This window comes from Astatotilapia calliptera, chromosome 15, assembly GCF_964374335.1.
Source record: "Astatotilapia calliptera chromosome 15, fAstCal68.1, whole genome shotgun sequence".
Taxonomy (NCBI): Eukaryota; Metazoa; Chordata; class Actinopteri; order Cichliformes; family Cichlidae; genus Astatotilapia; species Astatotilapia calliptera.
In genome coordinates this window covers 32,753,275-32,825,113 of record NC_137436.1, presented here as the reverse complement: position 1 = coordinate 32,825,113, position 71,839 = coordinate 32,753,275, and the positions used below count along the sequence as shown (strand labels likewise).

The 71,839-nt window shown below is 43.3% G+C and overlaps 3 protein-coding genes, 2 long non-coding RNA genes and 1 pseudogene across 8 annotated transcripts; 3 read left to right on the top strand and 3 right to left on the bottom strand.

The window, feature by feature from the left end:
- The first annotated feature begins 5,000 nt into the window (after positions 1-5,000).
- LOC145420633 (uncharacterized) lies at positions 5,001-6,155 on the top strand. 2 transcript variants are annotated; one of them, XR_013901955.1, is made up of 3 exons: positions 5,001-5,383; positions 5,469-5,580; positions 5,661-6,155. It is a non-coding gene; the product is annotated as an uncharacterized LOC145420633 (long non-coding RNA). The 2 variants fall into 2 exon arrangements; XR_013901954.1 differs by having other exon boundaries at positions 5,001-5,580.
- An 8,229-nt stretch (positions 6,156-14,384) lies between these two features.
- Positions 14,385-16,824, top strand: LOC113011258 (uncharacterized). The gene is made up of 8 exons (XM_080289725.1): positions 14,385-14,457; positions 14,530-14,565; positions 14,643-14,813; positions 14,943-15,059; positions 15,237-15,299; positions 15,383-15,445; positions 15,533-15,634; positions 15,731-16,824. The coding sequence occupies exons 1-8, from the start codon at positions 14,385-14,387 to the stop codon at positions 15,832-15,834; spliced, it is 729 nt and encodes a 242-aa protein (XP_080145851.1). The 3' UTR covers positions 15,835-16,824.
- Positions 16,825-22,282: 5,458 nt separating this feature from the next.
- LOC145420307 (uncharacterized protein F54H12.2-like) lies at positions 22,283-23,524 on the bottom strand. Its single transcript, XM_080289392.1, has one exon. It carries the CDS (start codon positions 23,522-23,524, stop codon positions 22,283-22,285), a length of 1,242 nt encoding a protein of 413 aa, XP_080145518.1.
- Positions 23,525-27,590: 4,066 nt separating this feature from the next.
- On the bottom strand, positions 27,591-36,018 carry LOC145420306 (uncharacterized; annotated as a pseudogene).
- A 20,154-nt stretch (positions 36,019-56,172) lies between these two features.
- LOC113032859 (uncharacterized) lies at positions 56,173-59,968 on the bottom strand. Of its 3 annotated transcripts, XM_080289831.1 has the most exons (5): positions 57,931-59,968; positions 57,692-57,816; positions 57,317-57,416; positions 57,102-57,211; positions 56,173-56,868 (listed from the first exon to the last, which is right to left on the bottom strand). In XM_080289831.1, exons 1-5 carry the CDS (start codon positions 57,941-57,943, stop codon positions 56,680-56,682), a joined length of 537 nt encoding a protein of 178 aa, XP_080145957.1. In that variant the 5' UTR covers positions 57,944-59,968; the 3' UTR covers positions 56,173-56,679. The 3 variants fall into 3 exon arrangements, 1 of the variants encoding a protein (XP_080145957.1); XR_013901844.1 differs by lacking the exon at positions 57,317-57,416 and having other exon boundaries at positions 57,931-59,962; XR_013901843.1 differs by lacking the exon at positions 57,317-57,416 and having other exon boundaries at positions 57,692-59,956.
- Positions 59,969-64,983: 5,015 nt separating this feature from the next.
- LOC145420664 (uncharacterized) lies at positions 64,984-68,665 on the top strand. Its single transcript, XR_013901980.1, has 3 exons — positions 64,984-66,935; positions 67,511-67,682; positions 67,852-68,665. It is a non-coding gene; the product is annotated as an uncharacterized LOC145420664 (long non-coding RNA).
- The last annotated feature ends 3,174 nt before the right edge of the window (positions 68,666-71,839 follow it).

Here is a 71,839-nt window from a genome sequence, read left to right as displayed (position 1 = left end):
GGCACACTCGATCACCATTCTGCATTTACATAATGACAACCCAAAAATACTGTTCCTGATGAGAAGCCCCTCCACTAACATACTCTTTCATAACATATGGCAGTGGGGGGTATGCCGGGTCACTGAGGAGGAGAAAAACAGGAACAGGATCCTCTCCCTCCACAATTACGTTTGGACAAGAAGGAATCTTGCCATCTCTCAAGTAGGCGCTGGTGTTAGAATTAGCAAATATGTGGGCATCATGAATGCTCCCAAATAAACCAATGACATTTTGACTGATCATTATTTGTATCCTTCTGTAACTGTACAGAACTGTACTGAGATAAAACCTCCAAAATTTCAGAAGCAATACGTCTTTGGACGGGGGAACAAATTGTGGTAGAATCAGCCTGGTATTATTTGTATCCCACTGTAACTTTACTGTATAAAGAGCTAACATCTCCAAAATTTCTGGAATAGTTAGTCATTATAAGAAGTGTTTATGAACTAAAAATCATGAATGTGGGATACTGTTAGTCCATAATTTCGACAGGCCAGTGTATGCTCCCGACGCAGGGGAAACTGAATGAACTGGATCTGAGGTGATTCCGAAGATCATCACGAGTTTGAAAGGAGATTGTAAGCACATTATGGAGCCTCCAAAAAAGCAAAGTTATATGATCTGCATTTTGGCTGCAAAGAGCAAGGGACCAAGCAAGACAGAGACAATAAAAACATGGGAGGGTGTTTAGGAAAGTGGAGACAGCTGAGAACACAGCAGGCACAGATCAGGAGTAACAAGACTACGACATGAATGCTTTAAAAGCATCAACATCAGCTCTTCTCTGACAGCATGGTGGGAGTTTCTAAAATTGACGGCGTCTTCATTAATCCCATGCAAACGTACACCTATCTGGAACAACCCTGACATATTACAAAACAATAATATGATAAACTTTTCAGATTGGAGTGGTAAAGGAATCAAATATTTAGAACATATACTAGAAGGAACAGAATTTATTTCATTTGACAGACTAGTTACACAATATGGAATCAACAAGAAAAGATTTTTAGAATATCAACAAATTAAATCCATAGTAAAAAAGAAATTTAAACCAGGTCAAGTTGAACTACAAACACCACCAAGTGTGGTTCAATTTCTTACTCTTAAAACCCCCAAATTACTATCCAAAATATACAGAATGCTTTCTAAAACAGATGAATCAATATCACTTCCTATTGCAAAATGGGAAGCGGATTTATCAGTTAACTTAGACCTAAACTTCTGGTCTCAGATTTGCTTAAAAACCTTTCATCTAATTAGAAATCCCAGTCTTCAATTAATTCAATACAAAATATTACATAGAGTGCACTATACAGGTCATCGGATGTTCAAGATGGGCTTTACGTCTACCAACAACTGCTCACACTGCCAAACCAATTCACCGGACAATTATATCCACGCTCTTTGGTTCTGTCCACCAGTTCAGAAGTTTTGGCGCGAGATATGTGAAGACTTATCGAAGTGTCTGAAATGTAACATTCCAACTTCCCCCTTAGTGTGTTTGTTGGGCAGCTTAGATAATGTCACTTCAGAAAAGAATATCGCCCATATGGTTTTCACTGCCCTATGCATAGCCAAGAAAACAGTCCTCATGAACTGGAAAAATAAAAATAATCTTAATTCTAACCAATATAGAAATTATCTATTAGATTACATTAGTCTTGATACAGCCTCTGCCACCACATCAGATCAATTGCTCTGGGCTCCTTTGATCAGCTCCATCACCTAGTGGGGGTGGGGGGTCATAGTTTGGTCCCGCCTTCACTGTTGTGATTGGTGTGGGGGTAGGGACAGGCTTAGGGCGTCGGGGGGTTCCCCGGAGGCATCTTCCTTGGGGCGCTCAACCCGGGGTAGCGGTCATGTCCGGTTAGGGGCTCTGTTGGCTCTCAGGTGACTGTTTCCTCGCGGCTGCGTGCAGCGGGGCTAGGGGAGGGTCTGTGCTGACGGACGTGGGTTACTGACCTGGTAGCCTGGCTGCCCCTGGGTGGGTCCGGGATGGGCGTGAGGTTCTGGGGGCGCTCCGTCTCTGGGCTGGGGCCCGGGCCGGGCCTCGGGGGCTTGGGTCCTGGTTGGTGTGTTGCCGGGGTTGTGGGCGGGTGGGTGCATCGAGCCACCTGGGGGGCTCTTCAACTGGTGGGGGAGATTGTCACATCTTGCAGGAGCTTTCCTCTCCTCGGGAGCTCTCTCTGCAGGAGGGGGAGATACAGGAGAGGTGGAGGAAGACCTCAGCCTGGGTGTTTATTGTCTTATGTAGTCTGGAAGATGAGTGGATGGTGGGGTGGGTGCAGTTTTCTCTGTGGTGGGGTTGGGTGGACTGTCCCGGGCTCTGTGGGGCCGGGGGGCGCTGCTGCACTGGGCCCCGGTCTGGATGGGCCTGGGCCCCCTTTCCCTGGCGGGTCGCGGAGTATGGGGGTGCCTACTGGGGTCAGCGGGGGAGCTGGCCCCAGGGAGGGGTCACCTGCCCCTCCCTTCCTTCCCTCCCTCCCCATCTCTAGCTGCCTCCCTCTTCCCGCTCCACCACAACCACCCACACATGCAGGACCTTGGAGTAGGGGTATGTCACCAGGGTGCAGAGGAGGCTACCCCCCCCCCCCCCCCTCTGTCCCCTTCTGGCTGCCTCTGCCTCAATTTTATCCCACAACTTAGACATTCACATTACTCACACTCTCATTACACATACATATAGGATCTTGGGGGTGGGCACGATACACGGAATCCAAAGTACCATCAGGGTGTACACCCCACCCCTGGCGTCGTTGCCCACCTCTCAAGGTTAAATACACGTAGACATTGAGGGCTAGCAGGAGGGACCATGCGCTTACCTGCTGCTCTCTGGCAGGTAGCTCCATGCCCTCCTGGGTTTTAAATGCACCTTAGAACACACATGCATCAACACTACAATGAGCGGGTGGAGGGAGGTTTGGAGTCTTCTCTCACCCCCGTTCTCTGCGACCTGCTGGAGCGGGGGGGCTAGGAGGAGGAGTTGGCCGTCCGACTGTGGTCTGGAGTGTGGGGCCTCCCTGCTGCTGCGGAGTCGGGGCCGTCTGCCTCCCCCCACCGCAGGGAAAAGGGTAACACCACCTGGGTCTGGGTGCAGTTCCCCCTCCAGGGGTAAGGGTACCTAGACCCGGTTTGTAGAGTACGCTTGGGGAGTGTGATCGTGTGTATGTCTTTATGTCTGTCTCCACGTTGGTTGAGTGTGGAGTAAGTGCATATGAAAGCATGAGGGTGGGAATGGATGTTTGTATCCGTGTGTGCCTGTATTTCTGTGTCTATATGTCAGGTTGGGTGTCAGGCGCCACCTCTCTGGGGACATCTCAGGCCCTCCAAGGTTTGGAGGCCTATCTCCCCCTACCACCACTTCCCCTGCCAGTGGCGGACTCCCTCGGGTGTCGGTGCGTTGGTGGTTCTTTGTGTCCGGGGGTGGGCGTCCAGGTACACACCGGCTCACTCCTTGGTGGCCGCTTATCGGGGCCTGGAGCCTGGGGCTCGCTCGGGCCACTTCGGAGGTGGGGTGCCCCCGGCCTCTCGGCCTGGGGCTCGGTCACTCAGGCACGGCTGGCTGCCGGCGGAGCTCACGGGCGCGTCACTGCAACTCCCCCTGGCTTCTGCTCCGCGGCTGCTGAGTGAGCCCTCATCTGGGACTCTCCTCAGCTCTTTCTGGGACAGTGGCGCGGCTGCCCCTCTGTTGGTCTTCCTTGGTCTCTTGTGTTCTGGGGGCCTCTGGATGTCTGGAGTTTTGATCTCCTCCATACCTGCTTCATGCCCTGGAGGATGGGGCTGTGGCCCCCCCACACCCTGTAGCAGATCATTACATGAAGGAACCTTTTAAAAAACAAACGCGTCCATGCTCACAGGTGTACACACGGGTGATCACACCCACAAACTACACCCTTTGTGGCTCCTACCTCAAAGCACACTGTTCTGTTGATCTTATGTGCTGCACAATAATCTTTAATATTTAGTATTTACTGTCCCATATATCATTGTGATGCTGTTTATTCTATTACTCTTGTTCTCTTCTGCTTGTTTTCTTTTTTCTTTCTCAGCAGGTGATCCAGGTGATTGATATATGCATTTTTTATTTCTTTTTTTTCTTTTTCTGCTCATTCTGTTGGTTTTTGTTTTTTGCCCTTCTCCCCCGTCCCTCTTCTCAGCTGTTTCTCTATCCCCCTTTCTTTCTCCCCTTCTTTCCCCCAGTCAAGTCTGTCCCGTATTCAGTAAGTGAAAATAAAATAAACAATAAAAGGTGAATCAAATGGACCATTACGGCAAGGCTGGGATGGTCAATTTGGTAAAGTAAATCCGTTGGGCATCTTTCTTTGCCTTTAGACAACAATTCTGATGGCAAAAGAGCCAAACGGGACAGGCAAAAAAAAAAAAAAAAAAAAAAAAAAAGGAGTAACAAGACTAGGGAAGCAAAATAGAACATAGTACACACAGGAGAAGAGGCTCTGAAAATAAAACAGGAAGTAACAAACACTAAGACCAGGGCCCTGTTTCAGGAAGCCGGTTTAGTGGAAAAACTGAGTAAGTATACCCTGAGTTAACGAAAACTCTGGGTTTTCGGTTTCACAAAGCGAGTTCAGCTGCAGCCTGAGTGAGTCACTATGACGACACACGCCGTGAAGCTAACCTGCCCCCTAGCAGGTTTACTACAACTAACCCTGACTGTCTCCGCCCCTTTGTCGGAAACCTGACAGTAGGAAGTGTCAGACATGGCGTGCCACTTCCTTGAAGAGCCAGTAGATGTTGAAGCCCAAATTCTCCGCAGAGCTCTCCGCCGGGAGAGAGTGATTAGAGCGCGTTTGGACATTTTATCATTTCCTGATGATTTTCTGTGTGAACGTTACCGTTTCTCAGCACAATCTATAATTTATTTGAATAACATCCTCAGGCCATATATTACGCATGTGACACATCGCAGACATGCTCTCAGTTCATTGCATATTATTTGTATCGCACTTCGGTTTCTTGCAAACGGGAGCTTTCTGTATAATATTGGTGACGCTGAGCACGTTTCCAAGGCTACCGTCTGTCGGGCAGTCAGGAATGTTACAGTTGCACTGAAACGTCTCCTGTACTCGTTTGTGGTGTTCCCCGGTCATAGACCCACAAGATTTATCAAAGAGGGATGCCACAAAATTGCAGGTATCAGGATGACCAAAACTTAATTTATGATGTGGTGATACTTGAACTACTACTTAAATTTCACATTTATTCTCACGGTTCCCAGGCGTGATTGGCTGTACAGATGGCACCCACATTCCAATCATTGCTCCTTCAGTAAATGAAGGAGACTATGTGAACAGGAAGTCTTTCCACAGCATTAAAGTACAGGTACATAGTTCCCTGTAGCATGTCAAACTAACAAATTATTTCATTATAGTAATGGATGCTAATTTGTGTTCTCTGCACTGTGAAGATCATATGTGATGCTGCCAACATTATCACAAATGTGGAAGCCAAGTGGCCAGGCTCTGTCCATGACTCACAAATATTCCGTGAATGTACACTGAGCACAAAATTTGGACATGGTGAGTTGAGAATACTTTAAAATATATAAAGACCAATTGCTTCAGGGACATTTGAACTGAAGTGTATCCTTCTGTCTTAGGAGAGTTCACTGGCTACTTGCTTGGTGATAGGGGGTATCCATGTTTACCCTATTTGCTTACCCCTTACCCTGACCCTGAACCGGGCCCACAGCAGCGATATAATCTGGCTAATTGCAGGACAAGAGCCAGAATTGAAATGACTATCGGAATGCTTAAGGCCCGGTTCCAGTGCCTGCAAAGACTCAGGGTCACCCCAGAAAGGGCATGTGACATTATTGTGGCATGTGTGATTCTTCACAACATTGCCACAATTAGAGGAGAACACTGTCCTTCTGAACCAAACATCAGCAGTGATCCAAACCATGAACATCCTGACCCTCCCACGGACATACAAGATGGAAGCGCAGTCAGAGACACCATATGTCACAATCATTTCTTTTGACCCATCACCTCAACATGTTGAAAGAAGAATAAACAGATTTTTTGTTCAACTGGCTTTATTGGTCGCCTGTATTTCCTGTACACAAAGTATTAAAAGATGTAAACCTCATAAAGTGTCTCTGTTGCTTCCTCCTCTGTAACAGCTGTCAATGTTTCTTCATTATTTTCCTGTAGTAAAGAAGTTAACAACATTGCTGTTCTACTGTAAACTCATATAATCTGTGGAGTATTACTCACAACTGCATGTTGGTCTGGCTCAACAGGAGGCTGCACCAGATGCAGTACACCACCACCATCAACTGATAGAATATGAGGTTCATACAGGTCACTTATAACTTACAAGGGACCAAATGGCAATTAACAAACATACCAATCACCTTACACTTCATTGTCATTATGCTCTCAAAGACAACCAAGGCTGAGGGAAGGCAAAATCAGTAGGAAAATAACTTCACTACAAAATAATTCATTATGGTAAAGAGTTTATCAAATGAATGAGTAGCACTGCAAAGGTGACTGTGGAGAAAGGATGTATGCACATCATGTATTATTTTGGATTTACCCCCTATGTAGGCACTTGTGTCTTGCGGGGTTATTGACTCAGAGGATGTCCCCGCAGAGATGCCTTCGGCCACAGGGCGCCCACTGTTTTGGCTGAGGGCCAACTGCTCAGCCTCTGTGAGTGGTGGTGGTGGAGGACCCCCACCTGTTTGTCGGGCCTCCGCTTTTTTTCTGTTGGCTATAACGGGCCACATTTGAGCATACAGAGTAAGCAAATATGTACTTGTAATGTGCTCAGATAATTTCAATAAGTGCTTACAGAAAGAAAATTAATGTAGCCTCTAACTGCAATTGATTTACATCGGACAAACAGACCAAGCACTATGGCTCATAATACAATTACGCCTTACCTGTTTGGACTATATTTTTATATTTCATTTTTACTTGCTGCCAGGAACGTTTGGGGCCTGTTGGGTTGCACCTGCGCTCACGTCACATCAAAAAATAAAATGTATAAAATAACAAATAAAATAACATATGATAAAATAACGTGTTAAATGGGTGGAAATCCCTCGATCAATGTTTATATTAACACTCACGCATTGACTCTGTCGGCTATGTTTTGCCATGCATGCTCCCTTTCTTTTGCAGCTGTGGCTGTGTTACTTTTTTCCGCGGAATTTGCATGTTATCGGCATATGCTGCCATCAGAATTTCGGCCTCAAGCGCTGTAAAATACATTGACCGCGCCTTCTTTCCCTCCGTCTCCATGGTGACTCGCTTAATCTGTGCTCCGCTTATCAGGGCTTTATGTATCCTCGTCCGCGCGCTTCACTTGGGGTTAAAGCAACTCCGCGTTGACTGAACTAATTGTTATCAGCCTTTCTGAAACCGAATATTCCGAGTTGGACAGTTCGGGGTTACTCAACCGTGAGTGTCGTTTTTCACTCTGAGTTTTCCAAACCGGCTTCCTGAAACAGGGCCCAGGACTAAGACACACAAACCATGGACACATAACAGACATGATTGAAATACAGAGGTGAACAGAATGGGAATGCAAAATAAACCTAACAAAAGCAAGCAGGGAACAAAACATGATAACTAAATATTACACAAGCAAGATAACGAGAAGCTAAAATAACAAACTCAGGAGTACTATGAAAAACAAAAGGAGTCAAACCCAGACAAGTCTAATACACAATGCAAACTAAAAAATAGGTGAGAGGGAGGATCATAACTTAATATAGATGGACGGAACAGACACAGCATGGTAAAATTTTGCTGTGAAAGATTCCTAACTGATGAAGTGATCTAGTGACAGGTGAAATTCCAAAAGACGACAGACTAAACCATCCTTTATGAAAGCCAAGTAAACAATTTCACTTCAATGCACCACCCAGCTGTTCAAAAAACAAACCACTATGATGCTTGATAGCAGGTTCCATGTTGTTCTGAGGCTGGTTACTGGCAGATAGTTAACTGGATTCGTCCGTTCTGGGGATTCTTGAGAATTAGGATTGTCCGGCCTTCAGTTAGCTATTCTGGATGCCAGTCATCAGTTAGCAGCTGGTTTATTGTATATATATCTTGTCTGCCTTCACACGTTTAGGGTTTGATATAAAGTTGGCCCACTCTTTGCAGCTATAGCAGCCTCAACTCTTCTGGGAAGGCTTTCCACAAGGTTTAGAAGACTATTTATGGGGATTTATGACCATTTATTCATATATGCATTTGTGAGGTCAGACACTGAAGTAGGACAAGAAGGACTGGCTCACAGTTTCCACTCTAATTCATCCTAAAGTTTTCAATCTGCTTGAGGTCATGACTCTTCAAGCCAGTCAAGTTCTTCCACAACAAACATACTGTTTCATGTGTTTATGGACCTGACTTTGTGCATGGTGCATAGTCATGTTGGAAGAGGAAGGGACCGTGCTCTTTCCACAAAGTTGGGAGCATGAAATTATCCAAAATGTCTTGGTATAAGGAAGCAGTAAGAGTTCCAGAATTTCCTTAGGGATTAATAAAGTTTTCTGATTCTGATGATTCCCTTCACTAGAACTGAAGAAATGAGCATAGTCCCTGAAAAACAACCCCACACCATATTCCCCCTCCAAAAAAAAAAGCGTCACACTTGGCACACTGAGGTACGACAAGTATTGACAAGTACTGACAAGTACTCTTCTCTGGCTTGAATGTGTAAGATCATCAAACAGATTTAAATATTAGACAAGGATGCCACAACAGTTAACATAAATTAACTGGTGTATCACATCTTTGGGAAGCTGAGTTCAATTTTCATTAATTCAGATGTTGACACACTGAGCTAATAGTTGTTTTGATTTTTGTGTAGATGTTGGGTCTTGATGAATCCATAGGTCCCACATCTTTTTCATCTAACTACTTTTAATGGAGACCAAGGGTTCCAAGGGTTAGGGATTCTGCAGGTGACCTAGTATTTAAGTGACTGCTTGTGGAAGGTGAAGAGACAGAGTGGGACTGGCCATCCTACCTGTGTCAGGAAAAAAAGAGCCTGAGTTAGAGCTAGGGCTTCAAATTTTATCATTTGTTTTTAACCTAAATTCCTTTGTATATGTATTAAGAGAGGTGGGTTATCAATGTTCACATTTTCCTGGTTGCTTAAAGTGCCTAAACCAGGAGTTAATCCTGGTGATAGACTGGTTGAATTGAAAGATATGGTCAAATCATTCATACAGTCTCAGGCAACAAGAGACAAGAGAATGGACAAAGAATCAGCCCGACAGGAACAAAGATAGACGAGCATGCAACACCAGTTTCAGCAAATTCAAGCTCAAGTGAAAGAAATGAGAGAAGAGCAGCGGGGATAAGAGGACTTCAGGAGGGATAATGGCAGCCAAAATGAGGAGAGAGGTGAACCCAATGAGGGGGCTGGTCTGACCAGATGTGGTCCCTGCCAAGAAAGGAAACAATCCATCAGAGAGATCCCAAGTTATTACCACTCACTCCAGATGACAATATGGAGGATTTCCTCACTACTTTTGAGAAAGATGGCTCAAGTCTGCCGTTGTCCTAGAGAAGAGCACGTAAAGCACATAGTGTTTATGTGCATATGGACACTGCTGATTCTGAAGTCTATGATAAAATAACAGATACCATTCTTGCAAAGTATGAGATAACCGCTGACACCTACAGGTTTCTGTTAGATTTGTATTGTTGATTGTCATATATGCTTAGAGTTGTATAATCAATGTCATGTTGGTAGAGGTTTGATCATTAATAGGCTGCAAAGACTTTGTGTGCATTCCAGAGTGCTCTGGCACCCACATCCTGGGAGCATGGGAGAGGTCGTACCTTCTCTTATTGTTTTGTGGTAGGATAAACGTATCTATGTCTGTTTTAGGCTAAGTGCCTTTTGTTTAGATGAACTGCTGGACTTCCAGACCAGCAGGTTTAGGGAAGTCGTTTATGGGGTCACACTCTGACCCCCCCCCACACACACACGGTACTCTTTGTTTGTATGTAGACGTCATATGTTAATGAACCTATGCATATTCATGTAACATCAATAAAAGAGCAGTGTTACGGGGGAGCGGATGAGAGAAACTGGGGTTAAGCGAAGGAACGGCGTTTGTCCAGTTCTCTCCCGTGCACGAGAAACATGAAGAACTTTCCCTACTCGGGTCCTGCTTTGCTGTATAATTAAATTGTCCTGAACGTTCCAGCAGATAGGTTTATTCTACAAACCTATCAGTTTCGAGCCGTGGATATTCACCCAGGTGAAACGTCAAGGGAACTCTATATGCGATTAAATATGCTTTACATATGGGCAAAACCTAAAAAAAAAAAATCTACAGTGAAAGATATTTCTGAACTGATGATCTTGGAGCAGTTTCTGAGGATGGTTCACCCAGATCTGGAAGTGTAGATTAGGGAATGTTCCCCCAAATCTGCAGAGGAGGCTGCACAGCTAGCAGAGATCTTCATTTCTGCAAGAACAGGGTCCATAAGAACCACCTTTGGCCGAGATAGTTTTATTGCTGGACAAAGTAAGTCTGATGGGGGTGTAAGGGGTGGTGGTACAGGCCAGAGTAGAAGCTATCCTAGTGGCAGACATTTGTTTCTGGTAAAATTAATATGAATGTGACTTGTGCTAACCATGTAACACAAGTCACATTCATGTTCAAATATCAGATGCTATCACTGTAATTGTCACACATTGGAAATTTGTGTTTGTTTTATTTTGATTTTGTTTGCATGATTTTACTTTGATATTTGTATTGCATGTTTATTGTGATTTGCACGATATTGTTTTAATCCACTGTGGGCTGGTTTGAAAATAAACACATATATAAAAGAGTATAAAATGTGTAGTGAGGGGTTGGCGACTTATCGTGGTTATTTTTTAGAAGGTAAATACTGCAATAAACGAGGGACCACTGTACTGAGATTTTTCTGGTTGCTTCCTTTGCAGGATGTGGAGCAAGGGAGTAAAAGCAACTCAATCACATGCTTATGAGCTTCTGAAGTAAACCAATGTGCCAGGTTAGGGGAGTCTTGGTTAAGGTGTTTTTAGTTTATAGGTAAGTGAAGTCTCTATGTCATTGGATCACTTATAGGACTTGGTATGAATATACACTCAACAAAAATATAAACGCAACACCTTTGTTACTGCTCCCATTCCCCATGGGATGGACGTAGAGACCTAAAATTCATTCCAGATACACAATATAACCATCCCTCCCAAACAGTGGTCACAAATCAGTCCAAATGTGATGCAGTGGGCACATCTGCTATATTGAGATAATCCATCCCACCTCACAGGTGTGCCACATCAGGATGCTGATCTGACATCATGAGTAGTGCACAGGTGTACCTCAGACTGCCCACAACAAAAGGCCACCCTGGAATGTGCAGTTTTTTGCGCTATTGGGGGTCTGGGGACCCAGAACCGGTCAGTATCTGGTGTGACCACCATTTGCCTAATGCAGTGCAACACATCGTCGCATGGAGTCTATCAGATTGTCAATTGTGGCCTGTGGAATGTTGGTCCACTCCATTTCAATGGCTGTGCGAGGTTGTTGGATATTCGTGGGAACTGGTACACGCTGTCGTATGCGCCGGTCAAGCACATCCCGAACATGCTCAATGGGTGACATGTCCGGTGAGTATGCTGGCCATGCAAGAACTGGGACATTCTCAGCTGCCATCTGCCCTGAACAATGTGAACCATGATTCATCCGTGAAGCGCACACCTCTCCAACGTGCCAGACGCCATCGAATGTGAGCATTTGCCCACACAAGTCTGTTACGGCGACGAGCTGGAGTCAGGTCAAGACCCCGATGAGGACGACGGGCATGCAGTTGAGCGTCCCTGAGACGGTTTCTGACAGTTTGTGCAGAAATTGTTTGGTTGTGCAAACCAATTGTTCCAGCAGCTGTCTGGGTGGCTGGTCTCAGACGATCTTGGAGGTGAACCTGCTGGATGTGGAGGTCCTGGGCTGGTGTGGTTACACGAGGTCTGCGGTTGTGAGGCCGGTTGGATGTGCTGCCATATTCTCTGAAACGCCTGTGGAGACGGCTTATGGTTGAGAAATGAACATTCAATGCACGGGCGACAGATCTGGTTGACATTCCTGCTGTCAGCATGCCAATTGCACGCTCCCTCATTGCTTGTGGCATCTGTGGCATTTTGCTGTGAGACAAAACTGCACATTCCAGGGTGGCCTTTTGTTGTGGGCAGTCTGAGGTACACCTGTGAGAGAGTTAATCCCATACAGCTTATGACAAAATTTGATCCGAAGTGATTGATGGCCCTAATCACGACCTTTTGACCCCCCGCCCCTCCCCTCCGTGGGAAACCCCCGCGTGACGAATCGTATCCGGAGAAAGGGGGGCGAACCCCCCGCGTGACGAATCGTATCCGGAGAAAGGGGGGCGAACCCCGGAAGCGCGCCATCTGTTGCTAACCGTATCGAATTGCACCCCGAGAAAGGAGGGGTGAACCCCCGGAAGCGCGTCATCTGTTGTTGGGGAAAAAAAAAGTTTTTAGAGGGAGGGGGAAAACCTCCGGAAGCGCGTCATCTGTTGTTGGGAAAAAAAGTTTTTAGAGGGAGGGGGAAACCTCCGGAAGCGCGCCATCTGTTGGAGGGGAATAAAAAAGCAGAGAGAGGAGTCCGTCACAATTTCTAAGGCACAGACACAAGATGGATTTCCTTCTGCAGCCCCGCAGCGGTCCTGTGTCCGATGAGATCTGCTCTCCCAAAGAAGAAGGTTTTGAATATGACATATTCAAATACAGCATATTTACTATGGAAGGCATCGATCCGGACCTTATGACCCTACCGGAAATACTCCGGAAGTGTCTAGTCATTTTCAGACCTGTTGCATCATGTTCCCTAACCACAGCGGTGATGCAGCAGATGATTCTGTGATGAAAAGAAGAACTTTCTATCCGCTTGTAACCTTTAAGATACACCATAGCTTGTGATGAAAAGAAGAACTTTCTATCCGCTTGTAACCTACAGGCTGCCTATGTGTAAAAAATTGAATAAATATCGCTTAGTGAATACTACTTTTCCTTGTGAGAGTCCTTTTTTACAAGAGACTGAAAAAACAAACCAGCGACAGGCGATCTTGTTTCACACACACACCCACCTCTGTGGGAAAGAGTCAACCATGAGAGTTTTGTCAACAGCAATTGTCCATTTGGCAAAACAAATATCCGTCTCAAAGCCGTATTTTACCGTTGCAGAAAACAGACGGCGTTCGCAAGAAGGCACACACACACACACACACACACACACACACACACACCCACCCCGCGGGCCAAGGAGGAGTGAGACAGCAGATATCAGTTTTTTGTTTTTTTTTTTTTTTCTCAATGCTTATATCCTATAACACGCCCTCCAAAAAAATATTATTATTATTAAAACATCTATATGAGGTAGGTTTTGCGCAACCTGCTCCTTGTCAGACCAAAGTAGAGAGTTTTTTCTTCAATACTTTAACAATAAGTTTTCTCAATAGATAGAAAATGTTGACGCTGAGGAGTCAACATCCGATATTATCATTGCTTGTAACCCGGTTTTTCACATCTCCCCATAAAACTAGTCTTAGCGGGGAAAAAAGCTCATATTCGAATAAGTTTATTAAAGCACCCCCCTCTGTGGGAAAGAGTCAGCCATGAGCCGAGTTTTGTCAACAGCAATTGTCCATTTGGCAAAACAAATATCCGTCTCAAAGTCGTATTTTACCGTTGCAGAAAACAGACGGCGTTCGCAAGAAGGCCTACACACACACACACACACACACACACACACACACACACACACACACACACACACACACACACACACACCCCGCGAGGCAAGGAGGAGTTTTCTTCTTCATTACTTTTTACAATAAGTTTTCTCAATAGATAGAAAATGATGACGCTGAGGAGTCAACATCCGATATTATCATTGCTTGTAACCCTGTTTTTTTACATCTCCCCATAAAACTAGTCTTAGCGAGGAAAAAAAAAAGCTCATATTCGAATAAGTTTATTCCCCCTCTGTGGGAAAGAGTCAACCATGAGCCGAGTTTTGTCAACAGCAAGAACAAGGTCAGACAGCAATCGTCCATTTGGTAAAACAAATACCCGTCTCAAAGCCATATTTTACCGTTGCGGAATGGGGGAAAACAGACGGCGTTCGCAAGAAGGCAATCAAAAAAAACAAACCCCCTCTAACTACCGGTATTGTCAAGAGAAAGATGCGAAAAACAGATGCTTCGCTAGACTAGGATAAAATGAGAGAAGAAGCGGAAGGGGAGTCGCTATCTGTGACAGTTCTACCAATCGCGAGGAAGAATCCGAGAATATTATGTCAGCATTCCGTTCAAACAACGCCGTCGATCAGAGGGCCATCTCGCCGGATCTGTTCATACCTCACCCCGGTAAGTTTTTTTCTTTACGACTTTAAATTATATATCAACAGAGATGTCATTAATTTGATTACTTTCTTTTAGATTTCTACATCAATGATTTCACGCAAGTGGACTACGGTACGTTTAAATAAGTATATACCATTTTTTAAACAAGTTTAGATAGACTTGATTTAACCATGCTCTGATACTTACAGAAACAATCGATAATGCAGTGAGTAACAGCAGAAATCCGGCCGTTTTCCACGGCGAATTAGAAGCCATATCCCCCGCAGAACCTCCGCTGCCGCCGCATCGAAGAGAAGACGGCACTATTTTCGTCTCCGCATACCGGGAGAACCGCGGAGAAAAAAGTTTTAAAATCGAAGGTAAACAATATGATGCATTATCAGCCATTTTGTTGAATAACAGGATGTGACGGAGTAATCCGTGTGTGCTATACCGCCCCTCCCGACCCGGAGCAGATTTTTAAAAAGTTTTGCTTTATTTCTCGACAGAGGTAACCGAGAATATACAGACCCCGCCGCAGCGAAAAGAAGAAGAAGAAGACGACGACGTTATTTTCATCAACGCATACCGGGAGAACTGCAGGAAAATACCTTTTAAACCAAAAGGTAAACAATATGATGCAATATCCGTCATTTCGATAAATATCAGGATGTGACGGAGTAATCCGAGTGTGCTATACCGCCCCTCCCGACTTGGAGTGGTATAAAGTGTGCTAGAAAGTTTTTTTTTTTTTTTTTTTTTTTTTTTTTATTAAATCTTTCTCTTGTTTTATTTCTCGGCAGCTGAGATTGCGGATATACCTATTCAAGCCCCCTCCGCTACAGACAATCGCGCGGAGGAGCGAGGTAAATAAAAAGTTTTTTCATTCTCGAAAAATAGGAAAGAGGAGGTTGTTTTCTTAAATCTCTTCTGTTTTATTTCTCGGCAGCCGAGATTGCGGATTTACCTAACCAATCCCCCGCCGCTACAGACAATCGGGCGGAGGAGCGAGGTAAATAAAACGTTTTTTTCATTCTCAAAAAAATAGGAAGGGTGAGATTGTTTTCTTAAATCTCTTCTGTTTTATTTTCCCCGACAGAGACCGATACAGAAAATCAGACGGAAGAAAATCAGGCTGAGGAGGAACCGTCCAGATCGCCTCCTCTCAGGAGAGTGAGAGCTCCTCTCGGAAGACTGAGAGGTAATTGACGGGGGGATGAATCGATCCTATTAAACTTCTCTGGTCTATAAAAAATGTAAGGTTTAAAAAATACATTCTGTCCGTCTTTTCTTACAGCTCGACGGATGCTTCATAAGAAGAGAATCCTTGAAAAACTCGCTTTCATGTACGTCGCAACAGTTCGCACATACGCATCGATGTACAGACACAAGGACCTGTAAAGTAAAAGCATGTAAAAGTCTGTGAATTAAGAAATAAAGAAAATCATGTCGGAAGAACGCAGCATTCCTGAGGCTTTGTTGGAAGCCGTGGCAGAATTAAACAGAAACCATGAACATTTAGCCCCACCGTTAGAAAACAATATAGCCCCACCACCACCAAACGACCCACTACAACCTTTAGAAAACGCATTGCAGGTCCTCCTTCAAAACATTGAAAACGAACGGCTTGCCGGTCTACTGAACTTTGACCCTCTGCAGCCGATAGAAAATGCTCTTCAGCTCTACGACCGGCAGCAGGGGGAGGTGCAGCAGCAGGTGGAGCAGCATCATCAGCAGCAGCCCAGGGAGGAGGAGGAGGAGGACCGGCCTGCGGAGCATCAACAAGGAGGAGGATCTCGGGTACAGAACGATGCGGTGACTCGCCGCGAACATTTTAATAATTTCGAAATAAGGCGAGTATTTAACATTCCCTCTCCGGATGAAGCGAGCGACCTCGCTCAATTTTACCTCAACGTCAGGGATAATTTTGTAGATCTAGCGGATAGGGTCAGACCGGAAGTTAGTCGTAACGACCGGGTTCAACTGGAGATCATCAGCGAGCACGCGCGAAATCACTCTGTTTTTAACGTCGACGACGAAAGCGCTGAAAACATTGTACCGGTTTTTGAGGACCTGCTAGCCAGGCTGATACAATCAAACGGAGCGATCGTCGCAGGCTCTCCCCTAGAAATTGTTGTGCAAGTAATTAGAAATCCTAGAGGCGGTGGCAGTAATGACCCGCGTAAAAAGATTCACAAAATGTTAGACGATGAAATTCTAGTCAAAAAGCGACGCTGTCTGTACGTGGTAAAAAACAAAAACGATAATCTGTGTTTTGCCATCAACCTGATTCACCTCACTCAACCTCATTTCACAGATAAACAGGCCCTGGAACGCGGCAGAGAGCTGCAGCGTTTAGCGGGGTTGAGCGATCGCACTCAGGTAACTCTCACCGACATAGGTAAATTCGAACAAATACTAAAACGTAAAATCGTCGTGTTTTACCGCCCGCGCGAGGACAGAACTCTTTCATTAATTGAAACAGACTACCCGAACACACCTCACCCGCTGTACTTATTCTTATTCCACCATCACTATTACGGGATAAAAAATCTAAAAACATTTTTAGGAATTCAGTACATTTGCGACGAATGTCACCGCGGGTATTATAAAAGAGAAGAACACTTTTGCCAAAACCGCTGCAACCTCTGTTTTGACCCCGCATGCCCCTCTCACTTTCTGGACTCTGTAATCTGTACGGATTGTAACAGATCATGTCGCACACGTGCGTGTTATTTAAAGCACAAACAACCTAGAATTCACTCCGGTTCAGACCTCAGCGTTTGTCAACAATTGTATAAATGTCCGGACTGCAAGCACCTCTCCCGTCGCGGAATGCACAGGTGCACAGCCGCCAGATGTAAAATCTGTCGCGCGGAGCTTCCTCCCGACAACGATCAACACCTGTGTTACATCCAACCTTTGAAACATGAAAACTCTGATAACGCTTCCATAATCTTTTATGACTTTGAAACCTTCCCAGACAGGGAGGGGGCGCACGTCCCTTACCTAGTGTGCACAAAATCTCTAGAAGGAGAAGAGTGGCACGCTTACGGTGTAGACTGTGTTGAAAAGTTTCTCCAAAGATACAGAAGGAAAAAATATAGAGAGACCACGTTCGTTGCGCACAACGCGAAAGGGTTTGACAGCTATTTAATTCTAAGCCACCTGGTGGGGGGTGGGATGACGCCCTCTCTCATCATGCAAGGCAGTAAAATTATATGTTTCACAGAATCCGATTTCCTTCTCAAATTCATAGACTCGCTTTCTTTTCTCACCATGCGTCTCAGCGCTATGCCCAAAGCTTTAGGCTTCGAGGACAAATCCAAGGGATTTTTTCCTCACAAATTCAGCTCGCGGGACCGCTTAAAATACTCGGGTCCGTACCCTCCTCCTTCAGATTACGGGGTGGAGCGCATGTCACCTCCCGAAAGGGCTGAGTTTTTGCGATGGCACTGCGAGGCCTCCCGGGGAGTGTTTAACTTTGAAAAAGAATCCCTGTATTACTGCCGAAACGACGTTAATATTCTGAGAGAGGCGTGCGTAAAGTTCAGAGACGGGTTTATAGGCGAAACTAAAGTAGACCCTTTCAGCTGCGTCACTATAGCTTCAGCCTGCATGAAAGTGTTTCTCACCAATTTCCTACCCGAAAACAGTCTGGCCATCCCCTCGCCCGACAACTACGGGCGCAGGTTCAAAGCCTATTCGCACGCGTCCATTCAGTGGCTGGAGTGGGTAGCTCACTCTCAGAAAATTCCCGTTCAACACGCTCTCACAACCGGCGGAGAGAAAAAAATAGGCCCGTACTTTGTCGACGGATACGCGCTGATTAACGGGGAAAAGTGGGTGTGGGAATTTCTGGGATGCTTTTATCACGGCTGTCCAAAATGCTACAGGCCTGAGGAAATCTGCCCTCTGACCCGCGCTCCTTACGGGGACCTGCACGCCTCTGCCGAGGCGAGGCTCCGGGAGCTGAGAAACGTTTACAGAGTCCGCACGGTCACTCTGTGGGAGCACGAATGGAACGAGATGAAAAAATCGAACGAGGAGGTTATAAATTTTATGCGGAACTACGAAGTCCCGGAACCTCTGTCTCCTCGCTCGGGGCTTTACGGAGGCCGCACTTCGGCCTTGAGACTGCGTTACACCGCCTCGCCAGGAGAAAATGTGTATTACGTAGACGTCACATCCCTGTACCCTTACGTCAACGCCAAGCGCGCTTACCCTCTGCATCACCCCCAAATCATCAGAGAGAATTTTGCAGACCCTCGCAGTTATTTCGGGCTGATCAGAGCCACCGTTTACCCGCCGCGCGGGCTCTATTTCCCCGTTCTACCGTACAAAACCCCCGGAGGTAAATTAATATTCTCCCTCTGTCGCACCTGCGCCGAGACCAATCAACAAAGCGGTCCGTGCCTTCACGACGACGAGGCCAGAGCTCTCACCGGGGTCTGGGTCACCGTCGAGTTTAACAAAGCCTTAGAATTAGGTTACAGAGTGGTTAAAATCACAGAGGTCTGGCACTTTGATAGTAGCAGCAGCGATATTTTCGCCGGCTATATTAACACTTTTCTCAAAGGCAAACAGGAAGCCTCCGGTTATCCTCCGGAAGCTCGCGACGAGGATGAGAGGAACAAATACGTGGAAGAGTACCACAGGCATCAGGGCATACGTTTAGACCCGTCAAAAATAGAGGTGAATCAGGCCAAAAGACAAGTTTCGAAATTGTGTCTCAACAGTTTCTGGGGAAAGTTTGCTCAGAGAGCCAACATGACTCAGACCGCTCTGGTCAGAAAGCCGAGTCAGTTTTTTAACTACGTCTTTTCAGGACAGTACGTCTTTAAACACGTCTCTTTTTTAAAGACCAAAAAACAGGAAGTGGCTTTAATTCAGTGGAGCTATAACGAGCGGTGCGTGATACCTCCCGGCGCTACCAATAACGTTTTTATCGCCGCTTTTACTACAGCCTACGCCCGCCTAAAACTCTACGAGTATTTAGAAAAATTGCAGCGCAGCGTTCTGTACACCGACACCGACTCTCTGATCTACGTAGTGAAAGAGGGGGAGGAACCTTTAGAGCTGGGTAACTATCTAGGGGATCTCACGGACGAATTAGACGGGGACACCATCCAGGAATTTGTCTCCGCGGGTCCAAAGAGTTACGCCTACCGGACCAGAAACAAAAAGAAAATGGTGGTAAAAATGAAAGGAATAACGCAGACGAGAGAATGTTGCGAACGCGTCAATTTCGACAGTATGAGCGGGTTGGTGGAAAGTTACCTTTCTGGTATGAAAGAGGCGGAGCTCCAGACCCCTCAGAACGGAATTCAGAGGGATAAGAGAGGCTTTGTGCTCAAAAACAGAACATTTCAGAAAAAGTTTCGCGTGGTTTACGACAAGAGACGTCTCTTTCCAGACGGTACAACTCTGCCTTTCGGGTACTAGTGTTTTTGTTTTCTTCTAAAAAAAAAAAAAAAAAAAAGAATGGAGGAAACTGATTTTGATCACAGACTGAAAGTGCCTTTTTCCTGTCTAGTTGTGGGTCCTAGCGGGTGTGGGAAAACTCATTTTGTAAAGTGTGTTTTGGAAAACTGTGAACGCGTCATGGATACTGTGCCCGCGAATATTGTGTGGATTTATACTTCTTTTCAACCCATGTATGAGGAGCTTTCAAAGACCAATAAAAACATTAAATTTATCGAAGGGCTGCCTGATTCTTTTGAAGATTTCCGAGACGTTCTGGTGGTGCTGGATGACGTCATCTTTCAGGCCTCGGATCACCAGGAAGTGGTTAAAATTTTCACTCAATACCGCCACCATAAAAACGTCTCGGTTATGATGCTAACCCAGAACGTTTTTCATCAGGGTAAATACAGCCGCACCATCAGCTTAAACTCCAATTATATGGTGTTGTTTAAAAACCCCAGAGACAAGCTGCAGATTGAGATTTTGGCCCGTCAGATTTTCCCTTCGCAAAAAACATTTTTCTCAGACAGTTTCAAAGACGCCACCGAGGAGCCCCACGGGTATTTAATCCTCGATCTCACTCCCTCGTGCCCAGAACGCTACAGAGTGCGCGCCGGTCTGCTTCCGGGGCAGTACCCCGTCATTTACCTGCCTAAACCCAAGTAGCCATGTCTCAGCGTATAAAAAGAAACGCAGTCTTACTGCAAGCTCTGTACCACGCGTCGCCGCAGAAACGCAAAGACATTCTCGCTCACAGCTCCCCGGATTTCCTCCAGGCGCTGTGCGAGATAGCTTTAAATCTTTTAAAGGGAAACATACCTCTTTCCGCTCCTCAATACCAAAAACTGAAACGCCAGAAAAAGATCATCAGGCTGCTGGCCGACAAGAAAACGAGTTTAAACCGTAAGCGTCAAGTTTTAAAGAAACAAACGGGCGGGTTTCTTTTCCCTCTGCTGTCCGCAGCCGTACCCATTCTGGGGAACCTGCTGGGAGGAATATTTCAAAAACGCTGAGATGTTTAAAAAAATGATTGTCGTTCCCTCTCACGAGTTGAAAAAACTGACCCGACCCACCGAGCCTACCGTCAGAGAAACTGCCAAAGACGATTTGGACGAAAAGATGAAAGCCATACTGGAGGATCCGCGGTTAAAATCGTATGAAAAAATCAAAAGATACGAGTCTCTGCTGCGGAGATATCTCACACTCTCTAAACAGGACCGGGACGAGGAGAGTAGGCTGACTTTCCAGCTCCCGCCAGAGGAGGCGCAGCAGCAGGTGCAGCAGCAGCAGGTGCAGCAGCAGCAGGTGCAACAGCAGCAGGTGCAGCAACAAGTGCAGCGGCCCAGAGAGGAGGATGATGAAATGATGGAAGAAGTATTAAAATCCTTACCCCCTCGAGATCGCAAAAACGCCCGCTACATTATGCAGAAATTACCTGAGGGTGGAGGAGGATGGACAAAGAGGGGTGAATTTGTTTACAAGGGGGATGCGGTGCGGGGTTCGCACATGATCGATCTATTTAAAAACCTCTCCCTCTCTTTTAAAAGTAAAAACCAAACGCGACCGAAAGGATGGAACGCGTTTTTAACTACTTTGGTCGAAACAAACATACCCTCATCCTCAATACATAACCGTATAGCTCGCGATCAGTATGCGCGTCTTAAATCTGTGGAGGAGGAGGAAGGACAGACACCTGCGCGAAGGGGGAGAAAACCTTCTCGGGTCAAAATAACGCTTTCCCCGACCTGGACCTCTATGTAAAATCAAATGTTTTTTTTGTTTACAAATGAAATAAAATAAAAAAACGCTGCAACAATCTTTTTTTTTGTTTACGTTTCTTTATTCGATACACACATCTTTAAACTTTTGTAAGGAGCACGCCACGTGATGACCTCTGCGAGAGCGAGCGGGGCAGCGTCCTTTCAGAAAGTCAGACACCATGTCATCATTTTTAAACACATCGTTATAGTACAGAGAAAGTATTTTACCGACGGATAACCCCTGAGCCTTGTGACATAGATAAAAAATGCAATGTTGCCCGCAAACGACAGACATAGGGTGCTGAAGTTGACGATCGTGATAGAGTATTTTGTCAGAGCGGCCTTCCAGAAACTCTGAGATGACCGAGGGATAGTGAGCAAAGTCGGGAGGGAATCCGTAAGAGTCAAAAAAAGTGGAGGAACCGTCCTTTTCCAGAGTCAGAGCCAGCCAGTGTTCTCCCCTCAAGTGCGAGGGGTGAGTGTTTACTATAAAGTAGGCGGGGGGTTTAAAGTCGCGCCTCAAAAAGGCCAGCTGGTCCGAGGCCCAAACACCGCAGAAAACGTCTCCCAAGGCGCGATGTAGAATGTGCTCCAGCTGAAGGTTATCCATGTGTGTGTATATTTTAGTAATAATCCACCAGCACCTGTCTTTTAGAGTCAATCTCCAGAATTGAATCGTAGCAGGCGTACACTATGAGAGTTGTGGTCTGAGGTAGAGGAACTCTGAATCTCATCTCCAGCCTCAAATTCCCGTTGGAGACGGGAGACAGGGCGTCAGCATCCTCGCTGGGTTCCAGATTAAAGGCAAAAAGGGCGTACCCTTCGTTAAATTCCCGGCGATCGATGCTCAGAGGTAAATCTTTGAGGTGTCTCCCCGTGGCGGAAAACATGTGATAAAACTCCCTGACCGAATTTCCGCGGTCAAACTGTGGCTGGAAAGCTTTGGCGGGCACCTGCCTGCCGTCCTGACACAACGCCAGATACTCTACATCGTTGTGTCTAAAGTTGAAAGGTGACAGATCCCTCCTCCCGGTGAAGGCGTCGTGATGAACCATGCCCAGGACCACGTATTTGGGCATGGCTCCCAGAAAGAGATTCTCTTGGTTGCAGATCCTGGAATTTTCAGGGATGGAGTAGGTTTTCACAGAAACGCGCGAAAGAGGATAGAGGGCGTTTCCTTTCATCAGGGCCGCGGCGTGCCCCAGCCTGACGGCCGGCGAGACAGTGACCTTTTTAACAAACAGAGAGGCCGAAGTTATTTTCAGAGCAAACTGCGAATCCCGAGTTCCCATCAGACTGAAGGCATCGCTGTTGCGTATCAATTTAATTCTCAAATCCACAGAGTTCAGCAGGAGCCTCTCGCAGAAGAAAATATCTGCGTGGAGGGGACCCAGCAGGTCCACTTCTCGCGACTCTGCCGTGAAAACGGCTCTCTGTTTTATCCCTCTGTTCGGCCCGTTGCTTATAACTATAGAATCCATGTCTCCGGCAGTGTCTTTGTAAAACAGACCGGCGCTGAATTGACTCTTTAGAGTGTCTTCTGAAAAGTTGAGCAGCGTCTCGATCATGGCCCTGTAAGGATGGGTGGCGCTGGACTGCGAAATCAATCGATCCCCCAGAATAACGTCGCACTGACTGAAAATTGTGTTGAGAGGATAATTGATGAGGGCTACCCCCGCGTCGGGTGGGATGTTGCTCCCGTCCCTTTCCGTAATTTTCACTCTCAGATGGAGCATGGTGTCGTTCAGATCGAGATACTTTTCCCCGTCTCCGGGGATGAAAAATTCAATGGGTGAGTTGTCGTTCAAAGCAGAGAGGGGCTGACATTCTTGATATTTTTTATCCTCTATGGATAGCTGGGTCATGGGAGCCGAAAATAGATCCAGTTCGGCAAGGGTGCATTCGGCAGATTTCTTGTGTAAGAGAGACATTTTTTATTTATTTATTTATTTTCTTCTAAAATATGTCAGAGCTCCTCTGGGGCTTCCTTCTCTTCCCGCTGCCAGCCTTAACTGATTTACTTTTTACTCCGACGCTTTTATTTTTAATCCGCTCGCCCGGAGGGCGTTTCCTCTTCCTGCGGGAGAGGACCATCATACCCCCCGCCCCCTCCTGGCGAGGCTCTGTCAGCTTACCCATCACTCTTTTCACAGCGTCTGTAGCGATATTGGTTGCGGCCGTTTTCAGGTGAGGTTTAGCTACGGCGAACCCGGATTTGAAGAGAGGAGACACGAAACGAAACAGTCTGGAGAAGATGGATCCTATCCCTCTGCCGTACATCACGGGCGCTCCGTAAAAACCCGGAAGGGAACCTCCCACCTGCCCCTCATAATACCTCACAAAACGGTGAGGGTCCTGCGGGAGACGCGCAGCCATTTGTCAAGCCGGTTTAAAGTGCAGCTTGACTATCGTTTTCCCGTAAACAAAATCCACGAATCTGTCGCGGTCCGTTTTAATTTCTACGCGTATGGTTTTAATGTATTTTTTAGAAACGCGCAAGTAATGGACAGTGTTATGTCTGATGCTGATCACGTCTCCGTAATCGCCTTTCACGTTAAGGACGCTGAGCAACGGTGAGTAACTGTCACCGACCGGCTGGTACTGAACGATGTCGGTGTAGAGAAACAGGTTATATACGCCCGCGTTCATATCGCACGGATACGGAGTAGAGCGCTTTGACAGAGTCCACCACTCGTTCGTTTTCAATCCCAGCATGTAAGCCAGAGGAGGGAAGACCTTTATTTTATGGCTCCCGACTCCTTTGATATCCAGACGTTTGGTGATGTTGTTGAACGAAGCCTCGAAGGACGGGTCGTACTTTTGGATCGCCGGCACCAGGTGATCCAATAGATCTTTAACGCGTCCGTAATGACCTCCCCTGCCGAATTTTAAAATCACCAGGGGCTGATCTTCCTCCGTCGTCCGCATCAGCTCCAAGTAGGAGGCGTCCGGCGGTAGATTGTACCATGTGCGCGGGTAAATGAATTCGCATAAGCCCACGCTCCATTCTCCGGTCAGCTCGAGGGGTTTGGCCAGATCCACCGTGTAGCAGCCGCTGGTGTTATCTTTAAATAAGCCCTTGCTGGCGTTGGAAGGCAGGGTCACGTAAAACCCTTCGGACTGCATGATGAATTTCAAAAAAATGAACCGAATGATGCGAGGGGTCTCTTTTTTTATACGCCTACCACTTCCGAGGCTTTCACCCAGCTGTTGAATTTATCCGGCCAGTTTTTCCACTTGACAAAAACCTGTTTTTCCCCTCTGACTGTGCGCCGCTTTAAAATCTTCTCCACATGAAACGCTTTGTCCTCGGTCAGTTTCACTTTCTGCAGCTCGGGCTCATAAAACGACCCATCAATGGGGTCCCCGTCATAATCTTGTAATTTATACACGGGTGGCGAACGGTGAAGGACCCTGATCACAGTAAAGATTTCGTCCGTGAAACTCTGTTCGTATTTTTTATCAAATACTCCTCTCAATTTGGATATCCTCACCAGATCCGCCTTCTTAAATTTCAACTTTATTTTAGGACGGGCGGGTGTGTTTCCATACAAGTTGCGAAACACCTGATCCGCGTTCTCGGGGCGCACCTCGGCAGGTGCCATTTTAATGCTGCTGTGATAACTGCGGTTATATCCTTCTAACAGGTCTGGCAACACCTCCAGATAGCGTCTGGTATTGTGCGCGGTGAAATATCTCCACATCCTCGTTTTCAGAGTGCGGTTAAATCTCTCCACCACCGAGGCCTTTAGGTCGCTGGCGGTAGCAAAATGGGAGATGCTGTGATTTTTCATCAGAGCTTGAAAACTCTTGTTGAAAAACTCTTTTCCCGCATCGGTCTGTAAATTTTCCGGTATTTCACTCTCTCTCAACACAGATTCGAAAGCTTCAGTCACTTCAGAACCCGTCTTCTTTTTCAGGGGGCGGGCGTAAGCCTTTTTTGAAAATACGTCTATGACGGTTAATAAATAATTGAATCCGTCGTTGTATTCAGACAGCTGTCTCATGTCGCACAGGTCGGCCTGAAGCTGCTTCAGGGGTTTGGTCACAAACACTCTATTTCTCTTAAATCTTACTCGCGCCGGCTTGTGCAGAGTATAGGCGTCCTGTTCGGATAAAAAATTCTGCACCTTGCGGATATCAACTTTTTTACCAGTTTCATCTTCTAAAGCGCATCGAAGTCTATTTACTCCTCCGAAACTACCTGGGTGATGCGGGTCATAATACACTTTTTTCATCTCACTTTTCTCGGCCATCTCGTCTTCTGATAAAAAGCTCGTCTGCGTTATAACGTCGCAGGAGTCGGCTTTTATTATTTTATTCAAAAAACCAGAGGGGTTAATGTGCAGAAAACAGGAATACAATATTCAAAAACCAGAGATGAATGCTTTTTAAATATTTTTTATTCAAAACCAGAGGGTTTAACATGCAAAAAAAAAACAGGAATACATTTTTATTCAAAAACCCTGAGATAAAACACACTTATAGAATACAAGTAAGTTACAAAAACAGGAATACACTTTTATTCAAAACCCTGAGATAAAACACAGTTATAGAGTCAAACGGTTACAAAAACTATTTTTTTAAAAACATGAGGTAAACATGTTAAAAGGTTACAAACAGGATACTTTTTTTTTTAAAGCATACACGATTAAAAAACGAGGTAGTTTTTCGTTTTTTAAAAAGAAACAGAATACATGATTAAAATAAAGCAGAATTAAAAACGAGTTAGGTTTTTTTTTTTTTTAAAAGAAACAGAATACGCTTTTATTCAAAACCCTGAGATAAAACACAGTTATAGAGTCAAACGGTTACAAAAACTCTTTTTTCTTCTTTTTTTTAAAAAACATGAGGTAAACGTGTTAAATGGTTACAAACAAACAGGATACTTTTTTTTAAAGCATACACGATTAAAAAATGAGGTAGGATTTTAAAAAAACAGAATACACGATTAAAAATGAAGTAGGATTTTTTTTTTTTTTTTTTTTGTTTGTTTTTTAAAAAAGAAACAGAATACATGGTTTAAAAAACAAGGTTAAATATAGGAAGCATGCAGGAAAAGAATCAGCAACCTTTGTAAAACTCCGTAACCAAACGGAGTTCCCCGATTTTAACCACATCTTGCCCCACCAAATTGTCATAAGCGTCTGTGATGGCGTCAAAGACTTTCCTCACCGATTTCAGCTCATGAAGCAAGGTCTCCGCAACCATCCCGACTTTAACATCCTCAGTTTTGATGTTGCGAGCAATCAACAAACGTTGAATGGATGGGACAAAGCGAGGAGTGAGCAGTTTCTTTCTGATGTTATAATAATTGTCGGAATAAAAATCATCCTCCAGAATTTGCAGGCACTCGTGTTGTCTCTGGCTGGGATGGTCTATCTTACATCCATTACATTCGTCGGTGCGGTGCTTGTTTATCACCAAGTTGACCAGATGATAGACAGCAGTTTTCACAGTGTCGATGAATAAAGAAGACGCCCAGCCGTCCATCTCGTCGGTATGCTGCTGCCGCCTCAGGCGCTTCAGAGGCCAGTAACCGGGAGTGTCGGGTACCAGCTCGCCCTCGTCAGAAAAACAATCGGTGGAGCAGGTCTCCTCATCGCGAAGCAGGGGTGCAGAGTCCATCTCTCTCTCTGAGCTAAAAAAGGCTTTTTGATCGGACTTTTAAAACAGAAGGAAGGGGGGCGTGGTCCGGGAGGGGCGGGGATTTTCAGAAGTTGAGACATTTCCTTACTCCTACGGCATCCCTCCAGCAGCGGCAAGTTTGAAAAAGAATTGTAATATCCTTCCTCACTTGCAGCATTCTTACGACCCACTCTTTGGCTGGTATAACCATCATGCTGCGAAATAATCCGCAGTCGGGGTTGAATTTTTCCATGACAAAAATGTCAGGGGCATCAGACTCGTCAGTCGAACGCAGACTTGCTCTCATTCTCCATCTCCCTGTGGCCGTGGTTCCTGAAGACCAGACGGTTGACAAGATTGTTTTAGTCTTGATCAGCTGCTCATCGTTGAAGCGTATGCCTCCGTTCCGCGGCGGGGGAGGGGGAATAGCTTCTATTTCTTCTTCCGTAGCTTTTTCTGGAGACGGGGGAATGTTTTCTTTATTCTCAGCGGCTGCTTTCTCCTCTTTTATTTCTGAAGCTGGGGGAATAGCTTCTTTTTTCTCAGGAGCTGCTTTCTCCTCTTTTATTTCTAGAGCTGGGGGCTCATCATCTTCTTCTGGAAGTTTTTCGGCCAGGGGCTCATCTTCTTCTTCTTCTTCTTCTTCTTCTTCTTCTTCTTCTTCTGTAACTGTGTCGAGAGGATGATCATCATCATCATCATCATCATCATCAGCTGATTCATCAGGGGAGGAAACATCCTCTACAGAGGGGGTCTTTTCTTTATCCTCATCATTCTCAGCAGCAGTATCCTCTTTTTCATCAGACGAGACAGAAGGAGGGGAAGGAGGATCTTTTTCATCATGCTCTTCTTCATCACCGAAGCCGGAAGGAGAAGGAGGAGGAGGGGGAGGAGAATCTACCTCTCTCCGGGGTCTTTTAGCGGCAACATCTTCCTCTTCAGGAATGGGAAAATCCTCATTTGCCTCTCCGATAGCCATCGCAACCAGCAGCTTCAGCACGGCCCAGTCATTGGGAGTCAGCTTCACAATGCTGCTCGATTCCGTCAAGCTTTCTCCTTCGTTCAACTGATAAAACCAGAGCTCCCCCGACTCATATTTGAATATGTAGCCCCACTTTCCACAACCCTCAGCAGGCAGAGTCCATTCTCCTCGCAAGTTTCTCGGTGCTGGAATTTGGCTGCGGAACATGAAGACGCTCTTACTTCTTCCTTCTTTCCGCGGAGTGTCGGTTGCTTCGGGTCTGGTACTGTAGACAGACACCGGCGTATCGCTGATAACCGACGAGGCCCACTCGCTGCTGCTGCCGCCCATGCTCGAGGGTTCTGCGGGAGAGCAGATTTCTTCACCGTCCAAGTAAACAGGACCGCTGGAGGGCTGCAGAAGGAAAGAATCCATCTTGTGTGTGAGACTTTGAAATTGTGACGGGACTCCTCTCTCTGGTTTTTATTCTCCTCCCTCGCTGCAGTCCCTCCCACTAAAAACTTTTTTTTTCACATCAACAGATGGCGCTCTTCCGGGGGTTCACCCCTCCTTTCTCGGGGTGCAATTCGTTACGGTTAGCAACAGATGGCGCGCTTCCGGGGGTTCGCCCCCCTTTCTCGGGGTGCAATTCGATACGGTTAGCAACAGATGGCGCGCTTCCGGGGTTCGCCCCCCTTTCTCCGGATACGATTCGTCACGCGGGGGGTTTCCCACGGAGGGGAGGGGCGGGGGGTCAAAAGGTCGTGATTAGGGCCATCAATCACTTCGGATCAAATTTTGTCATAAGCTGTATGGGATTAACTCTCTCCTGTGTACTACTCATGATGTCAGATCAGCATCCTGATGTGGCACACCTGTGAGGTGGGATGGATTATCTCAATATAGCAGATGTGCCCACTGCCACACATTTGGACTGATTTGTGACCACTGTTTGGGAGGGATGGTTATATTGTGTATCTGGAATGAATTTTAGGTCTCTACGTCCATCCCATGGGGAATGGGAGCAGTAACAAAGGTGTTGCGTTTATATTTTTGTTGAGTGTATGTCTTTCATGTGTTTTATTGTGGTCTGATGTTTGCTTATGTAGGTGTTTTTTTTTTCTTATTTGGTTTGCTAACCCCAGACCTGGGCTATCCCAGATTACCTGAATCAGGTAGAGTATAAAAGGAAGCCAGTTGCTTTTAGAGGGGTTAGGTTCTTTGTGTGTATGTTGGCACGGAATCTTTAATAAAGACTACCAGTTGATGGAAAAAACTTCATTCCTGTTTTACGCAATTTTTTTTTTAACCTACACATGACTGCCGGCCAAACTGACACCCCTTTCCCCTGGGATTACATGCTTAGTAGCAACCCAGTAGTTCATTATTCTTGTCCCTGGTCCACACATGCCACCTTGTTCTAATAGCCCACATAAACACAAGGAAAACATACAAACTCCACACAGAAAGGACCAAGGCTGGATTTGAACCCAGGACATCCTTACTGTAAAGTAACAGTGCTCTCCACAACACCAAGCAATTCATTTTCAGTTTTCTTAGATATACCATTTTAATATGTATGCTACTATTTACACAAGCATTTCAAGCAATGTTAAAACCACGACTAATCTGGAATATTATTTGCCTTTAGTCACTTGTCAGTGGCATCATATAATTAAGATTTTAGCTCTGATTTTAGCTCTTTAACTGAAAGTACATTGTTATTACTCGATTCCTACTGTAAGTTTAAGGCTTGTGGTTTCATTGTAGTGTTAGTGGATAATCAAGATTATCATTAAGTACTTACTCAGTAGTTCTAGTGATTACCACAATCTGATTCATATAATAGGCTATAATTTCACATTTGGGATGTACGGTTTGACAGTAATAGCACCCATGAAATGTGGTTGTAAAGACTGAACTTCAATTTTACACTGAGAACTACACTGCAGTTGTCCCTCCATTCATTCGTTCTCTTCTCTTTATTCTTATCAGGGTCGTGTGGTGACTGGAGTATATTCCAGCTACCATAGGCCGAGAGGAAGGGTACACCCTGGACAGGTCTCCAGTCTGTCAAAGGGCTAATACACAGAGATAGACAATCATTCGCGCTCACATTTACACCTATGGGAAATTTAGAATCACCAACTAACCTAACCGAACTAATTGTATGTTTTGGGCTGTAGGGGGAAGCAGTTAATTAATCTAAACAAATTGACTGGTGTTCTTGAAGTTTAAGATTTGCCCAAGAAAAGCGACCAGCATAAAAACCAGTTTGCTTTGTTTATTGTTTACCATTTTTTTCCATCTGACTAAAACTAAATCTGCCGCTGTGGTGAGAGAGTGCAAGGCATGGGTTCTACATGAGAATTCGACGAGAGCTTAACTCTAGATCCGTCCAAGGCTCTCTATGTCATGAATCGCTGTGTGGCAGGCAGGAGTTGGACCCAAAATGCAAGACTCACAGACTCAGGGGATGAACTCAAAAATCACAGCTTTATTTGCTGGTAGGACAAACATACAAACTAAACTAGGAAACAACAAACTAAGAACTCACAGAGAGACACAGGGCGATCCACACAGCATGAGGGACGACGCGACACTGACTCAGAGAAACACAGGGTTTAAATACACTGGGAAGTAACGAGGGGAATGAGGCACAGAAGGAGGGCACAGCTGGGAGAAATCAGGACTGACGGGACAAGCAAAGCAGGACACATTCACATAAGACACGAACCTTCAAAGTAAAACAGGAAGGATCACACAGAGACGCGAACTTGACACAGTGGAGACAGCAACTAAGAAACACAGAGACATAAACCATAAGGCAGAGGACTCTAAGAACCGAAAGACACAGAGGGGAACTCAAACATGCAGACACAGACTTACACAGAACAGAGGGGACACAGACAAACATGAAGGGCAAGGGATCGAAACTAGAAACCATAGAATAACTCACACAAGTACAATAATACAAACATCACAAAGAACTAAAAACGCTGGGTCAGGAGACCCAGGACCGTGACACTCTAGCATTGCATCTCTTTTTTAATGACATGCCAAAATGACTCAACAGTAGCTGTCAGTGTGACGTACTACAATTACATTTAAATAATCAAGCATTAATATCCAAAACAAAATCACAACCCATGTCAACTGATAAATGATAGCCATAACTAGTACCAGTTGCTTTCAGATGATTTTGTTACCTGTTCATAGCAATCAAACAGGTAGAGTATGATGTTCCAAAGATTCCTGGGGATTAACTGATGAGTGGAACAAATAGAAAACACATTTCCTCCAACTACCTTGGGACAGCATTGGAATATCTAAAATCAAGCATGTCTGTCTCACAAAACACACTCATTAAAATTAAAAGCTAAGAAGAGCCTTCAGCATCAGTTCATGTATTTTAAAACACAATCATGGCAGACTTCTTTTTTTGCTGCAACACAATGGCAGATTAAAATATAAATGAGGCACTCAGATCTTGCTGACAGCATAAAAGATGCAGGTATGATTTTAAAAATAAATAAAACAAATATACAGCTCAGATGAATATAAGGTTTGATGTGATGGGATAATACAGGAAATGTAGGAAAATTAAAAAATGTCTTTTCTGAGCTAAAACAAAATCCTGTTGTCAAAAAACTACCGACAGCATACAAAATATTGATCAATACTTACATTTGGGGTAAGGTTTATGACATGTGATGAATAGGATGTGATGAAAAGGTCCAGTAATAAACCTCTTTTCAATTATATTTCAAATCTGCTTAACTCTTAACTGTCCCTGTTTCTGGAGTTGGAATTGAAAATCCAGTGGACATATATGCTATATTGCCAGAAGTATTAATTCACCCATCCATAATTGAATTTAGGTGTTCCAATCACTTCCATGGGTACAGGTGAATAAAATCAAGCACCTAGTGATACAGACTGCATCTAAAAACATTTGTGAAAGAATAGGTCACACTCAGGAGTTTAGGGAAATCCAGTATGGTAATGTGTTTGAATAAGATGGATAGGATGCCACCCGTGCAACAAGTCCATGAAATTCCCTGGCTACTAAATATTCCACACTCAACTGTTAATAGTCAAAATGTAGTACACAAAGCTTATTTCTAATGACAGCTACTCAACCACAAGTCAATGCATGCTGAGGCGCATAGTATGCAGAGATTGCCAACTTTCTGAAGAGGCAATAGCTACAGACCTCCAAACTTCATGAGGTCTTCAGAGTAGCTCAAGAACAGTGCTTAGAGAGCTTTGTGGAATGGGTTTCTATGGGCAAGTGGCCACATCCTTGTCTTGGCCCCGAAGGAGCCCTGAAATTTGAACAGGATTTGATTATTCTGGATTCCTAAAATGCCCAGAAACTCCACACATTATACACAACTTGATTTCTCATCTGAGCGGAGAATGTTGATGACACAGCCTAAGATGGACTGAAAAGCCAAAATTGGCTAGTGAACAATGAGAGATTTACTTAACAGAAGCTTCTGAGACTTCGTTTCTCCATGAAATGACCTGAAGTGCACTGTCTCATAATAATCATTTAACCAGAGGTGGGTAGTAATGAGTTACATTTACTCCGTTACATTTACTTGAGTAAGTTTTTGAAAAAAAAAAGTACTTTTAAAGTACCTTTTTTGCACGGTACTTTTTACTTTTACTTGAATACATTTGTGAAGAAGAAACGGTACTTTTGAAAAAATTATTAGTTTAACACATTAGATAACATGCCGCCAGTGGAGTTTCCGGTAACTTTCCGGTAATCAGATGTAGCCATGCAGTCACATGACCAGTTTGAAACTGTGGCGGGCAGAGCCGCCCAAGCGTTTCAAAGTAGCGGACACACGGAAAGAAGAAAACATGGCAGAGCTAAAGCAGAGCTGAAGAGGATGAACACCCTTGGCCTCATATACAAAGAATGTTTTGCATAAAAGCAGTACAAAAGAACAGCTTTGTCTTCAGTGTCGGTGTCTTCAGTGAGAGCCAAAACAAACCAACTTTTCAGCGTGAAAAAACTTGAGGTTACTCTATTCCGTAACCCCTGTTCTCTGATAACATGAGTGAGGTGTCTCACTATGGGGAACGCTCTCTCAACCCTCCTCCCTGTAAAAGGGTGTGACACAGCGTCACCCGTCATTCAAGATAAGCTCACCTCTTCCTCGCTTCGTGCAAGGAGGGTGATCTGGTGAGACACCTCACTCATGTTATCAGAGAACAGGGGTTACGGAATAGAGTAACCTCAAGTTCTCTTTCAAACATTCGTTTCGGTGTCTCACTATGGGGATATGCAGACTCCCATATTGCCAGATAAGCCCATCTGAATGACTGACTGCCAATTTAGGAGGTCTCATGGGGACCCACACTTAACACAGTGTGGGCTAGAGATGGTGCAGTGACATCCAACCTGTAAAACCTTGCAAAGGTCAAAGGTGAAGCCCAGCTCGCAGCTGCACATATCTCTTCTATAGAGACATCCCTAAAAAGGGCCCAAGAGGTTGCCATCCCTCTGGCAGAATGAGCACGAAGTCCCTCCGGGGGGGGCAGACCCGTGCTGGAATAAGCCAATTGGATCGCCTCAACAATCCAGTGGGAAATGCGTTGTTTGCTAACGGGCTTGCCAAGATGTGGTTTAGCACAGGAAACAAACAGCTGATCCGATGTCCTGAAAGCCTTCGTTCTCTCTATATAGGTACATAAAGCCCTAACTGGACAGAGAGCATGTAGGCGCTCCTGTTCAGGGGAGGAGAAAGGAGGAGGGCAAAAAGCTTCCAGCTCCAATGGGGTGCATTGGAGAAAGGATTTTTGGGCACAAAGGCCGGATTTGGCCTGAGTGTGACTCTAGAGTTATCCCGCGTGAATCGGGTGCACTCTTTGTGTATTGACAGCGCATGAATATCACTTCGAGATGCGAGAGCCAGGAGCAATGCAGTCTTCAAAGACAGGATTTTTATTTCCACCTGGTTTAGTGGTTCAAATGGTGGCTGTGAAACTGCCCCCAGCACCAGGAATAACGAGAGGTTTAGACACTGGGTGGAGCCGTCGTGCCCCTTTCATGAAACGGCAGACTAGCGGGTGGTGGCTCACCAGGCCATCCACGAAGCCCACATGGCAGGCTGAAATGGCTGCTAGATATACTTTAATTGTGGAAAAGGCCTTTCCTTTATCTAACAGTTCTTGGAGAAAGGAGAGAATTGTTGTCACAGAGCACTGAAAGGAGAGAGTGTGAGACTTTCCACACCATTCCTCAAATACCCTCCACTTGTTTTCATACAATGATCTTGTGGAGGGGGCTCTAGCACTCTGAATAGTGGCTATAACACCCTGGGGGAGTCCTGCCGTACTCAGATTCAACCTCTCACGGGCCAAGCCCACAGGGCGAGGCGCTCGGGGTGAGGGTGAAAAATCTCCCCCCTGGCTTGGGAGACTAGGTCTCGTCGGAGAGGGAGAGGCCAAGGTTCACTCCACAAGAGGGGCATAATCTCCGCTAACCAATGGGACCTCATCCACCTTGGGGCGATCAATATCATTATTAGCCCTCTCTCTCTCACTCTGGTTAGAGTGGGAGAAATTAAGGCCAGTGGTGGGAACGCATAAAGCAGAGCATGTGGCCAGTTGTGAGCTAATGCGTCTACCCCTAGCGGAGCCTCCTGGTCCCTCAGGGAGAATCGCTGAAATTCCCTCATATGCAGTCTGCCTAGTGGAATGACTGCCAGTGAAGACGCCATTAATCCCAGCATCTGCAGGCATTTTCTGAATGGGAGAAATCTTCCCAACTGAAAAATGCCGGCATGTGATAGCATTCTTTACTCTGTCCACAGAGAGACACGCTCTGTACGAGGCAGAGTTTAGAGCTATCCCTATGAAAGAGATGGCCTGAGCTGGCTGCAGGACACTCTTTTGGTAGTTTATGGTGAAACCCAGTGCCATCAGATGATCCACTGTCAGCCTGGTGTGCTCTCTTCCCATTATTTCTGACTCTGATAGCAGCAGCCAATCGTCTATGCGGATGCCCCGCCTCTTCAGTGGGGCTATAGCTGCCTCTGTGCATTTCACAAATACCCGAGGGCTCAGTGAGAGACCAAACGGCAGGACCTGATACTCGTACATTCTGCCCTGAAACGCAAAGAGCAGGAATTTTCTGTGAGGCGGGTAAATAGGGATGTGAAAATATGTGTCCTTCAGGTCTATTGATGTAAACCAATCGCCTGGGTGCACTACATGCAGCAGAGCGGTGGTCGTCAACATCCTGAATTTGTATGACCTCAGATGCTGATTCAGAGCCCGTAGGTCCAGTATCGGATGCAGTCCCCCTCCCTTCTTGGGCACGAGAAAATACTTTGAGTAAATGCCGCATTGGCTCTGCTCCTGGGCTATTTCTCGTACTGCTCCCTTTGATAGCAAGGTAGTTATTTCTTCTTGCAGGATCCTGGCTGATTCGCCTTTTGCAAGAGAGAAAATCACTTTGTGAAATCTGGGAGGGGTGGTTGCGAATTGCAAACGATAGCCTCGCTCTAATGTCCTCACAACCCATTCTGGCGCAGCAAGAGCTCGCCATCTCTCTATTCTTGCTGACAGTGGCCCCAAAGACAGGCACTCCAAAGTAGACGGAGCTCTGGCTCCCTCTTGTGGCAGAAACCGGTCCTTCGGGCCAGACCCGACTGCGCATGCGCGGGCGGCCCGCGCTTGACCAGCACTTATGGGGCCAGACACCACTGAGGGAATCAACCCCGGTGGTGTCTGGGTGCGTGGGGGCATTATGTTTTTCAACATACTTTCTGTGTTTTTCACACATTTTTCCCATGCCCTTGGCAACATGCCTGGATGCAACGGGTGAGTTTTTAATAAACAGTGTGTTTTGTGAGACAGACATGCTTGATTCAGCTGAACAGTGTTTCGTCGTCTCTTTGTTGAAATACGCTCTGTGGGATCCAACTCGAGTCCCAGGCTCTGAAAGGTGGAGGCAGAACACACTTCTCCGAACGGGCTCCGGAACTGAGCCCTGGAGTGAACTTGAAGCCCGGGCTGGTCCGGCTCCGATCACCCCGTGGGGGATGTTAGGCAGTCCGCTTCTTCTTGCGGTCCGACTGCTTGGCTGGTGGTGGGGCACCCTGAGCGGCAGCAGGCGGGACGTGTTTCTTGGGTCAGTGGGTCTTAGGGTTCTGCGATCCTAGGGGACCCTGGGCTGCGACCTGCGGGGCTGGGCGGCGAGGGATTTTAAACGTCGGCTGGACGGCTGGTGACCTGAGCGAACGTGTGGCGACCGGGTGGAGGCGCAGCCTGGGTCTTTCTAGGGAGACACAGCTGCAGGGCCTCTCCCTCTTTCTTTTTCTCCTCGCGCCGTCTTTGCATGGTGGCAACGGCGGTCCCGAAAAGCCCAGCGGGGTCGATGCTTTCGTCCAGAATGTCACGTTTTTCTCTGTCCGAAAGCCCCGACAAGTTCAGCCATCTTGCCCTCTCCTGTAGGACGATGATGCTGAGGGCTCTGCCCGCCGCTTGTACTGCTGCTCTTGTGAGGTGGAGACACTGGTCCGTAACTACGCCCAGCTCTTCCCACAGTTCGCTAGCATCCGGATTCGCAGCAGCCTGGTCCTGGAGCTCCGCCGAGTAGGCTAGCAGGAGCCTACTCGGTGCCCTCGCGGTGGTGGCAACCGATTTATACGCTTTGTCAGCCAGGGAGGACTGCAGGCGTTCGGCCTTGGAGGGCAGGGACGGGCCAGATGATCTCCGTTGTCACCGTGGGCCATGGGATTGCCAGCTTTTCAGCTGCCCGTTTTGCAACGTCAAATAGCTCCATGCCGCGGGACTGTGTGCCAGGGTTATCACAATCGGCCCCTTGTGTCGCAGAATTCCGACCAGAGGGGGCAAAGAAAACGTTGTCATCCTTGCCCGAGATGAGATGTTCCGACGCCCCCTCAGAGGATTCGCTGAGTAGCTCGTCATTAGCCTCGAGGGAATCAAGCATAGCTTCGCAGCTGACCTCGGCATCATCCACCAGCGGGAGGACGATATCCATCTCGTCGCCCCAGCTGGTGCCTGGTGTGGCGGACTCAGTGTGCTCCATCGGTGGGCCGATTGGAGACAGCATTGGGTCCTCCTTCGACAGGTTAGCCTGGCGGGCTAGCCTTCGGCGAAGGCTTTTTAGGGTGAAGCGAGCGCAATGTTCGCATATACCCGGTGTGGAAATAGCCGCTTGGGCGTGTTGCAGCCCGAGGCACATCACACACGCGTCATGTGTATTTGAACCTGAGATTTTGCAACCGCAGGGGCAAATTCTGGGCAGCGGTTTGCAGTCTGCCATATTAAGGAAGCTTGGTGTAGCTAGCTTGGAATGGCTGGATGGCTAACGCTGATCTTGTTTTCTTTTCTTCTCTCGGTCGGGTAGCTATGGTGAGGTAGTATGACCTGGCTAGTGTGGTGGCTAGCGCTTGTGCTACTTGGCTTGGTGACCGTGTGTAGCAAAGACAGTTAGCTTGGTCAGCTAACTGTTGTGCTAGATGCGTGGTGGCAGCTAACACACTCTCCGACCTGGCTCTGTGGTGAAGAGCAGGCGACTCGAAACGCGAGCCGTGCTAGCGCCCGGTGACCAAGGTGTTAGCTTGCTCGTGTGGACAGTTAAGCTAGCACTCACGTTCACAGTCAGGAGAGATGAGGTTTCTAAGAAGCGAGAAGAGGAAATTGAATGACGGGTGACGCTGCGTCACACCCTTTTATAGGGAGGAGGGTGGCCCCTCCCTTACGCAAGCGTCACAACTAACAGCCAATACTGGCTGGAGTAATGATATAGAGGCTTCTGAGGACAACGCTGAGAGAGCGTTCCCCATAGTGAGACACCAAAACAAAACGAATGTTTGAAAGAGAACTCAGCTCGTGTAATCTGAGGAAACGGTAAGTTTTCTCTAAATATCTTTTTAGCTGTGGTTAGCTGGATGTCAGTCTTATGTTACAGCAGATGTGTCGAGCTCGAGCTGCGAGTCATATTTTCGGAGCTACTTTGTAGTGAGATAAGTTTGTGGGTGTTTTGTGCAGCTTTGGATGTCTTTTTAACTGCTCGCTGGTTAGCTAGCGTGAGCTATAAGCTCACAGCTAGCCTGGTTAATGACGCTAGAGTTCAACGCACATGCAAACTGCTCGTCTCTACTGCTTTAACTGTTAAAACAGAAGGCAATACTGCGGGTGACAGGGTTTATTATGTGAAAAAGCAGCTTGTTTATTTTAAACAGTCTGCATTAAGCTGGGCAAACACTGTGCGTCGGGTTAGTCAGCTCCTGCTCAAACTGTACAATTGGGGTTAGAAGTTCATAGGTCACGATGCAGGGTCTCACACTATATGGCCTGATGCTCTGATGCGACCTGAGTGCTCAAACTGTGCGTCCATAACATGAAGCTTATCATACAAAATCTGTCCCTCGCTCTCCCTCTCTCTGTCTTACAGACACACACACACCACCACCATCAACATTGCTAAATTACTAATGGAAAACATTGACCAGGCCACTGCAATTGAGCAGCAGTGTCCATCCAACTCTTTTCATGGTTGTTGTAGTCGTCACAATTTTGTGAGGCCACATTGAAAAGGCTCGGATACGGAAGCGTGGAGCTGCCATCCAGGCAAAAGAAAAATAGAAAAGTATATTGTTCTAACAATATACTTTTCATGTTTGTACAACATACTATCATGTTAGTACAATATACATAATTATCACGTTCGTACAATATAAATGTTATATAGGCTACATCGCAGCTCCAGTCTCGGCTTCCATCAATGTCGTTCTCGTCTTTTCCCAGAGTAACAGCCAAACAGGAGGACCCATTGGCTAGCACTGTTTAGCCTTGCACGCATTCTTATTTTAAACTTAATCTGGAATTCATTGCAAACTGTTTGTGCGGGATATGAATGACAGGATTTTGTTTTTCTTCAAGAGTTAGTAAAAAACATCTCTTCTTGCCAAACATCTGCAGTTTGGCAGTGTATGCAGCACTATAATGACCAGACCTAATTCTTTTGAAAACCATACATCTTTCCAAAGGTCTCAACTTCATCAAACATCACCTAGACTCAGAGCTGGATGAGGCCAGCACAAACAGCGGCCTATTCGATGAAGATGATGGATCCATGGGGTCAGGAAAGCCAGAAGCAGGGGAACTGGAGAGGTACCTTTCATGTCCATTCACTGGAGGCGTGGTTCTATTGCATGGCATTCCTCACATCAAGAAGCTGTCGATCAAAATCAACACAGCTCTTCATGCATCTGGAGCTTGTGAAGGACTTCTCAGTCATGCAGGACTCCTGTTCACTGCTAAGCAGTTACAGCTTCACAGAATGAACCTTGAGAGCAAACTGCTGCTGAAGCTTAACCATCACTTCACTGAGTAAAGAAATGGCACATTTTTGATAAATATGCAGAAATAGATGCACACCCATACAATTTATTGTAAACTGAGCTGCCTTGTATGTACATATGTTGAAGATGCCTCGTTCTGTTTTCTCTGAGGCTGCTGTGCCATTTGGAGCCAAAATGAATATAGGTTTACAGCATATCTTGTCACTGGAAATTGTTTGCACTGTTTATATATTTATATTATTTACTGTAGGTATTGGTGAAAAAAGCTTTATGTTGTGAAAAACTGAAATGTGGAAATTTTTATTTTGTTGATCTTTTTACATATATTCCTGTTGAAAATACTAAAATTTGTATATTTAGTGTGAATGCTACATTACATTTAAAACATTTTCAGCTATTTTCCAACTTCCTCTCTGTGAATGTCAGCTTTTAGCACTTCAGCACTTTGGTTTTCAGGTGAAAATTTCTGTATTTTTCATCTCGTTCAACATTTTTAACTTAAATTCAGCAATTAATTCATTTCAGTGCATACATTCAGATTCAAGCATTCACACTGCAGTTTCTTCAGAAAATGCACTTTCTAGTTATTTATTTTTGTTTGTCTGATAGCATTTATTTAAAAAATAAATCAGACATTTTGAACAGTTACTTGCTACTTGAGTAGTCTTTTCACCAAGTACTTTTTTACTCTTACTTGAGTAACATTTTTGAAGACTACTTTTCACTTTTACTTGAGTAATAATATTTTAAGGTAATGCTACTCTTACTTGAGTACAATTTTTGGATATTCGACCCACCTCTGCATTTAACTATATACATCTATACAGTCCCTGACACCAAAACAAGCCCCTATCCTAATTAGGACATACATTCAATCTTTCTCTTAATAGTTATTTGAGAACATAAAGCCAACACAAAACACAACACAAAGCAACAATGAAAACCAGCACAAAAAGACTTCTGTAAAGTGATTCATAAAGTGATCACCACAGAAAAAATGAATGCAAGCCAAACTATATCTAGTTGGTATCCCCCAAGACCATGCACCAGTGTAGGCTCCTTCCTCATTATAGAGGTGAAAAGTGCAGTTAAAAGTATAATAATATGCATATTTTATTTTTCTTTCTTTAACTCACATTGATTACCTAAACATGCAATTTAGATCAGTGGTGGTATCAGTACAAAGACAGCACGCCAGTCATGTCACATGTATCGCTCTGTGATATGACCAAAATCTCATATCCCGATATAAGAATTCTATCGTCCCGATAACGATATAAATCACAAAAATGTAACATTTTCTGTAAATTCTGTGAATCTCAGGCAGCTCGACTTGCGGGAAGTGTTTGCAGCTGCGCGTCATGTAGTTGGAGTCAAGTGTTTTAACCGATGCATGAAACTATACATTTTTAGACAAAAGTTGTAACGGCCGCCGTTTTCTTTGTGAGTATTTATTACACGGCGTGCTGCGGGGAAAAGCCTTTTCTAAGGTTTGAGTCTAAGGTTTATTTTTTAGCACCAGGCAGCTCTTTTTTTTACTTCTCATCCGTAAAGAATCTGCTCTTTCACGTGATTCAGTTTATTTTGAAAAGTCTCGACAGGATCTTGAGCTTTATTGTGAAAGGTTTGTGTGGAAAATAAACAAGCGGACACGCAATGGTTTTACCGTCGTTGTTGTTAACGACAACGCATAAAAACAGGCGCTTGTCCATCCGTAGTTTGGTTATATAAAATATAAGAGAAAGAGAGAACTTTAAGAAATTAATATAGCAACTACAGTGACCATCAAAACGATGAAAAAATATTACCGTAAAGAGTTTATTTTGCGACACCACGAAACAAAAGATAGCGTAAAATGAAACGATAGACGTTTTTATATCGTCATCCGATGTATATCGTTATATCGAACAGCCCTAGTCACTAGTGATGTGTTTTACCCATTACATTCATTTAGGTTTTTCCCGCTGTACAAGAGGGTTGCTTCCCTTTGCCTTTGGGTCTAGGAAAGGAAATTGAATGTCATTTGTGCCTATCCGCCAAACAACAGTTTACAGTGCCCAGCATCCTTACAGTCACTGGTAGGGGTTCTGAACAGTGTGTGTGAGGAGTTCGGAGAGACCATGCAACAAGACTTTCAGTTGGAAGAAGGAGTCTTTTCAGGCTTGGTTAGCCTGCAGGACTCCAGTGGAGCTGACAGGTACCAGCAGGCTAAGCAGCGTGGTGCTCTGGCAGTTGCTAATGCAAAAGCTCGGGCATGGGAGGAGTTTGGGATAGCAGGAATAGCTAAACTGCCCACTGCTTCACTGAGTGAATGGGTTAAATGCAGAGAGGAGTTTCCCCACGGGGATCAATAAAGTATACATTACACATTATCATATTTGATGAGACTAAAACCACTTCGAGGCCAACCAAAAGTCTTTTTACAAACTATCAGTCATGATCAGTCATCATCAGTTAGTCCAGTAGTTTCCAAACTTTTTTTTGCTAGGCCCCCCTTTCCTTTACAAGAAAAATGTTTGCGCCCCCCCCACCACCTAAACCCCCTGCACAAACACATCCTCCAACCACACACACTCATATTTTGTTTTCAAACTCCATTGCGGTTTATTTCACACCTCAGACATTTAGTAAACTATTTTTTTTTTTGATTTTTATTGATTAGCATTCAAATATCTCAGTGAAAACAGAACAAAGATCTACCACAAAGCAAGAAAGCATGAGACAAGGCTAATCAAAAGGTATTGGCTGAAGCATTTGCTTATTACGCCAACCCTTTCCACAAAATATCTTTTTGCATGCAGTGCCAAAAAGAATCAATTTTGTTTTCTTTATATTTAATGATAACTTATTTACATCAAACCAGTTTTTTATATATTTAACTCCTTTTCCGCTGTAGTCAGAAGCTGTTCTAGATTTTTACCTGAGCAGTACAGAGTGGTATCATCAGCAAACAATACACATTTAAAGATAAAGATGGCACCGGTGAGGTCGGCTGCCGTCACGACTGCTCCGACCACTTTTTCTTTGTTTTTTAAGTTAGTTTTCAGCGTTTCTAAATCGGCAAAATCATCACCATTGGGTACATTAGGTATGACAGTGACACTCTTGTTTCTATTGGTTTACAATGTACTCACAATTCGAAGTTCTTAACTCCGGATCCGAGCTGGCCGAGTGAGATCTTGAGGAAGAACAAAGGGAAGCGGCGGCCTAGAGGGAGCCGGCGTCAGGAACAGGCTGAGAGCTCGTGCACACTGCACACCTCTGCCTAGCATCCTGCTCGCCAACGTCCAGTCACTGGAGAACAAGCTTGACGACCTCAGGGCCAGGGTAAAGTTCCAGAGAGACGTTCGGGACTGCAATCTCCTCTGCTTCACCGAGACATGGCTGAACCCAGCGGTGCCGGACCACGCCATCCAGCCGGCTGAGTTCTTCTCGGTTCACCGCATGGACAGGACACGGGACTCGGGGAAGTCAAGGGGAGGCGGCGTGTGTTTAATGGTGAACAACAACTGGTGCAACAGTGCAAACGTTGTTCCTCTCACACGCTCCTGCACACCAAATCTGGAACTACTGTCCATCATGTGTCGTCCTTTTTATCTACCTCGGGAATTTACATCGGTCATTATAAGTGCCGTTTATATTCCACCACAAGCGGACACGGTCACCGCCTTATGCGAGCTGTATGAGGCACTCACACAGCACCAGACACAACACCGGGACGCTGCGCTTATTGTGACGGGGGACTTTAATAGTGCCAACCTCAAACGTGCAGCGCCGAACTTTTATCAACACATCACCTGCCCCACCAGAGGTGAAAGGACACTGGACCACTGCTACACTACGGTCAAGGACGGTTACAAGGCACAACCCCGCCCCCCGTTTGGCAAATCTGATCACGCCGCCATCTTCCTCATGCCAAAATACAAACAAAGGCTGAAACAGGAAGTTCCGGTTCAGAGGAAGGTCGCGCGCTGGACTGATCAATCGGTGGCCGCGTTACAGGACGCACTCGATGACGCAGACTGGGGCATGTTCAGAAACAGCTCCGATGATGATGTCAACGTGTTTACGGAAGCGGTTGTGGGATTCATCGGGAAACTAGCGGATGATACCGTGGAGACAAAGACTATCACAACGTTTCCCAACCAGAAGCCGTGGGTGGATAAAACCATCCGCGACGCTCTGAGATCCCGCACCACTGCCTACAACACGGGACTCACGACGGGGGACATGGACCCGTACAAAGCCGCGTCATATAACGTGCGGAGGGCGGTGAAAGAGGCGAAGCAGCGCTACGGGAGGAAACTAGAGTCACAACTCCAACAGAGTGACTCTAGGAGCCTGTGGCGGGGACTAAGGACAATAACGGACTATAAAGCACCAACAACCGGTATGACGAACGCGGCCGTGACTCTGGCAGACGAGCTGAACACTTTCTATGCTCGCTTCGAGGCTGCAGCTAAGGACTCCAATGATGCTAGTGTTAGCGGCGCTAACGGCTGCAGACAGGAAGATACTGCCAGCACCGGAAACGTGCTCGTCATCTCCGAGCATGAAATAAGGAGAGCCTTCAAAAGAGTGAACACCAGGAAAGCAGCAGGACCAGACGGCATCCCAGGTCGTATCCTCAGAGACTGCGCATACCAGGTAGCTCCTGTGTTCACTGAGATATTCAACATCTCTTTATCTCAGTCGGTGATCCCCACATGCTTCAAAGAGTCCATCATTGTTCCTGTCCCGAAGAAACCCCACCCTGCTTCTCTCAATGACTATCGCCCTGTAGCCCTCACCTCAGTAGTGATGAAGTGCTTTGAACGCCTGGTCAGAGACTTCATCATTTCTTCACTACCAGACACACTGGACCCACTACAGTTCGCTTACCGTCCAAATCGTTCCACAGACGATGCCATCTCTCATCTCCTCCACACATCACTCACTCACTTGGACACTAGAAGGGGGAATTATGTTAAAATGCTCTTCATAGACTACAGCTCTGCATTTAACACCATAATTCCCTCCACACTCACCACCAAGCTGGAGCATCTGGGACTCAGCTCATCTATGTGTCAGTGGATCTCCAACTTCCTAACTGGCAGACCACAGGCAGTAAGGATGGGCGGACATGTCTCAGCCTCCACCACTCTCAGTACTGGAGCCCCCCAGGGGTGTGTTCTGAGCCCCCTGCTGTACTCTTTGTACACATATGACTGTGTGGCCACTACCAGCTCCACCACCATCATCAAGTTTGCTGACGACACCGTCGTGGTGGGCCTGATCTCTGATAACAACGAGACGGCCTACCTGAAGGAGATTAGGAATCTGGAGAACTGGTGCCAGAGGAACAACCTCCTTCTAAACGTCAGTAAGACAAAGGAGCTGATAGTGGACTTCAGCACTAAGCAGGAGAGGAACTACCAGACCCCCGTCATTAACGAGTGCCCAGTGGAGAGAGTGGACAGCTTCAAATACCTCGGAGTTCACATCACGCAGGACCTGTCATGGTCCTGTCACATCAACACCATGGTGAAAAAGGCCCGTCAGCGTCTCTACCACCTCAGACGCTTGAGAGACTTCCAACTGCCCTCCAAGGTGCTCAGGAACTTTTACTCGTGCACCATAGAGAGCATCCTGGCGGGAAACATCTTAACCTGGTTCGGAAACAGCACCATGCAGGACAGACGAGCTCTACAGAGGGTTGTGCGGTCATCTGAGCGCACCATCCGCTCCAAGCTCCCTGACCTGCACTCAATCTACAGCAGGCGGTGCTGGACCAAGGCCAGGAAGATCGTGAAGGACCTCAGCCATCCCAACAACAGACTGTTCTCTCTGTTGAGGTCAGGAAAGCGATTCCGCTCCCTGAAGACCAACACAGAGAGACTGAGGAGGAGCTTCTTCCCGCAGGCGATACGGTCTCTCAATCACACCACCACACAGTACTGACCCACACATACAGTTCTTACACACACTGGACATTCTGGACATTGTTTTCACTTCATTACTTAAATCACGCTGCTGTTATTGTGTATATATTTATTTATATTTCTTCATACATTCTTATATAGTTCTATATTGTGTATTTTGTTGTACAGTTATTTTATTTTCAACTTTAATTTATATATTTTATCTTATTCTTTCCCAGTTAAATTTACCCTTCATTCTAATTTGTGTTGTACAGTTATTTCCTTTTTAACCTTAATTTATATTTTATTCCTTCCTAGTAAAATTTACCCTTTTTAATTTTTCATATTTATTTCCCTTTTTAATTTTTCATATTTATTTCCCTTTTTAATTTTTCATATTTATTTCCCTTTTTAATTTTTCATATTTATTTCCTATCTTATTCATAGCCTTTTCCTTTTTTGTTTTCTTTAGGTCACAAGCAGTTGTCCAAGCATTTCACTGCATATCGTACTGTGTATGACTGTGTACGTGACAAATAAAATTTGAATTTGAATTTTGAATTTGACATTTTAACAGTTTGGAAATGCTACATATGTCATTTATATATAATATAAATAATTTAGGGCACAGAGCCCTGAGGAACACCACAAGTTACCTTCAACTGCTTAGATTTTACATTATTGAATTCGACATATTGATATCTTTCATCCAGGTAACTTTTCATCCACTTGTATGCTAACCCTCTTATGCCATATCTCTCTAGTTTATTCATTAATATAGAATGATCAATTGTATCAAACGCCTTTTTTAAGTCTATAAAAACACCAACAGTATATTCCTTATTAGCATTAGATATCCCTTCAACAAGTTCCATCACTGCCATCGAAGTGAACCTTTTCACTCTAAAGCCATATTGGTTATCACTTAGGAGATTATGCTTCTCAATATATTTATCAAGTCTATTAACAAATAACTTTTCTAAAATTTTGAGAACTGTGGGAGTAGTAATATTGGCCTATAATTGGTAAACTGACATCTCACTCCGTTTTTATGGATTGGAATAACTTTTGCTATTTTCATTTGTGAGGGAAACACACCAGTTTGAAAGGACAGATTACAAATGTATGCGAAAGGTTGTACTATATATTCTATAATACTTTTAACTAATATCATGTCAATACCAAAACAGCAAATACAAGTAAACTGCAATAAATTACAGGTAGTAATAAAATACACTGCTAACTCTTTTACGCTACGTCCACACCTACACAGGTATATTTGGAAACGCAGCTGTTTCTGTGCATTTGGACCTTTCATCCACACGTGAACGGCGTTTCGAATCATCGAAAACTGAGATTTTTTTTAAAACTCCTTTTTTGCGTTTACGTGTGGACGAGGAATACAGAGTTCATCACGCAACATCAAAGGTATGTGCCTTTTTTCACGTCACGCTGTGTGCCACATTATTGTTTACATGAGATGAATTGCAGAATGGCAGATAGAGACAAAATACTGTTACTGTTAATCCTACTATCTTCTGTTTTTACACGCTTACATTTACACACGCAATTACTGTCCCTCCATTTAGAAAGGCAGAGGCATCATGGTGTAATTTTACGTGTAGTTGTTTTTTTCCTGTATAATAATGTTTAACATTACTAACAATACATTTTTCAAAAAATGCCTCTCTGTGCAAAAACATAAACAACTGTGAGATGCTGTTTGTCCGTGATTTGAACCCGGGGAACAAATCATGGCAGGATCAGCCTGATATTATTTGTATCCCACTGTAACTTTACTGTATAAAGAGCTAACATCTCCAAAACGTCAGTAGTTAGTCATTACAAGAAGTGTTTGTGAACTAAAAATCAAGAATGTGGGATACTGTTTGTCCATGATTTGGAGAGCCCAGTGCGTGCTCCCGACACAGGGAAAAACAATTCTGCAGAGGAGACCTACCTTGGCACTTGTGCAGGTGAAGTCAAAGGGAAGATATGCTTCACCATATTTTCAAGTCTTTGGCTTGGAAGGAAGTTGGTTTGGAAACATATTTGGCGATGCTTCATCTTCTGCTTTGCGTTTGTGTGGGCACCCCTTCAAAAACCTGTCCATTATGCTAGCAGTGTCCAAGCATTTTTTTTTTTCCATACCACGCCCCCCCCTGCAATGGCTCTGCGGGCCCCACACTTTTCGAACCTCGAATTCAGGAGGAACAATGTGGCTTTTGTCTTGCCCATTGACATTAGATAAGCTCTTCATCCCATCAAAGATATTTATGGCTGCTGGGGAGTTTGTTCAACTAATCTACATGTGTTATGTGGACTTGAAGAAGGAATTTGACTGGATCCCTTGGGGTGCTTCGGGAGTATGGGTTATCTGGCCCATTGTTACGGGCCATTCAGTCCCTAGTTTTTATAGATAGATGTTTCTAGGCATAGCTGTTCATTTTTCATTTTATATATAAATGATATATATAATGTTACCAAACTGTTAAATTGTGTTTTGTTTGATACCAATCTATATTGCTCAGGTCAAAACCTTGAGCAGTTTTTGACTACAGTGGAAAAGGAGTTAAATATAAGGCTGGGCGATATGGCCTAAAATCCATATCACGATATAATTTGAAGCACGTACGGTAATGATATATATCACGATATATTCTTTTCTTCTGTATAATGTATTTCCCACTCTATAAGGCGCACTTAAAATCCTTTAATTTTCTCAAAAATCAAGAGTGTGCCTTATGTATGAATTCTGGTTGTGCTTACTGACCTCGAACTGATTTTGGCAGGCAGAAATCTGTTAAAAAATGTTTTAGTACAACTTTGGTAAGCCACTGCTATGACTGTCGCCAGGCATAATTTGCAGATGATAATGGTTGTAGCCGCTGCGATGCTTTCAACCAAAACAGGCGCAGCTTGATGACATCATCAACATGCGCTATTGCGATAGAGCGGTATAGTCAAAATCTCTATCGTTGGCCAAATTTATATAGTTTCTATCGTATATCGTTTATATCGCCCACCCCTAGTTAAATATATGAAAAATTTGGTTTGATATAAATAAGTCATTGTTAAATATAAATAAAACAAAATGTATTATTTTTTGGAACCGGACAACTAAAAAATATGGTTAAAATGGAATTGAAATTGAAAGAGTGTGCAAAAATAAATTTCTTGGAATAATAATAAAAGTTTTTTTGGAAGTCTCATATAACCCATGTGAAAACAAAATAGTCAAAAACCATTGCTATTCTCCACAAAACAAAGCATGTCCTAAACAAGAAATCATGATATACGCTTTATTGTTTTTATATCCATATATGACATATTGCTTAGAGATATGGGGCAATGCCTATAAAACCAATGTACTTCCTATCTTTAAGTTACAAAAAAGAGCTATAAGAATTATGAATCAATAAAACTATAGAGAACCAACTAACATTTTGTTTATTAAATGAATTGTATGATCTAGTTGAATAATAAATGGCACAGATAATGTACAAAGCACAAAATAAAATGATTTGCTGCGGTACTCAGAAGCGGTTTAAGCCAGAGTGAGTCAATATTACTTGAGGGGAACAGATTAAAAAAAATAATATAAAAACTAGATAAGAAAATAAAGCAAAGATGTGTTTGTGTTAGAGGTGTCAATTTGTGGAATAGTTATGACAGTGACTTAAAAAGGTGTAGTTCACATTCCTCGTTTAAAAACATGTTTAAAACTACAGTATTGGAAAAATATATAAATGAAGAATGAAGAAGAGAAATCATGACAGTGCTGAAATTCTTGGTTCTTTTGCCTGGATTATTGTTATGAAATCTAAATGAATGTATTTTCTTATCTAAGATGGAAGTCTTATTATTGTTTTGTTTTGTTCTTTTGCTTCAAGCCTTATGTAAATGAGCTGCTTGCAGAACAATCTTTCATTAAAAAGTTTGGCATAACAAGCATGTGCTACAGCAGATACCTTTGATTAGCCTTCTCTTGTGTTTTCTTCTGTATTCATTGAGAGATTTGAATGGTAATACATAGAAAATAACAAAAATAAATACTAATAATAATAATAAAGAAGGAAGTGATTTCTTCCAGACAACTCCACAGTGTTCCTCAGCAGCTCCCTGTAGAATACTAACATCATTCCTTCTCTCCTCATCCTCAATGTCTTTCTTTCTTCATTGACTGTTCAGCTTTTGACAGTTTTCTTTTGGCATAAGATCCTCTTTTACCCACTTTGCTAAACGTATATGTTATATATATATATATGCTTCACATATACAGTGAAGTTTCCTCATCTGCCGTTATTTTGTTGTTTCTCCATTTCACAAACATAGGCTACATTTGTGAATGTTAGAAGTGAATATAATAGAAAATTAAGGGTAAAATGTGTTTTACCCTTATATTTAATTTCCACTGGCACTATGGGATATTTAATGTCCCCATGCACACACATCTAACTTCCACCCATTCTGCCTTCAGCAATGGCCCCTGGCAAACCAGGATTTGATGGACCAACCATGGTTTACATTTGTGAGTGTTAGAAGTGAATATAATAAAAAAAATGATTTAGAAAAATTAAATTTTTAAAGTTCATAATGTGACCATAATGTGACTACTGTTACTGAGACTGATTCCAATGATGATTCAGGTTATCTACCCTGTTCCCGTTAAAATAATCCAGCATCTGACTTTAAAGGACTATGCACTTCCACTTACACACACTACTGTTGATATCTTAATTTGCATCTTCTAAGTAAGTTTACTGCTCCACAATTTTGCAAAGAATTATGTGCCATGCCTTTTTTTTATTCAGCTCCAATCTCAATCGAAACTAGAAAAATTTGCATTTCCTGCGAAAATGCTGTGTGGATGCCTTAACGCTGAAGATGTCTGCTGAAAAAAGCTGAAAAAGTTGAAAAAAAAAAAAAAAAACATTGCCCTGAGCAGGATTCGAACCTGGCCCTTCTGGTCTAAAGGCAGCAATTCACCTCACTGCACCAAACTCATTCACACAAAGAAGAGGTGGAGAGAGTGACAATTGTGGTGAAATTAGCAGAAGCTGCTTAGAATTGTGCTGATAAGAGGTGAAAAAGCTAAACATTTGGCAGAAAAGAGGTGAATCAGAAGAATTTCTGCTGAAAAGAGGCAAAGAAACAAAAAGATGAGCTGAAAAGAGGTGTAGAAGCAGAAGTACTTGCTGAAGATGGCTGTATGTGTAATGACACACTGGAGAGCAGTGACACACAAGAAAGCAGAGCGCATGCAAGCAGGGAACATGTGTAGCAACTGTCACAGGTAGGATTCAAACCTCTGCCACCGGGTCTCACGGCAGATGCACTACCCTCTGAGCCAAATGAGTTCTGGTCACAAGCAAAGATATGATGAGAGGGACAATGTGCACTGTGGAGCAGAAGCTCAAATTAGCAGAAAAGAGGTGAAGAGGAAGAACTTTGTTGTGAAATGAGGTAAAGAAACTGAAATTTGTGCTTAAAACAAGTGAAAAAGCTGAACTCTGAAATCCTGCTAAAACAGCAGAAGAGGCTGACATTTTTCAGCTACTCATTGAGCCAAACTGGTTCTCACGTAACTGAAAAAAGGTGGAAAAGCTTACAATTCTAATGAAAACAGCAGAAGAGGCTGAGATTTGTGCTGATAAGAGGTGAAAATGCTGAACCAATCAGAGGTACTGCTTCTGTCTGCTTCATCAGGCTGTGTACTTGTATGTATTTCTGCCATAGACTGTTAACAAGAATGTGAGGTCCATATTAGAAAAGCTGCTAAAATCATAAAACTTTGCAGAATTGTAATAAATTATCAATATGAATTACCGGTCTGTGATAGTGTATAAATTTGTACTCAAAAACTAGGTGGGATAGAAGCATAATTCTTGCACTGGGTGAATCAGCGGACTTTGGTGTACTTTGACTACGATTTACATAGCTCTTTGTATCTCCGTCGCGGAGACATGACGAGAGAAGAAATGGCTTAATTTTCGGAGTTTGAAAAATGAGAGGAGGACAGATTTCCACCCCTCAAACATGTTTTTGCAGAAACACTGTAATTTCGCTTAAATAGTATGAAATAGCAGTAATACTATGATTTGGCAGAAATACTACTTTTTAGCACAAATACTATTGTACAGAATGGTGTACGTCAGTTTAATGCTGGGTGGTGCTGCAATAGTAACTATCCTCGGTCAGAAGGAGAGGCTGACATCCAGGGATTAGATTACCACAGGTGGAGTTTATTGGCGGTCAGATGGATGGTACAGGGAGGCATGGCATACAGTAGGAGGATGTGGAGAGGTGATATGGTGTGGTTTCTATGATTAAGAACACTGGCAACAAATTCCTCCACTACAAATCAGTCTGATACCACTTCTTACAGGGTTCACGTTTACTAAGGCACTACCCAAAAGGCGCCACAAGAGGGCACTCCAACACAAGAGATGACCTATTTACACTGTAAACACCCCCTACTTAGCCACTACATACTACAGTGATATTACAGTATACAAATTCACACAAATACTATGATTTGGCAGAAATACTATGACTTAGTAGTAATACTATAACATAACAGTTCAATGTTCTTGCACAAATACCACAATATGGCAGAAATACTATGTTTTAGCATAAATACTGTGATTTGGTATAAATACTACGATTTGGCACACATACTATATTCCGCAGATACACTATAACATAACAGATATTCTACGACTTAGTAGTAATACTATAACATAACAGAATTATTAATTGGGCACAAATACCACAATTTGGCAAAAATACTATGATTGGGTACAAATACTATGATTTGGCAATAATACTGCATTTTAACACAACTACTGAGATTTGATTGAAATACTATGATTTTGAAGAAATACTATTACTCCATACAAATACGATGCTTTGGGACAAATACTATGTTTGGGTTCCAATACTATGATGTGCAACAAATACTATGATTTGGCACAAGTACTATGATTTAGTACAAATACTATGATTTGGCAGAAATACTATGCCTTAGTAGTAATACTATAACATAAGAGATATACTATGGTTTTGCAGACAAACCAAGTTTTCTGCACAAATACCATGATTTGGAACAAATGCTATGATTTAGCAGAAATACTAAGATTGGGTACAAATACTATGATTTGGCAATAATACTGCGTTTTAACAACAACTACTGAGATTTGATTGAAATACTATGACTCCATACAAATACGATGCTTTGGCACAAATACTATGATTTGGCAGAAATACTATGACTTAGTAGTAATACTATAACATAACAGATTTCCTAAAAAAAACTATGAAATTGCAGTAATTCTATGACTTGGCAGAGATACTACGTTTTAGTACAAATACTATAACAACGCAGAAATACTATGACTTAGTAGTAATACTATAACATAACAGTTCAATGTTCTTGCACAAATGCCACAATATGGCAGAAATACTATGTTTTAGCACAAATACTGTGATTTGGTATAAATACTACGATTTGGCACAAATACTATATTCCGCAGATACACTATAACATAACAGATATTCTACAACTTAGTAGTAATACTATAACATAACAGAATTATTAATTGGGCACAAATACCACAATTTGGCAAAAATACTATGATTTGGCACAAATACAATGACATGGCAAAAATACTATGATTGGGTACAAATAATATGATTTGGCAATAATACTGCATTTTAACACAACTACTGAGATTTGATTGAAATACTATGATTTTGAAGAAATACTATTACTCCATACAAATACGATGCTTTGGGACAAATACTATGTTTTGGTTCCAATACTATGATGTGCAACAAATACTATGATTTGGCACAAGTACTATGATTTAGTACAAATACTATGATTTGGCAGAAATACTATGCCTTAGTAGTAATACTATAACATAAGGGATATACTATGGTTTTGCAGACATACTATGTTTTTGCACAAATACCATGATTTGGCACAAATGCTATGATTTAGCAGAAATACTATGAATGGGTACAAATACTATGATTTTGCAATAATACTGCGTTTTAACAACAACTACTGAGATTTGATTGAAATACTATGATTTAGAAGAAATACTATGACTCCATACAAATACGATGCTTTGGCACAAATACTATGATTTGGCACAAGTACTATCATTTAGTACAAATAATGTGATTGGGCAGAAGTACTATGTTTCAGTACAAATACTATGATTTGGCAGGAATACTCTGATTTAGCAGAAATACTATGTTTTAACATAAATACTATCTTTTGGCAGAAATTCCTGCTAAAAAGGACTATTTCTGCTTTTTAGCAGAAATACTGTAATTTGGCATAAATACTATAATTTGGTATAAATACTGTGATTTGGCACATATAATATATTCAGCACATATACTATAACATAACAGAAATATTATGATTTGGCCCCAAAACCATGATTTTGCACAAATACCATGATTTGGCAAATATACTATGATTTTTCAAAAAATACTATGATTTAGCAGAAGTACTAAGATGTAGTAGAAGTACTTTGCTTTAGCAGAAATACTATGATTGAGGAGTAATACCTAAACATAGGAGAAATATTGATACACAGACACACATACACAAACAGTAAAGGGAACAGGAGCTGTTGAGAGTCTGGGCTTGGTATATGTAGGTCAGTTAAATTAGCTGCACCTGCTGTAGTCAGCCCTTACACACGCAGACACAGAGAGAGGTGTGAGTTTTCTTCAGTGTATTTCTGACATTCAGGATTCCCCTCGAACAAATGGCCATAATTTCCTAACCGTAGAGGCTAGAACGGTCATTCAGACATTGTTTTGTTCAGAAGAGATGGGGGAATCTTCAGGTCTTCATAATTCAGAGATAAAATATAAATTATTAAAGATATATGACTTGTAATACACTGTAACTGAGTAGAGGCGAAGCAAAAACTGCCTTGACTTGCTCTCAAACAACCTTTGGTAACTCTAAATCTATATGGAGCATCAAAATCATTCTTTCACCATAAGAAACAGCAGGCTTTGGTGAACAGTCATGGAAATTTTCAGGGCTCTGTGGAAATCCATCAAAAAGATATGATGAGAGAAAAAAGTGACTCATTTCCAGAATTTGAAATCTGATGAAATCTGAGCGAGGGACAAATTTCCTACCCTCAAACAAGTCTAACTCATCTCAGAACGGTAATAGGTGAGAAAATAATTCTTGAATTGTGAGCATCAGGAGTGTCTGAAGATATACCGGGACAAGCCTCATGTCTTAACTTCGCTTCGTTAAGGAGATATGACAATTTGAAAATGCCTCTCATTAGAGAAATCCAGCGGTGATTTTGAACAAACTCTCCATTGAGTTTATATGGAGAGTTTTCTCACTTTGTGTTACTCTGAGGAGATTTGCAAAATAACTATGAGTCCCACAACAATGATAGGGACATTTTCTGAAAGCCAGCAAAAATACCTACGTTTTGGTGTATAATCTGTGGGGCTTGAGTGGAAATTGAGCGAGTAGCAAGAAGTTGTTTGGACATGAAGAGAAAATTCAAACAGTTTCACTGTCCCCTCTGAGTTAATTGCATAGCAACCATAGCAACGCATGTATTTTCTGAAAAATCACAATTTTGCAACTGAAGACTTAAAGAGAGATAAGATGAAAACAGTAGAAGATCTGAAAAAGCTGAATCATACAGGAATAGCCCAATCATTTGAGAACGTTTTAAAGTTTGAATGGAGTTTCTAGGTGAAAGTATGAGGCAGTAGTTAAGTTTCAAAGACAAGAAAGTTTTAGCAGAATTGTGGAAGTTTCCCATTCATTTCAATGGGACAAATTAAAGGAAAAAAGTGTAATATTTTAAAAAGTATAATAGTAATAAACACCAAAAGTCATAGCCGGCATAAGCAGAAAGAGCAGAACAGTTTAGAGTTTGAACGGTGAAAATAGCACAAAAATTGTGGAAGTAGATCCACGGCGAAAAGTGTACGGAAACACCCGGAATAATAAAGAATAAAGAGAAACAGGAACTCAATAGTGTGGATGCCTATTAAGGCATCCACACAATAATTCGGCTAAGGGGAAAGAGAGAAATCTTATTAGACTTGGTTTGCTTGCTACATACACTGCAAAAACAGCTATACTTGAAACAAGCCAAATATTCTTAAATCTGACAAATTTTTCTTGTTTTGAGCAAAAAAATCTGCCAATGGGGTAAGCAAAAGTTGCTTGACTAGAATTCTTAAAACTAGCAAATTAATCTAACTGCCATATGCCTTTTAACTAGACAAAATTGTCTAAAATGTATGCTTATTTGAAGAAAATGTGACTTATTATAAGTAAAAGACACTTTGATATTTAGAAAATCTGCACCTAAAATGAGTATTATGCTTTCTTGAACAAGCTGTTTTCAAGAATTATTTGCTTACTTTAAGATTCTACACCTTAATTTAGATTTTTCACATTAAAAAAACACCTTACTATAGGACAAATTTTCTTAAAACTGAATTGTTTCTTTCTTGATTGAGCTAACTATAAGAATTATGTTTCGACTCTGAGAACAATAATCAGCAAAAATTCCTGAGAATAAGACACCATCTCTTCAAAAAGCTACTAAAAATAAGGGAATTCATCTTAAATTAAGACAGCAAAAGCACTCTTAGATTTTGCGCTTTTATTGACACAGCAATGGGTCAGTAACTCACTGAGGTCTGTTCCAGGAGAATCATGCCTAAAATTATACATTTCAGCAGGGTACTGTGTAACATGGCCAATATAAGAAGTGCATATTCCAGATACTCTTAAAATGAATAATAACAGTATAACACACTCATGGCTGGTATCAAAAATAAATTTTGCTGAAGCTTAAAACAATCACTATTTCAAATCCTATATTACATAACATTTTAGAAGAACAAGTTTAACGACCACACAAACAAACATGTGTTTTACATTTGAACAACTTTTCTATAGAAAAAAAAAACAACCTCACTGACTAACACTGAGTCTGATAAACAAGGCAGATGGAGTCTGTCATCTGGGAGACTCACTCAATGAATGACTTCCACTCACCAAGCGCCTTCTTGTAAGAGGGGGTTGAATCTCGGTCATGGATGGAGTCTTTGAGTATTTCAGTTTGCAAGACAGACAGCAGCGTGGAAATGCACTATGGATATGTGAGGTGGAGGGCATAGTAATATGCCATCAGATAGAGCAGTCCCTCATTAAGATCCTTCCGGTCAAAAGTGCTCACCGGTGTGGTTCCAACAGCTATCATGCAGTTGCCTTCAGAGACAAGCAGAACTGGACAAGCCAGGGGTCGCTGACGCAGGTAGCCTTCAGGGTCTTCTGAAGTCTACATGACAGAAAAAAAAGAGTATTAGAACAAGACTGTAAGAAACACAATTTTTGAGTTGCATTACAGTTTAAAATAGATCAACTTTTTTTGTAGGTTTTATTAACATCAACATGTTATGGGGATCTGAACTTTAAGAATATTTGACTGACTCCACAGTAAAATATATAAAATGAAAACATGAGTAACTGCAAAATTCAACAATATATACACATAGAATATTGCAGCCTTACCTTTAGGACATGGAAAAAAGCCTCACTACAGATGCCCAGCTTCTTAGGTGGTACTGTGCTGGAAGGGAAAAGCATGGGAAGGGCTCTGAACACAGCTGCTGCATGTTCCACTGGTTTGAAAAAAGAAAAATAAGACAGGGCAACACCATTAAACATTGCAAATAATGTAATCTGCAAAGCATAAATGTAGACAAATCAAGATACTGTAGCATTACCTCCATCCAAAGTTTTTGGATGGAGGTAAGTGCTGGGTTCCTCTCTGAAGAAGTCACCATCTCCAGTAGTTGTTAGCGTTTTTTCAGCAGCAGTCTTGTTCTAAAATACAGTGTACATAGGGCTAATTTCACATAAAATTGCACACGAACTTTAGGTCTCTAAATATGAAAGATAGTACAACAAAATATCAGTAAAGTGTTGAACAATAAAAAATATGTATATTTAATAAATGGGTAGGCCACTTGATTTAAATCAAAACTAAAGAAGATTCTACTGTCTATCTGTTAAGTGAGTACTGGTGGAATTATTTGAAACTGCATAAAACAAGCTGGTGTGTTCTCAGTTTTGTCACACAGCGATAGGACAGAACTTACTTCTTCACATTTGTGCACTGCAAGCCATAGAGCCCGACGCCTGAGGCAATGTTCAGGACCAGGAAACAGATCTTTGATGTCATCTCGTGAAAGTGATGAGAGCAGGTCTTCTCCAACATTTGCTTCTGCAATAGGAGTTTCCAATTATCACTACATTGCATTATCCTCATGTGCAAGCCAGCTGACAGCTTTGCTTGGGTAACAGACAGGATACATAGGAAACATAATTTAATATTTACCATTTAAAACCATGACTCTATTCCATTATTCTCCCTCCTCACTGCTCCACAGGTTCTAAATTACCTTCCTCCTATTGACTGGTAAAAGTAATATATTTGTGATACATCAATTAAATGCATGTATACATATAAATGTATTTATTTTTTTTTGCTTCCTGGGCTAAAGTATATAATGAAATAACTTCACTAATAGAAATTTGAAACTCCCACAATTTCTGTAAAACTGGCATTAACTTATGGCACTTTGCACACTTGTTGAATAAATTCACAGACACTGAAACTAATAACTGGACATGAATTCTTTCATAACTTTCTGCACTAGCATATTTAAAAATGCTAATGCAACTAAGCTAACCGCACAGCTAAGCTAAGCTAACAACCGGGTATAGCCTGCCATGCTAGCGACTTAACATGCAACATACCAGAACACAAAACATAGAAAAAACAAAACAGTCACATACCTTTCAGGTTGGCAATTGTTACTTCGTCCAGTTTTTCCATAGCGTGCCTTAATTTCTTCACACTGTACCAACTGTATCGCATCTACACCCAGACCCCAAAATCCTGCAATCCAACCGCTTAGGCACGGAGCTAGAGGCGGGAAGGTGGGCTGTACCAACTCAGGAGTATGGGGTTGTGTACGGAAATGGTTTAGTTCGCTCTTTTATACCTATAAAATGATATATATTTAAATATTTGACTATTTAGTTAGATTATGTTCTGTAAATACTGACGTGTGGGTGCTGTTACTTACTACAGCTGTTATAAGGCACTGAATTAGGATAGCCATTCCTACCCCATAATGGAATAATCCTGGTTATCTTGACTTTATGGGAAAAGTAGTTCACAGACCAGTAAAACTAAATGATTTGGCGCTGTGTTATCTACATCGTTTTTGTGGGTCTGACCCTCAAATCCCTACTGAGTCATATTAATTCTGCACATAGCCATAGTCCAGATTTCCGTGAAGATTGTGGCATAGATGCATGTGTCAAAGAATATCGTGTTTACAGCTAATTTTGGTATCACATTCTTCGAACACACTCCGACCACCTTGCCAATGGACGATGCAGCTGATCGATTAGGACACAAAAATCTGTAAGGTGAGACTGACTATATACTTTAATATCTTTGAAAATAATCATATAAAATATTCATGTTAGATGTCTACTTGTTTTTACAGCTTAACAGTAGATATGTTAATGCTTATTCCTTATAATCCACAACAATGCTATCTATTTATAAAGAACATTCTGATAGTGTTTAATTTCTTCTACTAGAGAAAACAACATTTTGTATTTTTTTAAACTTTTGTTTTAAATAAACCAATTGTCATGGTCCGCAGTCTCCTTGGTTGTTTGTGTTTATTAATATTCATTGTGTCAGTTAGTTTCCTAGTTATTTGTTAATTATTTCCAGTGTTTAGGTGTTCTCTGTACCTCCCTTGTCTTCAGTGTATTGTCCCTGGTTCGATATTCGTGTTTATTCCTGTTTTACTTTGATAGTCCCTGCCTTGCATCGGTGTATTCTCCTCCTGGTCTCTTCTCATCTGATTAGTGTCAGCTGTGTTTCGTGCCTGTCTGCCAATTCCTCGTTTCCTTTTGTGTGTGTATATTTAGTGTGTTCTTTGTCGGATCGTCTGTATTCTCTCCTGTGTTATCATCTGTGTTCCCTCCCTGATGTTTTCATGTCTTATGTTCCTTGTTCAAGGTTGTAAGGTTTTTGCAACATTTTCCATGTTTCCTGTGTTCTTTAGTTTAGCTTTCCCATTTTAGGTTTTTGAGGATTTTTCAAGGCTTTTAAACTACAGTTAAGCTGCCAAATAGCAATGAGCATTAAATGAATATCCATTTATTAAACTCAGCTTGAAAACATGCATATTTTAGAGTAAATTATAAAATGCAGTATATTTCTGACATTAAAATTTTTTAGAAATTATCAGTGTACCTTGTATTTAATTTCCTTATCCGCAACTAGTCAATTAATCAACCAATCTCAATTGCAGTTCTAGGAGGGAACCCTCATCAGCAGTGAACAGAAATCTGAGTAACATGTGGGCATACAGGATTGATTCAGTGGTGGAAAGCCAGCCAACAATGATATGATATGAGATTCCATTCCATATTACAGTTTCACACACAAAGATATGACATGTGCGGTCATGAAATATTACCTGGGTGATGTAATTGGACTACACGTGAGCTCAACATATGTTTTATAAAAGGTACACTGCTTTACATGCATGAACTGTATTTTCAGGTTATTGTTTTGGACAGTTTTGTGACAATTTTTAAAATGAGGTTGTTGTTTTCCTATAAATTCTGACAGTTGAATGCGATTTTAGCATTGCCATAGTATAGATATACTGATGCTGATCTATTATTCTGTTTGACATGGCCTAAAGTGAATGAGTTGTGCTGTTTCTGTTTTTCAAATGGGCCTGTATTTCATGTTTACCATGTGCTTTTAGTTCCTGCCTTTGTTCATATACTGCATATTGTGTCAAACTTGACAGCAATTATATTAAACTTTAGTGTCAATAAATACATTTCTTAAACTGAGCAGCTGTTTAAATGCCCTTACTCTTGAAATGAGAAAAATAATCTTATTTTTATTCTGGAAATTCAACCAAACCATTGTCATGCCTTGTAACTGGTAAATAAAGCTCAAGATGAGCTGAAATATCCTTTTAAGGAAAAGTTAGACATATTTTCCTAGAATAAGCTTTATTTTCTTGTCCAAAACTTGCTTGTTAAGAATATATTTTCTTTTTAGGCAAAAAATAAGAAAAAATGTCCATAAACAAGGTTTTTTTTACTTTCTTGAAAATTGTTTTTTGCAGTGTAGGCCTGTGTGCCTGTCAAGGAAAATGGAATGCACTCACAGGTAAAACCTCCTTGACATTTGCTATTTTTTGACAATATTTTCTTCTTTAGTATTTACACTGAGACCAGAAATTAGACAGGGGTCATATCCACTGACTTCCAATCATGATAGAACTACGGTGGCTGGGAAGTGCAAATTGCAACAAATTAAAAAATTGCAACAAATTACAAAAACCCGCAACAAATTACAAAACCCCGCAACAAATTTAAAAAAACCCACAACAAATTAAAAATCCTTGACGGAAAGGGATTGTCTGAAATACCGGAAGTGACACAACAATTAGTCTTACTCCATATTTGTAGCTCAGAAAAGTGATTCGGGATGTCAACAAACGTCGAGAAACGCACTCCTCACAGCGCTTCCTCATTACCCTGACGGTGCTCGCTGCACTACATAGAGAACTGGAAAATGTTTTGCCCGTTTTGTGGCTTTTCACCCCTTTTTGTGCTTCCTGTGGACAGTCTCTGGAGCTTTTGCGGGACACAGACCAGGCTGAAGGATCAGAGTCCCCAGGGACATCAAAACAAACAGAAAATTCTGAACAAAGTAATTTTGATATATTACTCACTTTTTGTTCTCTTCAGACAGTCTATGCTATTTCAGTTAAATAGCACGTTTATTTACCATTTTGGCTCCGGTTTCTTTTTATGTTTGCTTATACTTTATTCTCGTCTACGTTTAGTAATGGAGAGTGCTTATAACCCTGTTTTGATGTTAAACGTTTTTCATTCAACCAAAACAAACATGTCCGTCATACAAGCAGTTCATGGAGTACAAAAAATCAAAATCCAAAGAGCCTTCAGCTGTGGAGCAAAATTAAAACTCAAGCAACAGAGTAAACCTGTCAAGGTAAGCCATCACAGGTAAATTTATAAACAAGGATTTATTTAATTATTTAATTATTTAATTATTTAATTATTCTTAAAGTGATCTTGCTTGTATTATTTGTTTCTAGATCAATATAGGAATAATGGTGTCACAACAAACGGACTTAAAACCGCTAAGAGGGAAAACACTGCCCTTATTTATTAGCCCCGAAATTACAGCCCCTGACCTCTTGAAGCAGGCTGTAGAAAAAATTATAACATTCAACAAGGACTTGGTGGAGGGACCATATGTCCTTTTGTATCCTGACTGCACAGAGGTGATAAATGTGCCTGGGACAGAAAGGCCATTCCGATTGGCAGACTACAAAGAGGAAATAGGAAAGAACTACAACAGGATTTCTCTTTTCATTTGCCCAGAGAGCCACTTCAAACAAGGTTTGTTAATTTTATATTTTGACGTGTTTACATATACAACAACTAATAATGTGTTTATTTTCTCAGCTCTGATTTCAGAGGATGGTACCTCAGACTCAGACCTTGAGATTGTGATTACATCAAGAAGCACAGCTGAGTTCAACCAGGCAGACACATTGGTGTGTACTTTTTTACCCCTACACCATGCCAGAGGCCTGTGAGTGGCCCTGGCTAAGTGCTCTATTTTTTTTATCTATAATGATCATAATTCTGTAACATCCATGGGTGGATTATTTTCATTGTGTGATTGTATGTTCTTTAAAAAAAAATTATTATCTTTTAAGTATTGATGAACTATCTAAATGCGATACGAAGTTGGTGAAAGCTTTAAAAAGTGCATATTTTTCATCTTAGGTTTTCAAACCACAAGACCAGAGTACCCCTAATGGTAAACATGCAGAGAAGGAGTAAGTTATTTCAGAGCTTGTTCTGCTATACAGTGGGGCAAAAAAGTATTTAGTCAGCCACCGATTGTGCAAGTTCCCCCACCTAAAATGATGACAGAGGTCAGTAATTTGCACCAGAGGTACACTTCAACTGTGAGAGACAGAATGTGAAAAAAGAAAAAAAAATCCATGAATCCACATGGTAGGATTTGTAAAGAATTTATTCGTAAATCAGGGTGGAAAATAAGTATTTGGTCACCTCAAACAAGGAAAATCTCTGGCTCTCACAGACCTGTAACGTCTTCTGTAAGAAGCTTTTCTGTCCCCCACTCGTTACCTGTATGAATGGCACCTGTTTGAACTCATCATCTGTATAAAAGACACCTGTCCACAGCCTCAAACAGTCAGACTCCAAACTCCGCCATGGCCAAGACCAAAGAGCTTTCGAAGGACACCAGGAAAAGTATTGTAGACCTGCACCAGACTGGGAAGAGTGAATCTACAATAGGCAAGCAGCTTGGTGTGAAAAAATCAACTGTGGGAGCAATCATCAGAAAATGGAAGACATACAAGACCACTGATAATCTCCCTCGATCTGGGGCTCCACGCAAGATCTCATCCCGTGGGGTCAAAATGATCATGAGAACGGTGAGCAAAGATCCCAGAACCACACGGGGGGACCTGGTGAATGACCTGCAGAGAGCTGGGACCAAAGTAACAAAGGTCACCATCAGTAACACACTACAACGGCAGGGAATCAAATCCCGCAGTGCCAGACGTGTTCCGCTGCTGAAGCCAGTGCATGTCCAGGCCCGTCTGAAGTTTGCCAGAGAGCACATGGATGATACAGCAGAGGATTGGGAGAATGTCATGTGGTCAGATGAAACCAAAGTAGAACTTTTTGGTATAAACTCAACTCGTCGTGTTTGGAGGAAGAAGAATACTGAGTTGCATCCCAAGAACACCATACCTACTGTGAAGCATGGGGGTGGAAACATCATGCTATGGGGCTGTTTTTCTGCCAAGGGGACAGGACGACTGATCCGTGTTAAGGACAGAATGAATGGGGCCATGTATCGTGAGATTTTGAGCCAAAACCTCCTTCCATCAGTGAGAACTTTGAAGATGAAACGAGGCTGGGTCTTCCAACATGACAATGATCCAAAACACACTGCCCGGGCAACAAAGGAATGGCTCCGTAAGAAGCATTTGAAAGTCCTGGAGTGGCCTAGCCAGTCTCCAGACCTCAACCCCATAGAAAATCTGTGGCGGGAGTTGAAAGTCCGTGTTGCTCGGCGACAGCCCCAAAACATCACTGCTCTCAAGAAGATCTGCATGGAGGAATGGGCCAAAATACCAGCTACTGTGTGTGCAAACCTGGTAAAGACCTATAGTAAACGTTTGACCTCTGTTATTGCCAACAAAGGTTATGTTACAAAGTATTGAGTTGTATTTTTGTTATTGACCAAATACTTATTTTCCACCCTGATTTATGAATAAATTCTTTACAAATCCTACCATGTGGATTCATGGATTTTTCTTTTTTCACATTCTGTCTCTCACAGTTGAAGTGTACCTCTGGTGCAAATTACTGACCTCTGTCATCATTTTAGGTGGGGGAACTTGCACAATCGGTGGCTGACTAAATACTTTTTTGCCCCACTGTATATTAGAGTTGGGCAATACAATATTTTCTCATGTCACAATATTTCTTTGTTTTATTTCAGGGAATATTGATATACATCACAATATAAACAGCTAGATTTGTACATATTAAATGTGCCGTTGCTCATAAGTAGACGTGAAATCCTCAGAAGCTTGTTTTGATTTAAATATTTATTTCCTGTCATAAGTTCAGACAGACAGATGTATTAACATATTACATCCGTTTCAGATAACTAAAAAAAGGTACATGTTAAAAACTAGATAAAAAGTCAGAGATAAAGATTTCAAAAGACAACAAACACCAGATCACTCAATTGCTTGGTCAATTACATTTAAAAGCAAAAAAGAATGATTCTAAAAATAAATCTTAGTTTACAGTAAGTTTTACAGGAGAAGAGACATAAAATTTTTTGTCAATATCATATGAATAAGCTAAGAAATAAAAGCAAATTCTCCTTATCTCTCCTTGTATATTTATTTTAATGGTTGGTTTAGATGCAAATGGTGCCCAAACATCTCCACGTGTGGCGCTGCTACTTCACTGTGCTGCAGGTAACAAGTCACCCTAACTGGACATGACGCTGTTCCCAGAGCGATTGGTCACTGCGCTACCTGATAAGGATTGACTATTCTTACGTCAATGAAAAAAAGAGGGATTAGAGGAATAAGCAGCATATAAAATGGATGGATGGATGGATGGATGGATAGCTCTATTGCAATAGTCTCATATTTCCATTGAGGAAAAAGTATACTGCAATACATATTGTGGTTATTTTATTCCCCCACCCTAATATAAATATTTATTGGTTTCATAGCATTTTTATAATGTTGGTATCATAAAAAATATTAAATTGTATGAGCTACTTATCTGGACATTTTAATTCCAATACTCTTATTCTGTTTCAGACATGCTCCAGGACCTTCATCTACCATACAGCCATGTCAGGGATTTGGGCAATTTATGTCAGCATGAGGTTTTTTGCTATTGTTGAAATAATACAATGCTATGTATGTTTATGTACAGTATGCAATTTTTGTTGTTGTTGTTTTTCAGATTGTAATATCTGATACAGAGGATCTTGATCACCAAAGTGAAACAAATCCAGTCATAAGTCCCTATAGGTAAATAAAATTGTGTCTTATAAGTAATTTTAAACCTGTAACTAGAGTACACGTTTGGGTTTAGGGATGGGTATCGAAAACCGGTTCTTGTTGAGAACCGGTTCCCACTGTTTCAATTCCTTGGAATCGTTTGCCATTTTTGCAAACGATTCCCTTATTGATTCCAGTCGCCCCGAATGACGTCACCACGTTGCGGAGCGTCATTTACCTGGCAGGAAACATGGCGCCTAAGCGGCTCAAATGCTCAAAAGTTTGATTATACTTTATGAGAACCGATGACAACAGGGCAACTTGCAAAGTAGATATTTCATTTAAGGGAGGAAATACTACGAATATGCAAAAGCATTTGCTCACAAAACACGTGATGACACGTGTTTTTAATTCCGCTCCGGACTCGTGAATCTCAACCCAGCAGCAGCGGTAACGTTTGCACGTCCTCTCCCGTTAATGCGGCAGGTAAATAATCAACTAACAGTGCATATTATGTTAGCGCGAACTGCCTTATTACAAGACCTGCCATTACTGTACATGTAGGTGACCATGAGGAGAGAGACAGACAGAGTCTGGCTGGCGCTCGCTGGCAGTTCTCGCTGCAGTCTACAGGTAGCGTCTCCTTTCAGGCCAGGACAGACGAATGTCACCGAGCAGTGACTCAGTTTGTGGTCAAAGGCTTGAACCCATTTGCCACAGCAGATGCCCCCGATTTTTGGTAAGTGAATGTGTTTAATTGTAGGCAGGGACATTACTGGATATTCTTGTGTAATTGCCACAGAACAATTTATGTTATACTTTGTTATTGCTACAGAAGAATATTTATTTTATTATTTTACATTTACAATTTTTTTTCCTGGGGACCCTGTGACACCACATTGAAGAGCCGTAGGCTGGATCTCTTAAGATCTCACTGTTGGGTTTGTAAGGCCATGTTACTCCTAAATTTCTATCTTGTTCAAAGAGAAGATATAAAACAAAGTTCTAAGCTAATCGACCTTAGTGTTCTCCTTTTTAAAAAAAAAAAAAAAGAATCGATAAGAGAATCGATAAAGAATCGAATCGTTAAACAGAATCAAAAATGGAATCGGAATCGTTAAAATCTTATCAATACCCATCCCTATTTGGGTTAGTGAAATGGGTAAAGATAGTTATAGGGTGAATACAAGTTTTTCTAATGTTGGAATTATAATTTCTCAACAGACCTGTGTGCCCCCTGCATTGAGGACGAGGATGAAGAGCTGGTTGAAGTTGCTTCACCGATTGATTACAAAGCACTGTAAAATATCAAATACTACTTCAAATAACAACGCTAAATTGTATAGTCTTGCATGATTACAGGGAAGACGTTAACATTACTCTACCTGACATCGTTGCAAATTTATCCAGTGCTACTTCATCAGAAGTGTCAGCAGATTCAACATCTCAAGAGCAAATGTCTGGGATGGAGCAGTCAGGGGTTTCAGGCAGTTGTCATACTCTGAAACCAATGACATGCTGGTTAAATTTACTGATGATGCTGGTATTCTAGAAGAAGGACTTGATGCAGGTGGCCCAAAATGAGAGTTTTTGAGTCTGCTAATGAAACACATGAAAGATCGTCCCATTTTTGATGGACCAGAAGGACATCGATTCCTCGTCTACAATGCAAAGGGTATGCAATGATCAGATGTTTGATCAACTTAATTTAAAGACATTTTTGGGACTTGTAAATCAATTTGTTTTTAATTATTATCAGAAGCAACTCATAATATTTTTTTGGTTTATTTCAACACAGCATTAGTCTGTCTGTCTGTCTATCTGATCGATCGATCTGACATCGATTGGCTCTGATCGATCGATAGAGAGAGTTGTGTGTGTCTAAGAGATTTTATCATTTACTGTATTCATTCACAGCTGTAAGGGAGGGTGACTACTACCTAGCAGGAAAGATGATAGCCGTGTCAGTTGTGCATGGTGGTCCAGGGCCCCATTTCCTGTCAGAAGAGTTGGTACATTATCTTGCAGGCCAGACTTCAGTAAAAGCAGCAGTTGCCTCAGTCACAGATGCCGACATAGGAAAAGCTTTACAAGAGGTGAAGACAGCACAGGATTTGAATGCAGGATAGAACTATAGCTTCTTTATCTGTATGAAATTAAAATATTCTTTCTTTGTGTAGGGAAAAAACAGGAATGAAAATCAGACACGTAAGCTTACATTGTGTATGTCCATTTTTATGGGTTTTTCAGATCGACAGTGCTGGTTCAGTGGATGTCCTGCGTGACTGTGTCATAAAAACAGTACTATGCTACAGGTGGCTGGTTGTCTAAGGCATGTTTCCACAGTTGAAGAAAAGAAAGACATTGTGTCTGACTATCTCCGGTGGTATATAATTGCTCGAAACTCATCTGTAATTGACAGGTGAGACTATTATAGAAGAGACTATAGAATTATTGTTATGACGGTGTTGTGCATAATTTCCGACTGAAATGTTTTACATTCTCCAAGGTTTCCAAAGTTCAAAGTGTGTCCATAGTTTGTGCATGTATTATGAACTGGTAAATGACACAAAGTTCTCCTCATTCTTTAGATTTAAAGAGGGTCTTTCAGCACTTAATTTCCTGAGTGCACTCCAGCAACACCCTACTTTGCTTTCCCCAGTCTTGTGTCACATGGAAAAGAAACTCACAGCTCTTGAACTTGAGAGACTTTTCAAACCTGACTTCAGCCCATCTGGAAGACGTCTGGAAAGTCAAACTGTGGGCTACTGGTCAGACTTTCTGTGAAGGCTGTGAAGGTATTTATTTTAGTACTCATTACAAGACAATGTGCTACATATACATATATTATTTATTTTTTATTTTTTATTTTTTGCAGAATCACAAACTGCTGTGTCGGTGGGCGATGTTGTGATGTTTGCAACTGGGCTAACATCACTGTCACCTTCTGGATTAGATCCACTACCAAGCCTACAGTTCCTGGATGACTCTTTATTCCCGATGGCAAATACATGCTTAAACTTATTGAAACTACCAATGACAACCTCATATTCTGTGTTTAAATCCAACATGGATTTTGGAATTCAAAACTCCCCAGGATTTGGATGTTTCTAGGATGTCTGGCCTTGTAGTTCAAACCTGCTGTTGATTTGTTTCTCAAGTTTTTAAGTCAAGATTTTTTTAAAGATGTTATGAATAGGAGAAGGTGGGACATGCTGGTGGTACAGCACAAATCCATTATAGTGTCACGGTCCGCTGTGACAGACCGTGTGGAGAGTGCGTGGAGGACTCAGGTGCGGACACGAGTGACACGGGAGTAAACTTTAAACAAAAGCGAGCCTTTTATTGTGGCTGGTAACGCAAGAGAAACAAACAAGAATAAGGGCAGCTCAAAAGCAATAACTAAACAGAAACATAAACTGGGAATGGACTAAGGTAAGGCTATGAATACAACAGACCGGGCATGGAAACATGGAGGGTGGGAACACAGACGACGCGACACAGACTGTACGAAACACAGAGACTAAATACACATGAGGGAAGATCAGGGGAAGTGGATGCACACGGGGAACACAGGTGACACTGATAATCATAACAAGACACGGCAGGAGTGAACGTAACACTGATGGGAGATGGGCAAAGTAAAGCAGGAAGTACACAGAGGTTCAAACAGGAGGAGAGAGCACGGGGAGAACGCAGACATAACGGGCTGGGGAAAACATAGAATAAAGCACAAAGAGAGACGAGGGCTCATAAATACACAGAGGGGCACACAGGGGGTAAGAGTCACGAAGGGAAAACACATAAGGAACAACGTAACAGATCAACCCAGGAAGCATGGCCTAAATAAAGAACAAAATACAAAAATACATGAAAACTAAGAATACTGGGCCCACATGGCCCAGGACCATGACACCACCCCCCCCCTAAAGGGCTGGCTCCCGACAGCCCAAACCCGAGAAACAAAACACAAGCGAAACAGAAAACACCCCACCCAGGGCGGGAGGCGGGGGACCAGGACGGAGGGAACAAAACGAACCAAAAACAAGGAGCACGAGAACAAAACTGAGTCCACAAACACACAAAAGAGTCCAGAACAGGAAGGCGAATGTCCAAAGAGGCCCGAAGGCCAACCTGAGAGGCGACAACACAAAAGTCCAGTCCAACCGTTCCGGAGGCCGGCCACGGGAAAGGTGGCCACGGTGACAGAACAGATCCGGAAGCCGGCCGCGCGGAAGGCAGCGGCGGCGGCGGAGCAGTTCAGGGGGCCGGCCGCGCGGAAGGCAGCGGCGGCGGCGGAGCAGTTCAGGGGGCCGGCCGCGCGGAAGGCAGCGGCGGCTCTCCAGTGTCAGGCGTGCCGGCCATGGCCCGGTGGGCACAGGACCAGACGAAGCACAGGCCGAAGCCGCGGCAGACGAGGCTGAAGACTCGGAGGCCGGACCAGGCGAAGGCTCGGAGGCCGGACCAGGCGAAGGCTCGGAGGCCGGACCAGGCGAAGGCTCGGAGGCGGCAGCGGCTGACGAAGGCTCGGAGGCGGCTGCGGCTGACGAAGGCTCTGAGGCGGCTGCGGCTGACGAAGGCTCTGGAGCTGCGGCTGACGAAGGCTCTGGAGCTGCGGCTGACGAAGACTCTGATGAAGCTGCAGCAGGCGAAGCACAGGCTGGAGCTGCAGCAGGCGAAGCACAGGCTGGAGCTGGCGTAGCAGAAGGTGGCTGGATGGGCTCCTCGGGCCCTCCAGCAGACGAGGCGTGAGGCTGGACGGGCTCCTCGGACCCTCCAGCGGAGACAGAAGGCTGAACGGGCCCCTCGGACCCTCCAGCTGACGTGGCATGAGGCTGGTGCGGTTCTCCAGAACCCCCAGCTGACGAGGAAGGTTGCTGAACGGGCCCCTCGGACCCTCCAGCGGAGACAGAAGGCTGAACGGGCCCCTCGGACCCTCCAGCTGACGTGGCATGAGGCTGGTGCGGTTCTCCAGAACCCCCAGCTGACGAGGAAGGTTGCTGAACGGGCCCCTCGGACCCTCCAGCGGAGACAGGAGGCTGAACGGGCCCCTCGGACCCTCCAGCTGACGTGGCATGAGGCTGGTGCGGTTCTCCAGAACCCCCAGCTGACGAGGAAGGTTGCTGAACGGGCCCCTCGGACCCTCCAGCGGAGACAGGAGGCTGAACGGGCCCATCGGACCCTCCAGCGGAGACAGAAGGCTGAACGGGCCCCTCGGACCCCCCAGCTGACGTGGCATGAGGCTGAACGGGCTCCTCGGGCCCTCCAGCGGACGAGGCATGAGGCCATTGTGGCGGTGATGAGACCCTGGGGCCTATAATGGAAGCATCAGTTGGTGCAGGCGCCTGCAGAGCGTCAACCGCTCCCACCCGAGTGCCTAGGCTGGGTGCGGAGCTCAGCTGTGCACTGACCGGCATAACCTTGGGAACCAACCTGGGTGTAGGAACAAACCGGACGGCAGCCATTCCCACCTGAGGTGCAGATGCAGGTGCAGGATATGGCTGACCTACGGCTGCCCTGACCCCAGTGGTGAGAACTAGCTCAGGTGCTGGCTGGGTGACCCCTGCCTCTACCTGGAGATCAGACGCAGGTGAGAGGTCAGGCAACGCCACAGCCACCCTGGGAGTGAGCACAAAGTTCCAGATATTGACTTTGTCAGGTGCAAGCAGAGGAGCAACAACAGACAAAGACCTTAAAGTCTCTAAGCCCTTAACATAGTCCAAATTGTCCTTAGTTGCCCTTCTTGGGGAGCTAAACACATCTTCTGTCTTGGAGCATGATTCAAACAACATTTCAGACCTGAAATAAGTTGGCTCAGTGACACAAGTGATAGTTATACTGTCCCAGGAAGCATGATTCTTAAGGCCAAGACATGATTCATGAACCCACATAAAACAACCAGGACTATGTGCAGGTGATTTTAACATAATAATTTGGCAGTCACATAGGAAATAACTACGCTTATTGGAGTCTAAGCCCCCCGTAGGCGAGACTGAGTTAAGGGGGGGGTTCAGCCACACACACTAATCGGCTGTGGAAGGCTAGTGAGTGGAATGCACATGGACCTGGCTTTGCACAGAAAACATAGTGGGCTGGCTCTGAGCCATCCGGCTGAATTGTCTTTAGATCGGCCAGTTCATTAACTGCTGTCAAAAGGTCCTGGCCCAGGGGTGCAGTTAAAGGGCTAGCTGGGTTGTAATGGCTAGCATGGCGCTCCCCCCCGACAGCCTTTGAAACATGAAATTCAGCCTTGTCATTGGATAATGCGGGAGCATAACTTAAACAGTCCTTCAGTGTTGTATTAACGGAAATTGCAATGTCATTCACAGACATAGGGAAACCTGGCAGACCCATAATAATCGTCCCGGCCCGATGGACTGGTGTAGAAAAGCAGTCGCTGATGTCGGGCTCCAAAGCACTCACTCTGGTCAAACCATCAGCAGAGTGAGGAACATGGGGACCGATCAGCACAGGATCATAACAGACATTTTCATGATCAACACTGGACATTTCTTCTTTCGCTGGTCTAGTTATATAAACAGAACATTTGTTATTTGACTCGGGAACAAAGTAAACTGA

Bases quoted from the DNA above. Each gene is read 5' to 3' on its own strand.
- LOC113011258 (XM_080289725.1), top strand. From the start codon at position 14,385: ATGTCAGCATTCCGTTCAAACAACGCCGTCGATCAGAGGGCCATCTCG. The intron at 14,566-14,642 runs GTACGTTTAAAT...TGATACTTACAG, and splicing joins TTTCACGCAAGTGGACTACG to AAACAATCGATAATGCAGTG. The intron at 14,814-14,942 runs GTAAACAATATG...ATTTCTCGACAG, and splicing joins AAAAAGTTTTAAAATCGAAG to AGGTAACCGAGAATATACAG.
- LOC145420307 (XM_080289392.1), bottom strand. From the start codon at position 23,524: ATGACCCAGCTATCCATAGAGGATAAAAAATATCAAGAATGTCAGCCC.
- LOC113032859 (XM_080289831.1), bottom strand. The intron at 57,417-57,691 runs GTAAGTTCTGTC...ACTGTATTTTAG, and splicing joins CAGTGCACAAATGTGAAGAA to AACAAGACTGCTGCTGAAAA. The intron at 56,869-57,101 runs GTAAGGCTGCAA...TCTGTCATGTAG, and splicing joins CTTTTTTCCATGTCCTAAAG to ACTTCAGAAGACCCTGAAGG.